This window comes from Spinacia oleracea, chromosome 2 (assembly GCF_020520425.1).
Source record: "Spinacia oleracea cultivar Varoflay chromosome 2, BTI_SOV_V1, whole genome shotgun sequence".
NCBI lineage: Eukaryota > Viridiplantae > Streptophyta > Magnoliopsida > Caryophyllales > Amaranthaceae > Spinacia > Spinacia oleracea.
The window spans coordinates 8,643,506-8,715,594 of NC_079488.1; the positions used below are offsets into that span (position 1 = coordinate 8,643,506).

The 72,089-nt window shown below is 34.5% G+C and overlaps 1 protein-coding gene and 3 long non-coding RNA genes across 4 annotated transcripts; 2 read left to right on the forward strand and 2 right to left on the reverse strand.

Moving 5' to 3' along the window:
- Positions 1 to 16,521: 16,521 nt before the first annotated feature.
- On the reverse strand, positions 16,522 to 18,427 carry LOC130466764 (uncharacterized). The gene is made up of 2 exons (XR_008926917.1): positions 17,961 to 18,427; positions 16,522 to 16,892 (listed from the first exon to the last, which is right to left on the reverse strand). It is a non-coding gene; the product is annotated as an uncharacterized lncRNA (long non-coding RNA).
- Positions 18,428 to 21,114: 2,687 nt separating this feature from the next.
- On the forward strand, positions 21,115 to 27,200 carry LOC130467741 (uncharacterized). Its single transcript, XR_008927463.1, has 6 exons — positions 21,115 to 21,600; positions 21,812 to 21,991; positions 23,946 to 24,215; positions 24,429 to 24,609; positions 25,043 to 25,154; positions 26,855 to 27,200. It is a non-coding gene; the product is annotated as an uncharacterized lncRNA (long non-coding RNA).
- A 684-nt stretch (positions 27,201 to 27,884) lies between these two features.
- LOC110793731 (ureide permease 2) lies at positions 27,885 to 34,410 on the reverse strand. The gene is made up of 8 exons (XM_021998629.2): positions 34,254 to 34,410; positions 31,002 to 31,247; positions 30,227 to 30,365; positions 29,921 to 30,095; positions 29,769 to 29,812; positions 29,582 to 29,685; positions 28,906 to 29,280; positions 27,885 to 28,309 (listed from the first exon to the last, which is right to left on the reverse strand). Exons 2-8 carry the CDS (start codon positions 31,236 to 31,238, stop codon positions 28,076 to 28,078), a joined length of 1,308 nt encoding a protein of 435 aa, XP_021854321.1. The 5' UTR covers positions 31,239 to 31,247; positions 34,254 to 34,410; the 3' UTR covers positions 27,885 to 28,075.
- Positions 34,411 to 68,512: 34,102 nt separating this feature from the next.
- On the forward strand, positions 68,513 to 69,495 carry LOC130466765 (uncharacterized). The gene is made up of 3 exons (XR_008926918.1): positions 68,513 to 68,541; positions 68,632 to 68,917; positions 69,434 to 69,495. It is a non-coding gene; the product is annotated as an uncharacterized lncRNA (long non-coding RNA).
- Positions 69,496 to 72,089: the final 2,594 nt, after the last annotated feature.

A 72,089-nucleotide genomic window follows, 5' to 3' on the forward strand; every position in this document is an offset into this window, starting at 1 on the left:
TTGAATGCATACTTGGACCAAGGGCATTATTTCCTTCAAAACAGTCTTCCCTTATTTGCTTGCTTCACCACCACCGTCGGTCAAAGAAGTCGCCGCCGCTGTTCCCTCTGCCGCCCAGCTTCCTCCGCCGCTCAATTTCCTCGCCGCCGCCGCCCCTGCAGCCGGCCAACTCTCTCTCTCCCTCACTTTTGGTTATTTCTTAAACCCTAAGTTATTTAAATCTTTTAATTAAGTTTATTAATTTGAATTTATGCTCTTGAATTTAAATTACGTTCTTGAATTTAAATTATATGTTTTTATGATTTAACTAGAATTTTCAGATTTACATATTATGTTTAATTAATGAATTTAATAACGTTTTAATAATTTAAATTGCGTTTCTTGAATTTAAATTATAAGCTTTATGATTTAATTGTGGATTTCAGAATTTTAGGTTTGCATAATTAACTTATTAATTTTCAGATTAGGTAATTGAAATGAAATAATGATTTTAATTTTTAAAGTGTGAATTTTTAAGGTTTTTAATGATTTAAATCATAATAGAATGACTATATATTATTAAAGCTATTATTTTTATGATTTTAAGAACGTTGATTATGTTTTGTGGACGTTTGAAATTATTTTATATTGCTGGAAATTTTAAAAGGGATGTTTTATTGGAGTTTAGAACGATTTGGGATCATTAGTTTAATAGTTATTATGCTTGGAGGATATTTAGTTAAATTTCGATATTTGGGATGGTTCGAAATATGTTTAGGGTCTATTTAGAGTACTTTAGTATTGCTATAAATTGTTGGATATTGATTGGGAATTTTATTGGTTGTTTTTAGGCGGAGAATTCTTTGTAGGCGACTTTTGAATTCGTTAAAGTGGCCTATCAGTTTGTTTACACAAGGTACGTACATACCTGTGTGCTTGAAATGTGTGTGATTTGTTGAAACCATGTTGAAATTGTTGATGAACTTAGTTATGTTGAAAGTGCATGTTTAATATTGTTGGATGGACATGTTGATCATATATATTTCGTTATGAGAATTATAACATGTTAGTATGGATTATTGATGCAAGCATGTCAGTTGGGAACTTTATTTTATATACATTGATTCAGATCGATTGATCGTTGTTCCCTTTTAGTTTTTCACTACTTTATGAGGGATGAGGACCTTGTTTAGTAAGTTGAAACCTTATGCCCATATAGAGGGTTGATCAGTATTAAAGGAAAGGTTGAATTAATTGGAATAAGTCTTGATTGACATCTCTGTGATCACTTACTTAATTCCAAGAGAAAAACAGTCGTGAATAAATGTTGTTTGTATGCCTTATGTAATTGTTGAGTCACAACATAGTTTAATTTATAAATCATGTAAAGTGAAACTGAGTAGCAATAGCTTTAGACTGTGCACGTCTAAAGTGACGGACAATCAGGAGTTGGGGTCATGGGTAGCCTATGGCTTTTTCTGGGGCCGGATTGATCACCGGTTCTATTTTATTCAAAAGTCCCTCGATATCGCAGGTCATTGGGGTTTACGGAGTCGCGCCCGTACCTCGTCTTCCTTAGTGAAGAAGAAGAAGTTTCTAGTAGCAACTCGGTCCATTGACTATTTCAATTAAAATAATGTTATTGTTATAAAAGTCTAGTCCAGTCTAGCCTAGTCTAGTCAAGTGTGGTATTCAAATTAATATGTGTTGTTTGCCCTTACTTATCGTTTATTAGTATCATGTTAAGATTGTTTTTGTTTTAGTATGTAGTACTCAGCTTTGCTGATTACGTGCTTTTGCTTGTGCATGTTGATCATGGCTATGCCTTATTGATCCTGTGATGACCCAATCTTTGGTAAGCAGTCTCTAAGGATCAATAAGCATTGTCCATCTATAGGTTTGAAGATGATGCATCATGGGGATCGGGATTAGAGAGCTTGTATTTAGTTTTGTTTTGCTAAGTGACTTGGTTTGTTAATTTGGACTTTAAACTTGTCGTACTATTTATATTTCCTTATTTTCGTTGATTGGTTTTTGGGATTAAACCTGTAATCGATTGTTTATAAACCTAAAGTTAGTTTTATGTTTTCCGCTGCAAAATTCTGAATAAGCCGTTACGTTTTCACACGGGCGATAATGCCTTGATAATTCTCTACGGTTTATATTAAAAGATTATTTTAGAAAAGAGAGAATTGTCGGGGTGTTACAGTTGGCGACATATACTTCATGAAAGTGAAATCCAATATCTATTAAGTGATAATTATCGCAGGTACTAAATGCAGTACAAAATCTCCAAAATGCAAAATTATTTAATGACTTTAAAAATAAAAGAAAGATAAAAATATCCTTTAAAATTTTAATAGCTTCCAAAACAAAAATAGAGAACCCTCGTCTTTCATATCGCATGTTTCTTCTCATTAATCTTGTTCTTTGGTTTTCCATCTTGTAGACTTCATTAATGATCCCTTGTGTCTCTTGAAATTATGTTGATTCTTGCTCAAATAGTTTTGTCAGTTTAGTTTGCCTAATAATAGTCTCAACTCCTCACTTTCTTACTGGTGAAATATCATCAAATCAAACTAAGAAACTTATTACTAGCTTTAGAATCTATACCTAGTATTTAAAAACTAAAACCATATATGCCATGTGTCACTTTGTTGTTGCTATCCTATTCTTCTACTTGTCACGTGTCTTCTCTTCCTACTACATGTCCAACCTTTTCAGTTTTCACCCCAACCTTTTGAGTCCTTAAGTCTTTCCTTATCCCCCCTTCATTCATCTCCAACCTTTACTCTATCATTTAATTTAAACCATTTAATATAATTTATCATTAAAATCAATGCTAATGCACTCCTCCCCTCTCAACCTTTTGTATTCATCCGTTTTGCATCAAGGATTTTATTAATTTATGAATCATTTAATCCATTTATTAATAAAGACTTTAATCCAAAGTATTTTGAGTTTTTCTTTTGTATTCATTCCCCTGCTATAAATATATGGATTGTTACTCCATTTTATTTATTTGATTTGTAAGGCTATTAGAATGTGGAGCTTATGTGATTTGATATAGGTGCAGTAAGTATTGAGTTATGTTCCATATTTTGTTGGTTTTTTTTTATCTTAATATTTACTTCATGGTGATTGTGTGAATTCATGTTTACTATTATTTGTAATTTTATAATTATGTGAAATCATGTTAACTGCTTTTTCAATCTTATTCATCTTATTCGTCAATTGTTTAAATTGATTAATTGGGCATTTTTCATGGAATTTATATTAATTGATTATTTAGTGACGATTACAGGAACCCATACAACTGGATTTGCTACAAAATATGCATCTTAAGCAGGTAATTTGATTTTTGGAAGACTTTGGTGTTTTATGCAATTATTGTAGATGATTATATGAGATTAGATAAATTTGAGATTGGTCAAGTATATGAGATTAGAGAAATTGGTTGGATTGATTGTTTCTAATTGAACTATGAGAAAACTAGGACTATATATCAAAACAAAAACGTGTGGAATTTGGTAGGTGAATTGACTAAGTTTAGTTCCGTTAAGAAATACAAATTAGGTATACACATAGTTTGAAATGTTGAGTAAAGTTGTAGCCATTTTCTAAAATAACACATGTTATTTGAGGATTTTAAGATACTCTTCTCGGACAGGGTAAAACGGGCTTTATCCCTTACCTATTAATCAGGAAGATGAAAGATACAATACATTTTCCATCAACCAAGTGAAGAGAAACTCAAAAAAAAATTACCAAAGGAAAAACAACCTTAAATTGATATTCAACTGTAGGATCATTACTTTTGTTCAAATTAAATGATATGAGTATTTTTTCTAGGTTTTGAATAAGTAGAGTTTGTGAAAACAGTGTGCAAAATAGCGAATGATTCGATTCTCAATTTTCGGACTATAATTTGTAACACTAGGATAATTTCGTACCTTGAATAATTTCTATATTTAGTTCTAAATTAAAAGTATGATTTAATTTGGGTTACTGGAATCTATTGTTACTCTTTGTATTATTATGTGTCTTCCCCAAATGTGATTACTTATATAAAACTGTTACACTGATGGTTGGTTTACGTCAGAGTAGAAGACTAAAGGAAGCACTCGACCACCTTGAAGAGATATCATTGATGATCTCAGAAGATTAGATTCTACCTACCGGTTTAACTTACGAAATTTAATACTTCGTAATTTGGTTAACTTCTTTGGTAGGGAAGGAAACTCAAAGAATCATTATTTTTGCTCAAGGAAATGAAGGAAGTAGGCAGATGAGGTTTAACAATGGTCGTGTATTGCAACAGATGTTTAGCGTCGATCACCAACAATGTTGATTTAGTGACATGCGTATGCAACAGATGTTTAGCGTCACGATTCACGAGCAATATTATTTAGTTGGTTAAATTACTTTAAAAATGATAATTATAATTTGGTTGAAAATGCTATTTGATACGTATTACATTATCTTCAACTTTGTGTACTCCAAAAAAAAAAAAAATATTTACGCATATAAGCCCGTGCACTGCACGGATCTAAAGACTAGTTTACTATGAAGAGCCATACCCAAACAACACAATAACAATTACATCAAGAAATGGTATTATATAAAACCTAAAGAAGAATATAGACCATAGGTGCCAGCAGTTTATACAGGTCTCTGTCTCAATATTCCGGAAGTTATGCTAGAGTAATGGGCAAGTTACCCGGCAGTTCAGTTAGAGTCCCGGTTATCTGTTCCGGCAGTTCAGTTTGGGTGCCGGATATCTTTTCCGGCGGTCTAGTTTGGGTGTCGGAATAATCTTCCGGCGGTTCTTTTAATGTACCGGGTAGGATTAGTTTCGTTCTACAATATGATTTAACCAAAATAAATCCGACAACGTACCGTAAAATAGTCGTTTTTGCGTAATTCTATCATTGTTGTCCATCGATTTGTAGCACAAGGCGACAATTTATTTTACAAGCTATAGAATTATAGTATTAAAGTGATTAAATAGCTTTTGGGTGGAAAAAATTAAGATAGATTTAGAACAAGGGCTACATAGGAATAATAATATTTTAATAATTTTAAGTTATTCTGCATTTAGGTAAAATGCTACCTGCATTGAGTACAACTATTTCCTCCCTCCCCATGACTATTTACTTCAAACGAAATAAATTACAAGAAAAATACTCAAACATTATCAAGAAAATCTATATAATATACTAAAAGAGAGGAAATCAATGTGGTGATGACAAATGTCACTCATTGATTCGTCTCTCTTATAAATATTAAAAAAAACTATTAAAAATAAATATGTCAAAGATCTAATTCTTTCAAAGATCTGATACGTCAAATATCTAATTATGTAATAAGTTATTAGTTACACAACATATGTCAAAGAATATTTAAATAATAAAATATTCTATGTATATGCTGATATCATATATTTACACAATTAGGAACTCTAATACAAAGCTATAAAAAAACTAAATAAGTACTTTATAGATTAAAAAATTGAGTTATATTTATATCTGTTATATATATGTAAATGCTACATTATAATTGATGATGGAGCAAGTTTGGATTTTAGATTGGGTGGACGGCAAATATAAACGTAGATGATTAAATAATGTTGACTAAGGACCTATTTAGTTTACTTTATTTCTCATGATCTGATCTGAATTTATTTTTTCTCATATGATCTGATCTCATCTAATATGTGAATTGATCTGATTTTTCATAATTAAGATCTATATCTATCTATCTATCTATATACTCTACTAAAACACAGGGCGCTTGATGTAAAGCTTACACGTGTTACTATCGGTGTTTATAATTTACTTTTTTAATTTACATATATATATCAACTAATTCTTTAAGGTAATCAATATCTTTTACAAATTCATTTTTTCACATGCGGTATATTTGGAAGCATATAATAATTCTATTACTTTGTCATACTTAACAAAAATTTCCTAATATAATGATCTACTCCGTATTATTTTGTCAACCTTAAGTAATTATGATTTCAAACAAGTTTAGAATGACCAAATATAAATAAGAATGTATAATATTTTGTACGTAATATAACATTTTAAAAAATAGATTCGTCTTAAGAAATACAACTATCAAAAGTGATATTATACAACGTACATTGAATAATTATACATAGCTTACAAGAACAAGAAAACTATAATGTAACTTATATATTACGAACCATTACGAGTATTCCGGGACGGAGGGAGTATTTACTAATTAACAATCGTGAAAATAAAGTGGTTTATCCAAAAAAATATGGAAGAAGTAGTAAACAAGAAAAATAATGCGCTACTAACACATAGTCCTCTCTACGTAAAAAAAATTCCTCCACGTGTTTTAGGCTAAACAATTGACTTGTATTTTAGTCGATTTTTAATAAACAATTGTATACGAAGCACTATACTAAAAGATAGGCAAATTGATGTGGATCTGACAAATGTCGCACTGATTTGTCTCTTTTATAATATTGGTAACTAATTTATATATGATAAAATAATTAATATATTTTGTATATATTTTACCTAAAATATTCTAATTACGTATGGTAATAATAGATTATACTACGAATTATTAATTATACTCCGAACATAAATAATGAGTAATTGTAAGTACTGTCAAGTTTCGTTTAGAAATTGTCATATACTAAGTACGGATATGTTGGATCGTTCTTTTGATATAATACAATGAAAAATCTTTGCATACAATTCTGATAACTGATATAGAAAATCTTATAATAGTGAACTTGGACTATTAATTATATTATTATATTACTATCAACTATTTAAAATTTTGTGTCATATAATGAATACTGATATGCATAACAAAAGTTAACTATTAATTTAATGTATTTAACAAGGTTGTCTCAAACAATTTTTAGGCCTTTTATTAACTAATTAACAAAATGAGCCCCCTAGCCATATAATTTCTTTTGTACGAATACTTAATCTTAAATATCAAAAATAACTTTTACCACATTCTCATTATCGTAATATTTTTATACGGAGCACGAACAATAATTTATTCGCTCTTATTATATATGGAAGTCTTAAGAGCATGTTGATTGAAATTTTGACTAATATATCGTTATCAATTATGTCCAAAGTCATATGATCTAGATGATTAAGTTCCTTATTATTAAAATGTTTTCAATAACAATTTTTTATTTATTTATGTAAATGGTTGCAATAGCCCTTTAAAAAGTCGTGCAAAATAAAACTTATATATGTAAATGGTGAATCACACTTGATGATGGCACGAGTTTGGATTTTAGACTGGCCTGAAGATAAAGTTAAACGTAGATGATTGACTAATATGTTGACTAACAAAAAGAGATTTTTGTTGGATGGGTATAAGGATAACATATACCCACCTTGATGATCAGATTTAGGACACTCACCTAATCCTTATTATTATTGTCGCTTTTAAATACTTTTTCAATGTTATAGCTAATACAATCAATTTTTATACTTCGTAATAAACGTATGTCAATATATTTAAATTTAGTTGAAAGAAAGATTGAATTATTTATCGAATATAGGGATGTCGGGTTCTCAGCGAGACAGATTTTTTAGGAGATCCCTCTATGCATCAGTCCCAAGTGGGTGGAGATGCAGGAAAATTTATTGGGTGATGGGGTTAAAAAAATGTAGTCGTCGTGGGTGAAGGGGCGAAGATGGATTTAGATTGGACCCTCTCGAGTCGCTTATCCTTCATCTCATTGATTATGAATATATAAAAAACAAAGTACTACTCCGTATTAATTTACATATTATATTTGTTTTGTTTATTTACTCAATTAACTCTAATCAGGCAAATGAATATTCAGAGTCTCTATATAATAGAGTTTAATTTAAATTTCAAAACTCTTTTATCATAAAATAAAAGTCGAGTCGATCTAGGGTTGGTGTGGATACTCAGGAAGGGAGGTGATTAAGAGGGGATGAAATTTATTTTGTACCTCTCGAGATGGGGGGTTGGGAGGGGTTGGTAACGTTCCTATCGTGGATGGAGGGAATGAGGATGAGCATCGTGGGGGGGGGGGGGGGTGCAGGCTATGCCCCGCCTCAAAGTCATTTCTAACTTAATAAAGTAAATGGTCTAGACATGGGTTAAGTGATCGGGTCGTGAGATTGACGGGGCGACTGTGTGAGTATTAAGTGAGTATTATTACCGAAGTGAAAGGCGGGTAAGATAGTGTTATGCTTGACACAAGTGGTGAATGAGAATGAAAATAATTTTATCGATGTATCCTTATTTGTTTAAATTGTTTTAATAAGTAAGTCACCGAATGAGAAATAACAAATTTATTCATCATTAATTATTTTTTATTTGAAAAATATTTATAAACTCTATTTTGATGATAATTGTCTACCAGATTTCATACAAATTAATACTTAGATTATAAATCGTGCATCGCACGGGTACTATACTAGTATTATACTAAAAGAGAGGAAATCAATGTAGTGATGACAAATGTCACTCATTGATTGGCCTCTCTTTTAGATATAAAAAAAATTATAAAAAATAAACATTCTATAATTATTTTGTTAACTTTCACCTCTTAAGAATATTTGATTCTATTTTCCTTAAAAAAACCACTCTATACATGGGAAATATTGTTTAAATTAACTTTTCTATACTTTCATAACAGATATAACCAATTTAAGATTATCTTTTTATAAAAGGAAACATTACTATTGTTTAGACATTTAGCCAACGATATAAAATCTCGATTTAGATAGAACATCATATAAATAAAGAAATATGGAAACTCATTCTTTAAAATGTATACTAATTTATTTATAATATATTCAGTATCGATTAAAAAATTCTTATTTTAACACAATTAAATGACACATAAAAATATGATCAATTAGTAAAAAAGATGTATTTATTTCATCAAAATAAACCAACACATACTTAATCATTCTTATAACAGTATATCAAGTTAGCTAAATAAGGTAAAACAAAATTGAAATGAAATATATAGCTAAGTATAAAAAATAACTTAAATTTTTAAAACATATATTGACTATTTACTTAGGCATGTACTATGTATCTACTAATGTTTTAATTTCTAGCACCATTAAATTATCGTGAACTTTTTATCTTACAAAAGTATATACTCTTGATTTATTAATTTAATAACCATTTCCTAATTATATACTACGAACATTTTATAGACAAATTTATCAAAAGTTGGTGGAAAAATTTGCACAAGGAAGTGACACGTGTCACTCCTGGTGTTTGTTTTAGTATAATGTAATAAACATTATACTACGAATAATTAATCCGTTATATGGATTACGTAGTAGTATTTTTATAAAAAAAAATAAGAGTATCCTATTGATTTGTACTTACATAATTAAAATACAAATAAATAAGAGAATCAACCAAGTCTGAATAAGATTATAAGAGGGTATAAAAAAATTACTATAGTACTCTATAATATTTAAACAACTAAATTCGATAAATATAACCGCCAATTATATATTCTACTGCTTTATATGTAGTATTTTTAGAAACTATTTTCAATAATTATCACCGTCGTTGATAGTAATTATGTAACTTTCTTAAACATGAGTAAAAGTTGCGTAATCTAATCTATCTACTACTCTATTGCGCAATAACTAATATAATCCGTATATATTTTTCCTAAAATCGTCTAATTACTTATGGTAATAATCGATCATACTACGAAGTACGTACTTGTTTACTTATGTCAATAAATTTCTTAATTTAAATATATATCTATATATCCTCTATTTTTAAATACTACTCATCTTTTGACTTTTTCACCCGTTTCAACTCAATATTTAAACTTAAATATCTCCAAATACGTTGGTTAAAAAAGTATGAAAATTTGATATTGTACTAACCAACATTAAGAAGAACGAAATAAAATATCATATAAATATGTTTTGAAATACGTATTGAAAATAAATTAGAAGATTTTCTTCAATTGTGCATAGTTAAAAGTTTCCAGATAGGACTAATATTCGAGAACGGAAAGAGTACTCCATATATTATAATAAAAGAAAGGTAAATCGACGTGGTGATGAAAAATGTCACTCTCTGATATTCCTCTCTTATAACGTGAATAACCGAGTATCATGTTTTGTTTAGAAATTGTGTCATACTGCGTATAATGGATGTGAATAATGTATAATGAACGTTTACCTTTGATCGTTTATTATTTGTAATCCAAAGAAATTTTTTTGCATGAAATTCATGATAACCGATCGACATAGAAAATTTTATTATAGTTGAACATGTACTATCAGTTAAATTATTATAATACTATCAGCTTTTTAAGAATTTGTATCATATAATAAATCAGGATATGCATAACAAACGATAACTCATGATTTAATATATTTAACAAGGTTGTTTCAAACATTTTATAGGTCCGATGTTGACTAACAAAATGAGACCCCTAGCCACATACTTTTTTACGACGGGCCCTGGCCTATACTTAATCTTAAATATCAAAAATAAATTTTTCCACATTCTCATTATCGTAATACTTTTATACGAAACACGGATACTAATTTATCCGCTCATATTATTGAACTCTTAAGGACATATTGATTGAAATTTAACTAATCGTAATCAATTATTTCCAAAATCATAAGATTTAGATGATTAACTTTCCTTATTATTAATATGTTTGCAATAAATTTTTTTGTTTTTTATATCTTAATGTAAATGATTGCAATGTCGCATTAAAAATTTGTGCAAAATTAAATTTATATTTGTAAATGGTGCATCATAATTGACGATGGCGCGAGTTTCAATTTTAGATTGGGCTGACTACAAAGATAAACATAGATGATTGCCTAATGTTGACCAATGCTGACTAACAAATAGAGATTTGTTGTTGGTAGACGGGTATAAGGATAACATGTACCCATTTTAGTGATGTGGCGAGTTAATTGAATTGATTTGATTTGAGAACTCTCACCCAATATTAATTATCTATGTCACTTTTAAATATATATTTTATCAATATTATAGCTAATACAATCAATTAAAATACTTTGTAATAAAATTATGTCAATACATTTAAAAGTTAGTTGGAAGAAAAAGTTGATTGTTTATCGAATATAGGGATGTCAGATTGTCAGTGGGACGGATCTTTTGGAAGATCCCCCCGTAGATCCTCTCCAAGTGTGCAGGGATGGAGAAAAATTTGGTGGGTGGTGGGGGTTAAAAATGTATACGGCGTGGTTAACGGGGCAAGAATGAATTTTAAATTGGATCCGCCTTCGTGTCTAATCCTTCATCTAATTGATTAAGAATATTTTAAATAAAATTTACTAACTTATATCTTATAATATTTTGTTTATTTACTCAATGTAATTACTCTAATTAGACAAACAAATTGTCAAAGACTCTATAATAGAGTTGTAAAATTCAAAACTCCTTTACCAAAGTTTAGTCTAGGTGTGGGTTTGAGGCGGGTGTAGATACACACGAGGGGGTGATGAAGAGGGGATGAATTTTATTTTGTACCTTTCGAGACGGGGATTGAGAGGGGTGGATATCGTTCCATCGTGGATGGAAAATGATGGGTATGAGAACCGTAGGGGGCACGAGTGTGCAGGCCCCGCTTCTCCTAAAAGTCATCTTTAACTTAGTAAAGTAAATGGTGTAGGTAGTTGTTAAGAGATCGGGTAGTGAAGTTTATTGGGATATTTTGCGAGTATTAAGTGTGTATTACTATCGAAGTAAAGAGTGATGAGATAACTTAATGATCGACACAAGTGGTGAATGAGAATGAAAATAATTTTATCTATGTACTCTTATTTGTTTTAGCTGGTTTGATAAATGAGCACTGATAAACTTATCATTAACTAATTTTAATTTGGAGAATATATATAATCTCTATTTGGTTATAATTTCCTAGCAGATTTCATACAAAGTTATGTATAGATTATAAAAATCGTGCATCGCACGGGTATTATACTAGTTTCCTCCTAAATAAACCCCCTTCCTTTGTTAGGATTTGTAACCTGCTTACCCTCAACAGAAGTAAATGTGCTAAAAAGGTAAAAAGACCCCATAGCACCAACAAGGTAACAGCCCATGAATCATGTACAATGCCAAAAAAAAAAACCAAGAAATATCCTACATTTTAACCATCCAATAAAAATAGTAGGGAAACTGAATCAAACAAGTTGATGAATACAAATCTAATCTAATATATATATATATAAAGGAGATATATTTGCTGAAATATTAGAGCGTCACCTAGGATTGTTATTGGTTTCGATCAATGAAAAATAAGATTTATTTATTTTTGAATTAAAAAATGCGAGTGACACGTAGATAATTAATTAGGCGCCACACACATATTTTAATTAATTAATTACTAATATATACATCTCCATGCAACATCAAACACTCTAATAATTAAAAATTAAATCTAAAATAAAATTCATCCAAAATCAAACATTAATCTAAAATAAAGTTCAATCCAAAATCAAAAATTAATCCAATAATAGAGTGCCACGTAAGAAATCTAATGGTTTCGTCCTATGAAAAATAAGATTCCAAAATTATTTTTGAATTAAAAAAGTCGGGTACCACATAGATAAATAATTAGGTTCCAGGTAGATATTTTATTAATTAATTACTAATATTACGCATATACAATTTCATCAAAAAACAAACACTCTAATAATTAAAAAATAAATCTAAAATAAAATTCAATCCAAAATCCAAAATCCAAAATCAATCTAATATAATATATAAAATATAGCAGTTGGTATATCTAGAAGTTTTATTTTAACTTAACAATTTAATAAAATCCGTGTATCGCACGGGCTAAAATCTAGTGTATAATATATTTACCGCAATAAACAATTAAAATAAGCAGAAAAATAAATTAAAACGTCAGAAATGCGAAAAGCACTTGATACCTGTCAATCATGACATTTCTAACATCAATAACTTGAGTAACATAGCATCATCAGGTTCATCTAATGCTCCTGGGATAGTCACAACACAGATAATGTTTGGAACAATCGCCACAACAGTCACCACTAGCACTGCAAATCTTAAAAGGAAGGAGCCAACTGTGGACAAGGAGAAGAAGGTGGTTGATCTGGGGTAATTCCCTCATGGATCTTCTTCCCCAAAGTTTGGATGTTTACATGAGCGTGAAGGTTTATAGGCAAACTTGTCATTGGGGGAGCATACTTTTGGCATTTTGGTCTTGTAATATATTAGCTTTGCATAATCTAGATCTTTGTTGGGCTGCAAGTTTTTGGGTATCGCCCACTTTTGTAAGAACAATTTGTTATAATGTGTAATATATAATCTCCTTTGTGCGTTAAAAAAAAAAAAACTTGAGTATTATCCTGCACAATTCCATGATAAACAGTACTTTCGAATCAGCCAATTAATACTCCCTCCGTCCCGGAATGCTCGACCCGGTTTGACCGGCACAGAGTTTAAGAGACTTGAATCGACTTATTTAATTTAATAGGTAGTACTCCGTAGTTGATAGTGGGGTATTATTTTAATGTAGTTAGTGGGAAATGTGTAAGGGGTGGGGTTGGGGGAGAGTAGGGGTTGAATTTTTAATTATTTTTTGTATGGAGTAGGGGTAGGTGGGTTAATAGGGGTGGAGTGAGAAATAATATAATATTGTTAGGATATTTCCATTTTTAGAAACAGGTCAAGTATTAAGGGACGACCCGATAAGGAAAACAGATCAAGTATTCCGGGACGGAGGGAGTAAGTAATAGCCAATTCTCATATCTATATATATAAGCATGCATCAAAAATTTATTTCAAATTAAAGAGTGAAGAAACCAAATATTAGAATCAAAATACATATCAAAGTATGAAAACTAATCAAATAAATCTAGCTATCGGCATTTGACACTAATTCATATTTGGTCTACATGACACATTTAAAACCGTGACTTGATTACACTTACGAATAATCTAAAACCAAAAGTGACTTGAGGCAAACTCTACCAAACCAACCAATTGATAAGTCAATGGAAAAGAAATTAAAGTGATTCATGCATATGCTTATTGCTGATGGTTTCAATTCAATATAGCAGCTCTTTAGGTGTTTTGTTATGCAACTCTTGTAATTCAATAATTCATCTTTCATTTTTGTCTCAGACATTTGAATGTGTGTTTGGGATTTCAGGGAGAGAAAAAATACAAAGTATATGCAGCAACCAAATATATACCACAGGCTGCATGAGCCACAAATCACTGAAGATAATCATATAGACTCAAAACTCTCAGAGTTACTCACCTCGTCTAAGGTCCCAAACTGATTCCACTCAAATCATACTCCCTCCGTCCCAAAATATAGTGTATGTTTTCTATTTTGGGTGTCCCAAAATGTTGTGTCTGTTTTCTATATTGGGTGTCCCAAAATGTGGTCTAATATTTAATGTTTGTACATAGAAAATAGTGTGGTCCTATTATTAATGTTTCTGTCGTGAAAATGTGATCCCATAATTTATTATTTTTTGTCTTTTTGTTTAAGAAATAAAATAAATTGTGTAATTCTCTACTAAAGTACAATAACATTAATAGTTTATCATGTTGGTCAAACAGGCACTATATTATGGGATAGAGGGAGAGTTAGCTATTAATTTCACAAACAAAAATTATTCAAGGAAAAGTATGTAACTGATAACGTCTAACACTCTAGCCATCATGACACTGCGAGTAACCAAGTACATGACAACATTGTCTCATTCAAATAAGTTGTCTAGTACAAAAAAAATAGATCAAAGGTTTAGAAGAACCAGTCAAGCTCTCATCTTACAAGGTTACACCAGTAGGTATTTTCAATTATATAACCCAGATTAGCTCTTTACGGGGCATCTTTTCTTCACTCTCTCTAAACGATATGATTCACCTCAAATAATCTGTTAGAAACATGCATGAACACCAAAGTTTCAAATGCTAATGGAAGCTATAATTTAGCTTAAATATCCTATAATTAACATATACTAATCACTAAAAAAAAAATATCTAAAAATCACAAAAAAGTCCCACAAAAAAATTGAATCAATGTAACAAATAAATTGATCCAAATAAAAATCCCTCAAATAAATTTGCACCAAAGATCCAAAATTCAGATAAAAATAAATTGATGAAATTTCTATGGTAGAAGGATTTACCTGGAAACTCTATGTTGAATAATTATTTAAAATTTTGACCTTGTCGAAACCCTAGATTACACCTCGTAATAAATTCACCATATTTTGCTGATCCTTGGAGAAATTACTAGTTTCAGATGATGCGAAACACATACGGAAAGTTGTGGGTTAATTGTTGCTGATTATCTCAACCATTTCTTGTGAGGGAAGAAAGAAGAAGGAATTGATAGTATCAACTCTGAAGCAGCCCAATAGTCTAACTCAAACAAATGAAACGTGGATGGAAATCTGGCAGGTGTAAAGGGTCATGCAAATAATAATTATAATAACTAGTGTGTAGCTCGGGCGATACTCCGATTTCTACTTTCAATAATATAATTTGATTGTAGCATGCATGAATAATTGTTACTTTGAACTATTTTCCATACTTAAAATTTTTTTGGTGTCAAATTAAAATGTTTTTCCCATTAACATATAGTGAAAGTATAAAATAATTGTAAAAGTTAGTACATAATACTTCATAATAAACATTCATTATTTCAAGTTATATATTTACGTGTAGTCAAAATCATAACAAATAGTTGGCTAAGATGCTAAGACTTCTACCTTACATCTGGTTGGTCTCATGTTCGAGACTTATTATGCGAAATTTTTGTACGCGTATTTCTTTCAAAGTTGATGACATGTCATGCTTCGTGTGAGAGAGGGTTCCACGTAGCACGTATACTTTGTTATAAACGTCTTTTAATATATAGTACAGATAACTGTAATAACAATATACGAAGGATTGTTTTAACTTGTAATGTAATAACAAAGCATGAATAGGGGCATATTTGGAAAGAAAATTACGCAAATGCAATATCTCCGCAGGGCTTTTTTATATAGAGAAGATATACTCCTTTTTATCAATCCCACTTGCATGGACCCGGTCCACGCTATAATTAGCATGGACCAGGGTATTTTCGTAAATTAGCAGTGGTGGAGCATGGATCAGAAATATTTTACCTAAAGAGTAACTATATGTTCTGTAACGTAACTATGTATTCATAATAGTAACTATGAAAAAATAATAATATAGTCATTTCGATAAGAATAACTATTCTATCCAAAGAGTAACTATATCATATAAAAAGTAATTTTAACTGTAGAACAGTTACTACGAAGTATATTATAAAATAAACAATATAATATAAAAAATTAGAAACTATATGTTCTGTAAAGTAACTATATCTTCATAATTGTAACTATGAAAAAAAATATAGCCATTTCGATAAGAATAACTATTCAATCCAAAGAGTAACTATATCATATAAAAAAATAACTATAGAACAATTACTATATTATAAGATAAACAATACGATATTGATGCTTTAGAGGTAATATAGTAACTTTTTTCTATTATATAGTTACTATTATATATCGTATAGTTACTAAATAAAAAAGAGGAATTATAACTCTTGGACAATAATTAAGAAAAACATTAACTACATAGTTGGTTGTTTTAAGCTATGACATTCTAATTATTTGCATCTATTAAATAAATCACATTAAACTCAAATGATTTTTGAACTAAAAAATATATTAATCGCCACTTTCACACACATCCTTCCTTCCTCTACCACGTCCTTGGTTTTCATTGTTGTCGGGATTTTCTTCTTCTTTTTCTCCTACTTTTGTTTTCCTTGTAGAAGTTATTCTTTGCACGACTTCAATTATGGATGCATCATCTTTGTATTTCTGAATCAATAGCATATAAACTAAGTTAATAATTTAACATTTAAATATGAAAAAGTAACATAGTAACTATTTTGAACATATAGTTTATATTATACATCATATAGTAACTCTTAGATTTAATGATGGTAAGATACTCGCAAAACTGCAGATATAGTTATTGTTATAGTCATATAGTTACTGTCATAATAATATAGTCACTCTTATTATTAATAACACAGAGAACAAAAAATTATGAATATAAAAAGAACATAATGATAACAAATCATGATAAAATAAACATAGTACCTATTTCAAATATATAGTAACTATATAAACCATATAGTATCTATATAAAACATATAGTGACTATTATTATAATATAGTAACTATTGTACACATATAGTAACCATTATAATCATATAGTCACTATCTAAGAATCGGACAAAAACATACTCTAAATAACATAGTACATAATGTAATCGTATAGTAACTATTATTTATCAAAAAGTCACTATAAACTGTTCATAACATAATAACTATCTTAAACACATAGTTACTGTTTTAAACTTATAATAACTTTCTAAAAAATATAGTGATTATTTTAAACACATAGTTACTGTTTTAAAGTAATAGTAACTTTTAAAAAATATAGTTACTCTAAAAACTACTACTAACATAAACACAATGAACATTCCAGTGATATTAAAACACTATTTCGCAACATAAATTAAAGGTGACTATATCATTTATATACTAACTATGTGAAACACTAACCCTTATTTCAACAAAACAACAAACATTTCAAATCACTCAACAAAATAATAACTATTGTACACATATAGTAACCATTAAAATAATATAGTAACTATTGTATACATATAGTAACCATTAAAATTACATAGTACCTCTTTAAACCATATAGTTATTGTATTACTCATATAGTTACTATTTAAAATCGTGAAGTCACTGATCAAATTCGCGAAGTGAAAGTGATATTTCGGTAAAACACAAACATTAATTTCTTCAAAACAACAAATATTTTCAATTTTAAATAAAAATAGACTTAAAATTCTTTAAAAAACAACAAACCGAGATGTGATCTCTAAAAATTCTTGCGAAGATTTGTAGGCGAGCGCAAATTCTTCGATTCGATTTCGGCAACGACGAACCTCCTTCTTGATCTACTACTTCCTCCAATTTTTCCTCATCTAATAGATAAAATTATAAAAATTATAAGATAATTACGAAGAAAATCGAACAAAACCTAGAAATTTGGGCTAAATTTTGAAAAGCATAGAGAGAAAATGAAGAGAGAGAAAATGAAAGAGAATGAACAGAATGTAGATCTGAAATTTTGAAAAATAAAAAAGTTTAAAACGTATATAAAGTGGGTTAGACACAAATCGCATTGAAACTCTACAAAACACATAGTAACTCTTTAAAACACATAGTTACTGTTATACGTATATAGTTACTATTTAAAATCACAAAATAACTGTCACGTGACAGTTACATATGTTGCCCATACAAATTACTCCGTTGCCCTGGTCCACGCTAAGTTAACTTGGACCAGGTTTATATTAGTGTAAATACCTTTTTATTGGGTGAAAATTAATTATTATATAATTCATATTATAATTATGATGGTAGGAATTATCGGGGATGAGGAAAAGGAATACAATTATGCATAAATTGGAGGGTGTTGTTAGATAGAGATTAATAAGAAAGAAGCAAAAGTTTATATCTGATATGCATAAACACGGTACAATTTTTTTCAATATTGCAAATGATATTGCTTGTGGCCTTGTGTATATTACAAATGTATAGCAAGGTATTATAAAATCGTATTTCCTACTATTCATGGTTAGTACTCCTTCCGTCCCGGAATACTTGACCTGTTTTCCTTATCGGGCCGTCCCTTAATACTTGACATGTTTCTAAAAATGAAAATATTCTAACAATATTATATTATTTCTCACTCCACCCCTATTAACCCACCTACCTCCTACTCCATACAAAAAATAATTAAAAATTCAACCCCTACTCTCCCCCAACCCCACCCCTTTACACATTTCCCACTAACTACATTAAAATAATACCCCACTATCAACTACTACCTATTAAATTAAATAAGTCAATTCAAGTCCCTTAAACTCTGTGCCGGTCAAACCGGGTCGAGTATTCCGGGACGGAGGGAGTAGTAGCTTATCATACACTTGAGTTTGGAAGTGAGAGAGGCTCTGCCTTCTCTCTAGAAAACCCTAGCCAAATGCTCAACCCTAGCCGCCACTCATAGAAAATTTCACAGCCATTGGAAATCTCATGTCATTATCTTATACAATTCAATATGCATCCCCTGCATTCCCATCATAATGTAGCCCCTTTATTTCTCAGTTTTTTTTGTGATTTGAGTTGCTAAGCACCATAGCCATGGGAGTAACTAGTAAGTCATTTTTTCGGTGGATAATCTCGTTAATTTGCCTCAGTCGGCCTCCCTCTGAGTTTTTCACCGTTTTACTCATCTCTATCCAGTTTCTTTTCCAAATCCGAGTCAACTCAGTCAACGACCGGATTTCGTCAAGCCACCGAAATTTCCTTGATGGAAATATCTCAGAGCGATGTTCCTTTCATTCGGCATCTTAGACGAACAAAAGGGCTCCAGATCTAGAACTTACATTAGATCTGAAGCTCGTCAAGTTCTTCCATTATCTCTCCCTGATGCGGGTCAACAAATGTTTTGCTGAATTTGTTTCCTCCGTCGTTCTCATAGATGGATTTTCAGATCCACTTTTTTCTTTTGATTTCTTTGTAATTCTTGTATATATTTGCTTTTAGTTTACTTTTTTATTGTTTGTTTTTCTTAGTTTAGTTTCTTAGTTTGTTGTGCAGATTGATTATAGTTTAGATTTTAGCATTTTTTTCTGGAGTATAGTGTAGGTGTAGTGTCTGGGCTTCGGGTTTGTATTCTTCCGGAGGATGGAGCGTTATCATATATCGTTCGGATAATCGTCTATCTTTGAAGTCTATTCACCAAGTTTTCTTGGAACTGGGGCTGGAGTAGTATGAGGTTAGAACGTAGTTTCAATGTACGGTCTGTTCTACAAGAAGTATTTTATTAGCTCGAAGTCATTGTAATTCACCCATTCGAAAGGATGGTGTCAGGTAGTCCGCCTGGATTTTCTTTCCTTGTTCTTTGGTTTACTTTTAGGAAAATTTGGTAATATTAATCCAACCTTTGGCCGGTTTTCTTTTATTAATCTCACCTACGACATATTTTTTAATAATTCCACCTTTACTACCCAACGACTTTTATTGGGCTTAAGTGACCGATAACCGGTGAAAAAATCATCGAGATGGTGATGAATTGATGATGATGACTGAATATATCGAGAGAGAGTACTTCCACGTAGGGACATATTATCGCCTACAATAGGTTTATGACGTGTTGGGCCCAATAAAAGTCGTTGGGTGGTAAAGGTGGGATTATTAAAAAATATGTCGTAGGTGGGCTTAATAAAAGAAAATCGGCCAAAGGTTGGATTAATATTACCAAATTTTCCTTACTTTTAATCTAGTATTAAATCTAGTCATGTCACTCATGTCTAAAGTTGAGATTAATGAAAGAATTACTCCGCAATTGATAGATCCATTTTCGGGAACATGACTACTAAGTTTCCATAATTATTTTAATTATTTTAAGTTTGGTTGGAATCTGAAATGTTCGAGTTGTAAAGAAATGGACATAAATACGTTTGACAAATGTTTAAAAAAGGACAATCTTATGATTATAAGCATACTTAATTAGTGGTTACACGTTTCTTTTACGAGCTAATTAATGCTTATAAAAGCAACTATTTATATTATATTTTAGAATTATTCTTACATGAAATGGAACTGGTCTGCTCCATAATAACAATAATACCATGAACAAGCGGTGAGTGAATCATCTCCTCACCATCAAAATCCAAAACCAAAGCAACATCATCTGGGTTTGAATTTTTTTGCGCAATATTGGTAATGAAATCAATGAAGAATCACCCCCTGCAGAATCTGGAGCAACAATAGTAAGATTTGCCTTCTTCTTCTTCGCCTTCAATGGAGGCCAACGTACATTATTTAAGTGAAGTCCTTAACGTGCGCTCAAGCTAGAGAGAGGAGAGAGAGAGAAGCCTTAGTAGGTTGGTTTATACTTTTATGTTGTTATGGATCAATGATGATATAAATGTAAAATTTATATGCCGAAAATCCCAAACCTTTAAAATGCATGAACTCAAAACACTATGCTTAACAATAGTGTATTGAGTCACATTTAGGTGAAATTCACTATTCATAAGGAAAGTTTTTATTTTCCTTCCCTTTAAAAGCTCTATCAGCCTTGCTCAATCAACCAAGGTTCGATTCTTGGTCCTTGCATATTTCCAAAATATTTTGCTATCCCTTTTCTCCTTTCCTTTCTTTCTTCTGATCCACCTCCTGGATCGTTTTCAATTTCTAACCTAAGCTCCTCTCTCCTCTCACCTCCGCCCCCTCTCCTCAAATCAAACTCCACAACGAGCCACCAAATTCCGATCTTCCCACCACCATTCATGTGCCGTTCGTCACAGACTCAACCAGGTGGTGGCGGTGCTGCGTTCGAGCTGAATCGTTTCTTCGACGGCGGATTTTTTTTCCTGTTGGAACACCAAGACGCAACTCAATTTCAGTTGGAGTTGAAGCTTTGATTTTTTGGGTAATTTGTTCTTGTTCTTTTATAATAATCATCTGGATGTATTTGGTTTAATTTTTCGCGGATTTGTTGATTTGTTCAATTTTTTTTCCAATTGTTAATATGATTATCGTTCTTCGTTTATGATTTTACTGGACTTGCGTTTTTTTTTTTTTTGTTTCATTAAATTTTTGCTGATGATTTCTATCTATTTTTAATGGGATTTTGATTTCAGTTGGAGTTGAAGCTTTGGTAATTCTACAGGAACTCAAATGGCCATTTGTATCAGTGTTTAGAGTTTGTCTTGCCTTTAAGAAGGATTAGGGGAAGACGACGTTGACTGAACGAGTTCTGTTTTACACTGGACGAATTACCATTCAGTGATGCTACTTACTGCAGCTGGAAGGGGTATCAGGTATTCATGAATTGTTCAATCCCAATTATGTTTTTTTTTTTTCATTTTTTGCTTTCAGACTTTCAGTTGAGATTAATTAAGTATTTTGGTAGACTTGCGATATAGTTTGCTGTTGCAATTTGATTTGATTTGTTTGGGAAAGTCTATTTGATTTGTTAATGAAATGTCATTTCTGATCGAAGAACTGCCGTGAAACCTTTAGTTGTTTGTTGAAGTGGGTTAAGTTTGTCATCATTAATTTCTGGAACTACGAGCTTACCGAAATAGGAGCATTGGAATGAGCCTCCCGAATTGCGGGTTATCTCATTCCCAACTTTGAATGTAGGCAAAGGCAACCTTCAAATAAATGAAAAAGCAAAAAATGTGAACTTTTGTGCTCTTGTTTTTATAGTGGGTTAAAATTTGGCCATTTCATGGGTTTAAATAGCTGATTCCATCGGGTTACAATTGGGAACATTTCACTAAATTTCTATTTTTTTGGACTTGGGCCAATGCCTTTGAAATGGGATTCTTGCTAATTTAGTAATTTTTGATCCCAAAATCTGCAATTTAGGTTGAAATGTTGAATAATCTTTAATTTGTACATTTTAATTAGATTGATTTTTAGTTAGGGTTAGCAGTTTAACATAGTACATGTTAGCTATTTAGCCTTATTCTATATCATTTAGAAGCAAAATTTATATGGATCAAATTGTTTTTGAAGCTCTCTCTGTTAAGCTTAGCTACCCTAAAAGCCTAAATGCCTATTTTTCAAACACATACTACCACCACCATCACCTCAACTCAGTATAGATTCTGCCATAAGCTACGTAAATTGAATCTACCAGTATAATTGAAGACATCTTTAAGCAATTAAGCATGCCAAGTTGCCAACTGCCAATAAAAAAAAGTCTACAGAATCACCAGAGTTGATGGAAGTACCTTTCTTACTACTAATTTGAATCAAAATTTTCAAATGCATGTTTAAGTTTCAGAGTTTTCGAAACTTGCCTTAGCAATATACTAATTGCCTACAAGTACATAAACAAAAGCCTGCCAAGAATTGTCTTCCTGCTGTCCAGGTGAATTTACCCAAATTTCTGTATAGACCTGGCAACGAAATTTAGGAAATTCAATCGACTTGTATTTGTAGTGTGAGCTGTGAGCACAAGAAACCTCACCGTGGATATGTAGCACCGACCATCTCCTTTGAGTTTTAAGGCTATTGAGTCGTATGAATCCAAATCAGTGAAGCCGTTAAACTGGAATGAAAAAATGTACAAATGAGATTAGATATCATGTCATTGGATGTTCTTTAGATTATCTCATAAAAAGGTGATCAGCCCATCATTTTTTTCTCTTTTAAACTTCACTATATAAGTCATATTGTACAGGGCATGACAGACTCTGCAATGAGTCATATTGTACAGGGCATGACAGATTCTGTAATGAGTCCATTAAACATGTGTACACAAGTTCTATAGTTTTTCTGTCACTGACTTTCAGTTGAGCCTTAACCAAAGCTTCCGAGTGCTCAAAAGCAAACCAAAGGAAAAGCTATGGATTCATATATCAGTTATATCTGATATGGGGGGAAGATGGAGTCTTGCTACTGTTTACTTGGTTGGACACTCTTATGTAGAGGGTGCAGTCTGGTGAATAGCTGGGACTAGCATCAGCTTTGTAATTATTAGAGAAAACAACTTTAGTTAATCATGATGGTTATTCAGAGAAATGTTGTATTGTGTAGTTACAAACCTGAAGCCTACTATAGTTAATCCTTAATCCGCCCAAAATATTTTCATGTACTTTAACTGCAGCTCTGCTGCTTTCCTCCATTTCTAAGTTCATATCTGTTTATTTTGGTGGAAGTGTATCACAGTGTTGAGTTTTTATCCTGATGCTTCAATCTTGCATGTTTTTCCCATTTTCGTTCAACTCGGTTTTCTTGGTTGAATCATGGTGGTTATTGCAGGTTTGAAAAATTATGGCTGAAGGAGAGGAAGACATGCCCAGGGATGCAAAGATTGTGAAGTCATTATTAAAATCTATGGGTGTTGAGGAGCATGAGCCCCGCGTTGTGCACCAGTTTCTGGAGCTATGGTACAGATATGTCGTCGATGTCTTGACGGATGCACAAGGTTACTCAGAACATGCAGGCAAAGGCACAATTGACTGTGATGATATTAAGCTTGCTATCCAATCAAAAGTGAATTTCAGATTCTCACAACCGCCACCTCGGGAGGTACTTTTAGCTTTCCGTTTACCCCTTCTTTCTTTAAATAAATAAAACTATGTTACATGTACATTTTATTGGAATTGCTTTTGTTATGATCTCATTTTCCTATATAGGGAAATAAATGCCCCCTTTCTTTAAATTGCCTGACATCTTGATTCCCTACTTGTATGATTGATTAGTAATCAAAACTAACAAATAATGGCTGCAAAAAACTACTAGGATTGAACGATCCTGAAGAGAAGATGAGATTACTTCAGTTAGAGCAAGAGGAGGCTGCGAGAATGGAGAGGGAGCGGCTAAAGGTTAAGGAGCGAGAAAGGTAGTTTCTGCAAGCGTTGGAGATGGAGAAGAAGAGGAAGAACAACGCAAATTCGAAGAAGAAGAATCTTAGAGAAGGCTGGTTAGTATTCTTTGCAGTTTTGTTATATTAAGTTGTTGATTTAGTTGCTCTTGAATTTGAGATTGAGTAGAGAGTAATATTGAATAAAAGTGACTGAATTTTCTGGTATCATCGTATTTTAATGAGATCTCGGCTTTGATCTTTTGCTTGTACTTGAGAGACGATTAATAAATGTTTTGATTGCCATATTAATTGGAGAAAATATTAAGGTGTTAGCTGGATGTGTTCAATATACAAATGATAGGGTGACGAAAAATGTTTTATATGTTAACATTTCAAGTGTGTTAAAAGAGCAGGAAAGTTGTCATTGATTTAGGTGGTAATGTTGGTCTTACTTGTGTAATTTTAAGGAGGTTAATGAACTGATCTAATAATATGTAATTTTAATTTGCCTTGCTTCTTCTTGATTTGCTGATATCATTTATTTGTACAGGCTAGGGTTGATTCTCAAGAGATTCACTTTCTACCTTTCAACCCCACCGACAAAAGAACATCATGATAAGGATGGTAAAATGCATAAGGTCAGCAAAGGTGCTCCAGAACAGGTATATTATCGAAGTCTTACTTACATGTCTTTAATGCATTTTTTGTGTGAAACATCATAAAGAGTGTCTTTTATTACTTCACAGATATTGATTTTGTCTCACAAGTCACAATAAGTCAGACATAGAACGAAGAGTTATTATTTTATTGACAAGTTTACTGAACAAGGCTTGCGTTACTTGCTGTTGCATATCAGGTTATTTTCTATCCATAGAGAAAGTAACATGTTGTAAATAGGAGACCTATATTACATTAAAAATGGTTGACTACTATAATAATCTATACACGTAATTTCTGGAAGCTCTAGAGTGGAGGAAAGAAATTCTTGGAGGTCCATGGCAATTCATAGGCCTCGTGCCTCTCTTTAGTGCAGATACTTTTAAGAGGGATTTAAATCACGGAGTAAGTGTGACAATTACAAACGAAGTCCTAACAGTAATGCCTTTTTCTTAGCCTAGATCCAAACCCTTTAATTATGTTACTTTATTAGGCTAAAAACTTCGACTTAAATTCCCTGTAGTGAACTTTTGCTTTCTGTAAGGTCTTAACTCAGATAGGCATGTTCGTGAATGATTTCCTTATGTGTACTTTATTAGGCTAAAAACCTACAAATGGTTTACATAGTTAGGTGCTTACAAATTCATTGTATCATTTGTATTGGAATATGTTAAAAGAAGAAAGCAAAAGAGGAATTAAGAATCACAGAGGAAAATCACTAGCTTAGGTACTGTTCCAAGGAAGGGGAAGCCTAGAAGAAAAGGTGACAACCGTTTGCGAAATTGTAAAGATGTGAGGAGGTAGGGAAAGAGTTGGGTAGGGGAGGGTAGCAAGTACCATTCTAACCATTCTAAAGTTATATTTTCCTGTAAGCTTGATTATTCTTTGGTTTTAAGTGGGTTTTGTAAAGTTGACTAGGAGTTAAAATGGTTCTAATTAACTTGGCAAGAAATGTTGCTTTATGAAAGCTTCAATAAATGAGCAAGACAAAAGGTTCTAACTCACATGTTGGGAAGAGGGAGGAAGGAGAAGGAAAAGGAAGAGAGATCAGGGGAGGGAGAGAGAGATTATTAAAGAAAACCAAATTACATCAACTTATGGGAAATATGCCGGCAAGAATAAAAAGTAGGTGGATTGAAAAATAATGTTAGGAGATGGGAAGATAGGGAGGGTAGAGAGTTAAAAACTTTGGAAATGTTATGTTGGTGGGAAAATTGGTAAGGAGGAGAGGTTGTCAGTATTTGATAAGCTTATTTAATTTTATAGACTATACCAATATAGAGGCAAACATTAATGATTTGATTTGACAAGTTTTGTGTACATGTATTGTTTGTGGCTTAACATTTTGATAAAGGGTTAAGTAACTACAAAGAAATTTATGCTTAATTTCTGTATGGTGAACTGATAGGAGGGCAATATTATAATATTATGAGGTATAATGTACTCCGTATTTATTACTGATTATATGTCAAAGCTCATCTTGAACTCTTTAAATTGTATATTGGGTCTGAAAATTGTCAATAATACGCATCATAAACTATCTATGCCTTATCCTAATTTTTGCCAAGAAATGTCAATTATCATGCCCTACTATTTTATTTTATTTCATTTTTTTTAAGCTGAAAGATATAGTTAGGAGGTTATTTCTTTTGAGATCCCTATACAAAAAACATTCATGTTGTTGTAATTTGGATGAAAATGACAGGTTTACATGGCTGCAACTGATACGGCTCTTCCCATGGGTTAGAACTAAAGCTACAAGCTAGAAAGATAGGGTGAATGATGGAAGATTGGTGTGCTACGAAAAGCGGAGTTTTTGGGTTCACTCCCTCTACTCTATGCGATATGTATGTGATTTCATTCCTGCCCCCAAAAACAGAGGTTAAAAGATTACTACATATTTAATAAGCATCAAATCTACCGGGAGGGTCTGGACATAAGTCTTCAAACTCCTAGGGTCCAAGCTCTTAACTGAGAAGAACCTTCAAAATGACGTGCGAAAAAGTGGTATTTAGAACAATTATGGAAAAATATAATCATGTAATTGATGTACTCATTTAATTTGTTTATTGAGTTTTATTTTATTGCAGACACGTAGCATAATTTACTACAGATCGTGTCAAGGAAGAACAAGGAATGTTAGACTAAAAGAGAAGAAATTATAGCTTTTCATGATTTATTTGTTCTTGTCTATTATTCGACCAATTATATCGGTTTCATAAATATATGATTCCATCAAACAAGTTGGCCCTAACTTCAGAAATTTAAAATAGAATTGATCAACATTGGACGTGTAATTGTTATTTACGTAAATGGTTAGACGAGGTAAAAATAGAAGAGAATTCAACAAAATATATGGATGAAATACTGCAGAGAAATTGTTATTTAAATAGATGGATTCAAACATAATATATTCACATACATATTAATGAATCATGAAAATTTTGTCTAATTGTTTTTTTTCCCCCTAAGGTCCTTTAACATGGGTTCTTTTCCCTAATCGCTTTGCTTATTTGCTAATTTCGTTCTGATAATTGATTTTAATATCTTGGGGGACCGCGCGCGTTAGCGCGCGGTCCAACAACTAGTAGAATATAAAAGTGTAAATTTTTTTACAACATACTTAAAAAAAAAGCGTAAAGAGCTTCAAGTAACGGAGGTAGTGTAAGAGGGGAGAAAACACCATAACAGAAACATGAAGTAAAAAAATAAGCTGAAATTAACAAGAGAAAATCTACATTCAAGTAGTGATCAATAAACCATGCATTACTTATTTACTTACAAACCCATGGACAATGTGTTGTGGAACAAATACTTACAAGTGGAATCTATCCTATACATGTAAAACTGAGAATGCACTCTCTTTATTTGTGAATACTTGTCTCATACCAGGTAGCATTAGGAACAAAGTGGAAGAAAAAGAGACCTAAAAGTCAAAAGTGGCATGAGTGTAATTCTCCATTGGTTTTGTATTTTGGTGTTGTAAACGATTGATCTTTGAGGCTACTGTTTTTCGTTGACCAGCTGAAGCAAGCAACAATGCCACAGCAACACTAAACATGACAAGCATACATACAAGTAGCAAATAAGTCCTCTTGGATGACCTCCTATACTCGCCAAAGAAGAGTACACCCCAGAAGGTGCTCACTAGGGGAAGAGCCTGAAATAAAATTAAAACTTAATTGTTGATCAAAATATTCACATTTTCCCTTTCATGTAGAATTTTTGTGATTCTTCAATATGCAACTCAAATTGATTGATTACACATAAAAACAATACAGTTTTTGATGTGATTGGAACAATTCAACATGTTACGAGATTGATTCCAAAACCCTTTTCCTTTATTTGATTTGATTTTATAGGATAATAAGGCTCCATTTGATAGGGCGTAAAACATTTTCCTGCAAAACAGTTTTTCTCTATGTTTAATTTTACATTGTTTGGTTTGCAAAGGAGTGTTAAACCATTTTTTCCTAGGAGTAAAATTGCTTTCCCAATGATGGAAATCATTTTCCCTCATTTTCCCCATCTCTGTTGTACAACACTCTCACTACTTGTTTGCTTCTTTCATATTCCTTTTGTTTCATCATTTTTTCTTACATGGAACAAAACAATGGAAAACTAATTTTGGAATTGTGTTTTCCCTTGTAAATTATTTTCCATGAAAATCATTTTACGCTGAAAATATTTTACACCCAATCAAACGGAGCCTAAATGAAAGAAAAAGGGGGGAAAAAATCTGAACTATGTACTAACCTGAACTGCGTCAGCAGCTGCATAGCCAGCAGCCTGACCGCCAATGAACTGAAGACCATTTCCAAAGCCACAAAGCAAGCCAGCGGCAATAGCCCAACCTCTTCCATTTCCATCTCTAAGGTACTCCTTAAGAGATGATTTAGGCAAGTTGAGGAGGGGATAGTACAAGAAGGTGACATTCAAAAAGACCGCCGTCACAACAAAGGCCAGCGAGAAGTAAAAAAAAGCCGTATATATAACCAAATGAGGAACCCCTTCCTTCAAAAAGTGCCATTGATCATTTGTTGCGAGGTTAAATGCTGGTGAGAAGAGAGCAAAGCATACGCCGGCAAATAGAGTTATGCTCATGCCCACCACTTTGCTTTCGCCAACCACCTATATCGATTAGATATCCATCATTACCAGATTTTTTGATAAACTACCTTCTTCACCTTTGTTATGAGTTTACGACTTATGATTGTGTCATGCCTAGTTACTTTAATGCGGTCGGACACCCATTTTCTTCACTAATCCATTAGCTGCAACTAACCGGCAATTTCATCAGTAGCACTCATAAAAAGTAAGATAAATCTTTGTATTCTTTGATTCCATTATTATCCAAATGTAATTGTTTGCTTTACTATTAAGTGCTGGTTCAATGAATATATTAAAATCAAACGAAGAGCTGTTAGCTAACCTTAATAGCTCTTTGGCTTTCAACTGCGATTATAAAATCAGCAGTTCCAGCCTTTTTAGCTTCTTCAGCACAAACATTATCAACATCTACGTTCTCCATGATATCTATACATTTTTGCACCACAAGTTAGAATAATATATCACAACGATTAATGCAATTGCAAGACTTCAGAATTCAGATTAGTTACCTTTTGCAGATGGAGCTTCTTCGTCAGTTGTAATCTCGGGCACTCTGCAAAGGGTTTATTGAACCATAATTGCGGAAAAAGAAAATAAGGGAATGGAAGGACATAAAGAAAAGCTTCCCGCTCACAGCATTTCGGGAACTCAATTAGCATACTTTTCCGTTTCTTTTAGATTCTCGTGAAAACTGCGAAGCTTTTCCACATTATCAGTTGCATTAGAGGAGTGCACAGCAGACCCAAGCAATACAGCTGTGAGAAAGCACGCTACCCCTGGGAACAGAATGCTTGCTTTGTTTATTTTGTCGTCCAAGAAATAGTTCAAAGTTGTGCCTGATACAATTGAATTTCTTAGATTCTAGCAATTAAACAACAATTTACCTTTTATGATACAAAGGAATTTTGGGTGTAAATAGTAAATGACATTATAACTATATTAGAATCTAGGATACAGAATTGTTTACCTATTACAACAGCAATGCTAGATGTAACCACTTGAGCCACTGAAAGCCCAACAAATGCCCAGGCATATTGTATTGAAACATTGCCAAAGCTTAAGAACAATCCACCACCCATCGCCATCAGAACACATGGCCACGTGTCCTACACAAAGTAAGCAGAATGAAACAAAAGGATTAGATCAATGTTACCTGCTTCGCTAGTATGAGACTGGGTACGGGTACGCAATTCGCAACCTAATTTGCTAAACTAGACCAAAATTGTACCATTTTCATGTTATAATTCGTTTATTTGGTTCGCGGTTCGTGGGGTGATTAGAGAATTAGTTAACACTGTATTAGATCAAGGACTAGGAGTTGTTTCTTTTTTCATTGCCAGTGTCAGTGAATGGTACAACCACTAATATGGCTTATCGTTCTAGGACAGAGAGAGTAAAACAATTTCTTGTTTGATCACAATTACCAATTACTACAAACAAGCTGTTAACAGCCCCCCATATCAAAGTGTGCTATACCCCTAACTAAAACAATTTCAAGAACACCTAAAGGTGATATTTTTTAAATTTTAAGGTGCGCACATTACATTTTCTACGGGAAAGGCAAAAACAGACGATATATTAACTCGAATCAGCAGATGTCTACTACCATGTTTTATGAGCAAAAAAAACTTTCGGGTGTTTTAAGAACTGTTTTCTATCAATCACGGATTCACGGGTGTCACTGAGAAATGAAGCTCGTGCCCATTTAAGGAGTTTTCTATTCGAAAGAACAAGTTAAATACCTGAGTAAGCTGAGTAAGGAAATTGGGCATACTTGGTGTGCTACCACCAATCTGGCCAAATGTGAGAGCAATGAGAACAGCTGCCAGGAAGTTTGTAATTGAGTAATCAAGATAAGTATGTTGAGGAAGTCTCCCCCTCCTTTCTAAAAGAGTCAGAATTGCTGGCCATGTTCCCAAAAATAGAAGGGACACCAACATACAGACTATAGCAGCTGATTTACTCTCTACTAAAAACATGTTCTTTTCCTGTAAATCATTACACATAACAACATTGGTAGCGATTTTTTGCACCAAATAAAACATAGTAAGCGATTTTAATAGCATAGGAAATTCAAAGGTTAATGGACTATATCATAACTAACTGAAATTACTCTAGTAAACAATTATGACAAAAAATAATTATGGGAGGCTTAGCTTTTGCTTGGAAGAAGGGGCTTAGGCGAGTAATACTAGAGGTCGGTTCCATGGGGGTGGCGTGTTAGCTCCGTTCTATTCGGCTTATTTTGTCTGAACTTATCTAAACTTATTTTATCTAAACTTACTTTATCTGGGAAAAAATAAATTATTTTGACTTAAATAAACTTATTTGCGTGTTAAAATGTCTGAAAAAATGCTTATTTTTTCTGAACTTATATTATTTAAACTTATTTGATCTTAACTGAATTATTTTGTCTGAAATAAGTCAAAACAAGTCAAACACACAAGCTCAAAAATATCAAACACGACTCGAGCTTGAAACAAAACTCAAGCTCAAACTCAACTCGGAACCGACTCGAAAACTCAGTCTCGAATTCAACTCGAATTCCAATCTCATTAAAAGTTCTTACACCATGTCAACATACCATAAGCCCAAATAAAAGCCCAAAAGGAAGTAATTTGCAACATTCTCAAACTCAAAGATTTATATTTTTAACTCTTTCCATTCTCTTCTCCCTTATTTCTTGACCAATGTGGGACAAAAAAAAATCTCTCATTTTGTCTATCTTCCTTTCTTCTTGCCTCATGAAAGTGAATGGAGGTAATTGGTTTTAGGTAGCATCATTTATTTTTTACGCACTAGAGATATATGATCAAACCACATGTATTACCTCAAGAACCATTTGTATTTTTTAACATCCATTTCAATGGAAGCAAATGACAATTCATACAAATAACATCAGTAGCTTAGAGTGTTTGTCTTTGTCAACTGACTTCATTTATTGCAAGAAAAAGGCTATACAACCGAGGAGAGAAGTTTGGTTACCTTTCTTTATAGTATAAGAACTGTATATCATATTCATTTTGTAGGGATTTATAGGATTGTACACAACTATAATAAGTAGTTGATAAGAGTTACACACCAAGTTAAAACTTGATTTTTTTTATAAAAAAAATTGAAAGAAGAAAGCATATAATGATGAGTAAAAATAATAAAATAAAACATTATGTTTCCAAAAAAAGTTATATTATGTATAAATAAATCGAGTTTCTCACAAGCTTTTCGAGTCGAGTATGGAGTTGCTCGACTCGACTCGTTAAATTTTCGAGTCGATCTCAAGCTCAAGTCGAGGTTATTCGAGTCGTGGTTTGACCGAGTTTTGACTGAGTCGGGTTCGAGTAGCTCGCGAGTTCTCCAACTGAGCGACGGATTGGTTGGCTAATTATGGGGTTGGTTTCACCCCAAAACTTGTACTAATGGAGGCAGCCCCTCGGGCCCTCGTGTTGTTTTATTGGAGAACCTATGTGGTGCAGCTCTTCTTGGACGGGTTCCGGCGATATCATTTTGCTTTATTTATTTTAGTGTGCTGGCTTTTCTTTTTCTTTAGTGTAATTTTCCTTTGTTTTAATTGAATAGTTCCTCTTGAAAAAAAAAACAAAATTCTAGTAACAAAGTTTTGCCGATCTAGTAACCAACAACAGGAACTAGCATGTTCAGAGAGAAATCATGGTAAAAAATTAATTAAAAATTCATTATCAAACAGATGGATTATTTCTAAATGCATCCAAGAATAACAACTACTCCATATAAGTTTTTAACCAAGATCTTGTTATTGGCACTGGATATATCAAACTATACAAGAGTTTACCCCCACTCCCCATAAGTAAACTCAAGAGTCAAGTCTTGCAAGATTGTCGCTGAAACTTGCTACAATGAACATTTAACGGCACCTAATAGGGCATCTGAATGTCAACTAACATAATTGTTTAAAGAAAGTCATAGATGAAACGAAAATGATAAGCCGTGTCACAATGATGACATGGCATGCTTATATGTCATGATTTAAATTGGAAACTAAAATATTCAACTTATATAATCTATTATACATGTTTCATAAAAGGTAGGAAAATCTTAATATTCTAATTTGTTTCCTCATTTATATCGATTATATTATCTACATATTTCATAGTAAAAATATTGCATTGATAGTAAAAATATTATGATGACGCATAACTTACGTGACGCTTATATGTGCCAATTATACTGCGACACGTAAGATTGTGACAACTAAATGTTTTGCGACCTTTATCATCACCCTAGATGAAATATCATATACATCTTTTACCTTTTGTGCTCTCTTTACTTTTTTAGTATGATTCTAAATCAATAATTATTATTTATAAGGTACAAATTACATGCAGTGTCGGTGCCAGGAATTATTTATTAAGGGTTCGGAATTCTTGAACGCATATAATAAAATCATAATCCAAAATCCAAATTACAACTAAATCAATAATTATTATTTATGAAGTACAAATTACATGCAGTGGCTGTCCCATGATTTTTTCCATTAAGGGTTCGGTATTATTGGACGCATATAACAAAATCATAATCCAAAATTCAAATTACAACTAATAATTCGTTGGGGCACATATTCTATTACAATAACGTTAAAAAAATTACGATTGAACTCGACGAATTTTTATGACTTTGAAGTATGGTTTTTCCAAAAATTGTTCTATACCCTTCATCTCTTATTAACAACGAAATCAACCTATTCAAAATCATGGATTTCAATTTAGCAATTACAACAAAATATTTTAAAGTTCAAATCCTAACTTCCTTACTTGTAAATCAACAAATAAATTATAACAACAACAACAACAACAACAAATAAATTATCCTCTAAACTAAATCTAACTTATCTAACATTAAAATTGAACATTCTAGTCACGAATTTTTCATCTATTGTTCAAACAAGTATAGTTCAATAATCCAAATTTTCAATTAAATAAATTTGCAAAAACAAAGAAATTAATGGGTAGAGTTTATACCTTCGAAGGGGAGATGAGAGAATGAAAGATGCCGAGTTGCCGCCGATCAGAGAGGAGAGGAGAGGAGAGGAGAAATAAGAAATGGTTAGTTTGTGTTTGTTTTTTCTGTTTTCTGGGTTTCTTTTTCCAGAAAATGAAATAAAAGAAGTGACGGTTTGTGGGACCCAGTGGTGCACCCAAGCGTTGTATGCGACGTGGAGACAATAGGGCTGTTCTGGAAACAGCTTACTAAGAACAGACGGTTGCTATGGTGGGCTAAACTAGAGGTGCTAGAGGTTACCCCCGGGGCATTTTTGTAAATATAAAACTGTCAAATTATATTGTCTGAACGTTAAATATACAATCTCTTTTGTAATATACTTTCAAAAAAAAAAATCTCTTTTGTAATAAAAATATTTTCTTTTATATATTTTAAAAAATATTTAAATATCAATTCTATTGTATTTAGATTACGTAAAGCTAACACGTATCATGTTTAACATTTTTTTAATTATTTAATTTTTTTTCTTCTAATTATTGTGTAAAGCTGATCGTTTGAGAAATGAGATTATTAGGAAGAAAGTAGGGGTTGTACCGATTAAGTTTAAGATCGATGGAAAATCGTTTAAGATGGTTTGGGCATGTAAGCAGAAGATAAAGTGATGCTCCGGTTAGGAGGCTATAAGGGTGGCAAAGTGATAGAATTGCAAGGGGTATGGGAAGACCTAAGAAAACTATCTTGGAGAAGGTGATTGGGCATGATATGAGCCTATTTGGGATTGAGGAAAATATGACGTTGGATATGACAGAGTGGAGGGAGAGAATATACGTTGATGACCTTCATTTGACTTGTACATCTTTCATTTTTACTCTCTTACTTTTACTTGCTTTTTTTTCATATATATTATTTGTTTTATTTATTAAAATGCCATTTTGAAATGTGCTTATTTTACTTATATTTATTTAAAACTTTATTTATTTTATTATCCCTTATAATATGTTTTTTATGTATATATATTCCTCTTATCTTATTTTCATTAATTCCACTTTCTTCCTCTTTATTCTTCTAACTTCCCGCTCTTTTCTGGTTTGATTTGTCACAATGACGATCTCCTATGACGATTCATGTTAGCCGACCCCAAATCATTTTGGGACTAAGGCTTTGTTATTGTTGTTCTTGTTGTTTTTGTTGTTGTATTTAATTTTGCACCTAATTAAACAGTTGACATCATTACCTTTGGAAATATATAAACTCCATATTTCATTATATTACGAACTAATTATGTACTTTTAAGTACATTTGAACGAAATATTTCTTATCAAAAGTATTGTACAATATTTTGTCAGTACAAAAATAGATTACAACGACTGAATAATTTGTAGATTATTGGTGCCCTTGATTAATTGCTGCAAATGTTTATGTGATGCATAATGTGTTTTACTAACCAGCTATGTGGGCCATTCATGATAATGAATGGGTGAATGGTATATATTGTATATGTACTGTTTTGCAGGTTATGAAGTGACTAGTATGGCCCAAATAGGATAGAAAATATGGTCTGCGTACCATTAATTTGAATGTAATTGGTCTAAAGTACCAAAGTTGTTTTTCAATTCAAATATGGTCTGCGTACCATCAAATAGTTGTAATTAGTTTTAATTATAGCTTATCCTATTTGAAGAAAATGGTGCCTCCCACGGAGATTTTCAAGACGGACTTTGAAGTTCAAGCTTCAAGATGAAGTCGGGCCATACTAGATCACATTTATCTTATGCATGCTTTAAGTTATTTATTGCTTTAAATATGTCTTAATTATGCATGAGATCAAAGCTTGATTATGTTGCATGATTAAGGATTTTAGTTCACTTAAAATCTAACCAACATAGTAAGAGCCTTAAGTTCCAAACTTAAAAATTGAGTTAAAAGGTGCCATGCCAAAATATACACTTGCTTGGATATCCTTTACATCAATCTAGTAATAGTTTTCGCTCAGCGAGGTGTTACTTATTGGTCCTAAAGGGGCAAGGTACACAAATAATTGTGAGTACATGTTAGTTTTGGTGAAACTCAACGATATAAGTAAGGAGTCATTTTATGTCGTGGCAAAATCGATAGGTTTACCTAATAAGTTCTTAGACGTACCTATCAACCAAGAATAGTTTCTAGACTATTAGCAAAAGGCTTTTGCTTACCTAAGATGTTTTAGGATTAAGTCGACAAACTGTGCTTTGTTCTTCAATGATTTTAGGGTCTTGGAATCATTTTATTCACACCTGCCGGAACACATAATTCGAATAAAATGCTAATGGCTTGTTTAAATTGCATGATTGCTTTCATTTTCAAGTTATTATTCATGATAAATGTTTAGACTTTGCATGCTTCAATGTATGTTTTAATTATTGTTTATAATTAAAAATCTTGCACTGCGGTAAATCCTTTTAGAAAGGTAACAGTAAATTTCCTCGATTGGTAATGAATCCAAGAACGATTCACGGAAATGAGAGAAAATGAGCAATTTAAATGTACGTTTCTTTTAGTGACTTTTATGGTTGTTTTCGAGTATCAAAATCGAATGGCGAACCAATTGGTGCTTGTGGATTCAAAATACACTGTAGTTTTGAGATCATAAAGCATTGAGCTTAAACGCTCAGCTTTACCAATGGTTAACAACCTAATATCTTTTTCCATTTAATTCTCGAATGAGTCTAGACCCTAGACATTCGAATAGATCGATGCTTAGAGAACTTTAGAAGCTTCTGGTAAGATCATCTAGTTGAAACAGAATATTCAACATAAATGGTAAGAACTTTGTTGGAGTGACATTGGACATGTCTAACAAAGTATAAAAGTCAACACTAGAGAATTCAATTCTTAAAACTATAAGAAAGGGTACAAGAAATAGGAAAACAAGGAACAAATGAAAGGAATTTACGATTCCGTTTCTACCTATAAGTTTATGTTTAAAGAGAAGTGACCTAGCAATCAAACTTCCTTGGTATCATATACCGCTTGAGGTTCTTACTTCGGTAATAACTCAAACAATGGAAGCTAGGATACACTAATGACCTACAAGTGGGAAATGAAGCATGGCAATGCTACATTAGTTGTAGGGTCATCTAGTTTGTTTTAAGTCCTTTCAAAGGCTGGAACTTAATGGCTATTTTGTTCCATAATCAGCATACCTAAATTTCTGTTTACAAACACAGAAAGACTCACATTCAGAAAAACAAAAACAATGTTTGTTTGTTTATTTGAATGAAATGGTCAATTACGGGTTGAGTCAATATGCTTGATTAAAACAAACAACTCTTTAACAATAAGAACTTTACTAGGTTCAAATCAACCCCTTGATTTGTGTTCCACTAATCTTTGGCATTGTTACTTAGACCATGTCAACAAGTTAACATTCAAAAGCTCTGTTTTGATGGACTTTTGAAAGTTGATTGATTTCTAGATCATTCAAGACAAGCTAGTCTTACTTGTTGAAAGTAACAAAAGATATGAACTATTGTTAGAACGCCTAGACAATAGAGTTCAAAGCTAAAGAAAGGTTTTATGACTTTATTATTTCACACAGATTTGAATGAATATAGGTTTATTTACTCAATGTGATATAAGTTTGAATCTGTTTGGCTAGTTCAAAGATTCAGAAGTATAAATCCCACTTGGCAAGAAATCATAAAGATCTAGGTTAGATCATGTTGATGATTACTTGAAACCAAATATGATCATCAATGATTGTGTGTTGTAATTTCACAATCTAGGTCCATAAGATATGGCATATCTACGTTGGAATGATCGAAGTCAATTAGTACTTGATTCGATCAATGATGAATCATAAAGACTTTTCCTATAATTTCTAAAACAAAATGCTCAACTACCACCAAACTAAACCAAATTCGTCAAAGCTATTGAAAAGTAATTTCAGAATAACTTTTCATAAAATATATCTAGAGAGTTGCAAAACTCACTGGGAGCTTAGTGTTTGTCATTCGACAAACTAAGGCCCAAGTATAGATATATATTTCATTGTGATTTATTCAAATGAGACACAAGGGTATTGTTTCTACCACGAATTTTTGAGAACATAATGTTTGTTTGCTCGAAATAATGTCCTTTTGGAGATTCGTTTCCAAAATGACAAGTGGGAGAAAATAGACCTCGGAAGTCTTCGAGGCGAACAACAAACATAAACGGACAATCCGGAGGCTTTTCGAAGATCTTTAGAAAATCCGAACACGTATTCTTTAAGGACTTTAGAAGTGGCTTTTAAAGAATAGACATCTCTTAGAACACTTTACAAGTGCTTCAAGGAGAACAGAATATTCAAAGGACTTTCAAGTGGCTATTGATATTCTATTGTTTGATGTTCTATACCCTAGTAGGCATAGAGTTCAAGTCACTGGAACTATGAGATTCTTCTATTAGATAGTGAAGAAACATGGAGTTCAGGTCATTGAAGCTATGCGATTCTTCCATTAGATAGTGAAGAAACCTACAACTTGCAGTCAAACTATTATCATGTAGATTAATGAGTTTGTGACCTGTAAGAAAGCTATGACGAAACCTAGATTCCCTAAAATGGTTAGAGGCCATATATAGACTCAAATGTTTTAAATGGTTAGAGGCCATAAAACATACTCAATGTTTTGATGACAAAATTGAAATTTTGTTGATTTGCAAGAATAGTTTCACACCTATTGGTTGCAAGTTTGTTTTAAGGATAAAAACCATCAAACATGAAATTGTGTTCACACACAAAGCTAAATTAGTTGCTAAAGGTTACAAGCAAATTCATGGCATGGATTATGTTGAAACCTCATGCATAATCGTAATGCTCAAGTCTATAATTCAAGCAATGATTGCATATTGGTACATATGACAATTGGATGACAAAACGTATTCCTCAATCAAATGTTGGAAGAAAACTATGTACATGGTATGTCATAGGATTTGTGGATCCAAATAATGCTTGAAATGAATGTTAGCTTATGAAATCTAAGTATAGATTTAAGCAAGCAATTGGGAATTGGAATTGTATTTTAGTGAAACTAATAAGTATTTTAGTTTCATAAAATGTACATGATTCTTATAGATATATAAGAAGTTTAGTGGGAGTACGTAAAACTTAATTGGTCCTATGTGTATCACACATATCTCTCTATTGTGAAATAACATTCAAATGCTAATGACTTAGATTTGAAATTATTCATCAATGATGGACCATGGCGAAACTTAGTACATACTGGGTATTAAGATCTATTTACAAAGATCTTATGATATTGTTTTGGATTAAGTAATGGCATTTACTAAATCAAACACGAAAGTCTCCATTGGAGATATTCGACCCATGTGAATAAATCTAAGTAAAGGATGTTTGAACTATGTATAAGCATTTACTAAGTTAAACATCAAAGAGTCTAAATGAGATTCTTAACCTATATTATATGTCAAAGAATTTAGCTGAATTTAGTATCTACTGAAACTAGATAAGCTAAAGTTACATGAATAGAATTCAATTGGGAATTATTCTGCAAAAGAATTTATCATGTATGATATAATATGAGGATCGCCAAAAACGTATCGTATGACTTTAGGCATGACGAACATATACCAATCTCTATTGATCTAAGTGAAGATCAACTAGATTGAGATCAAGAATACTTATGGTACTTGAAAAGGTACATAGGAATAGTTCTTGATTCAAGGAAATAAAGATATGCAAAATATTGATGCTACACGCATAAACACTGGCAAAGGATCAAGCAAGACCCTTTGGAGTTAACCATTGATAAGGACGAGCTATAGAGCATCGTGTTTTGAAATGGCAACATGGATTGGAGACCATGAGTTGTTGCGTGGGAAATTAAAATATTAATTTCTATGTTCTAAGATACAGCTGGAAAGTCTTCCACATGTCTGTGAACTGCTTGGATAAGTAAATCCAAACAAAGCATCACTAGCAACCTAAACAGTTGAAGTAAAAGTAATTATTGCCTAAGAAACAATAAAACAGGGTTGTTTAAAGTTCTTCACTGAACTTGGGTAGATCACCTATCTGCTGGCTTGATGGTTCTTCATTGAAAAATGCGTAGAACCACTCTTGAAGCAAGAAAAACGTCTGCTAACTTGATGGTTCTTCATTGCAAAATGAGTAAAACCACCATCAAAGTAAGAAAGACTAGATCACATAATAAACAAACTCGAAAAGTTCTTATCATCATATCTCGAAGAACATTCGATGAAAAGGATGTTAAGATTGGCAAAGCGTGATAACTAAACCTATGCAACAAGTGAGAAGCAACACTCACGTTGTAGCACTGGAAATCAAGCATAGCTTTGAATTCCATGAACTGTTTTAAAGATGGGTTTGAGGCCCATGGTTGTAAAACATTGGGTTGAACATTTATCATATATGAAATGTATTTTCATATTCCATTTAATCTTGGTTTAGTATTAAATGATGAGTCCCTTCAATTTGACGAAATATTCAAGATAGACTGTCAGGACCAGTCCTGTGACTAAGAAATGTCTATCAAGTGAACTTGAATGTCAAAAGTTGAGAATGGTCCCTGGTCGGAGTTTTCTATAAAATTGGACGCATAGAAAATGTTAGACGACTAGAATGCAAGATGTTAGGTTATGATACATATGACAATTCATAAATCATGCGGAAAAAACCATTAAGCCAGGAAAACATATTATTTACACATAATCATTTAGCATAGTTTAGATGCATACTCTTTGTTGCGTGCCTTCCCTAGCTGCGCCCGAACCGAACAAGAACAAGTCTTTAGGACTCCAAGTGTCGTCCCTCCGTAGATAGTCCACAGCACGTCCGGATCCGCCTTAAGATTGACCAACTAGAATCGCCCTTAAGGTATCTGAATTTTCGGCACTTTATAGGCAATTGTATGACTGAATTTTGCTCTCAAAAACTCACTTTGAATACTTGAATACTCGATATAAATATGTGATCCTAGGCACCTATTTATAGAGTTATGGAAAAGGATTTGGAATCCTATTAGGATACTAATTTATTTAATTATAATCCTACTAAGACTCTAATTAAATAAACTAAATCTTTTAGGATTAGATTTAATCATATGACAAATCCCGATAGCTTTAGGATTTGAGTAGCACACAAACACACACGCACGCACAGCAGCCCACGAGGGGCGCCATGCGCGCGCGCGCGCAGCCCGCGTGCTCGCAGCCCACTGCCGCAAGCCCACACGCTGCCGTAGCCTTGGCGCGCGCTGGGCCTGCCTTGCGGTGGGCCTGGCGCTGCCTTGGCTGGTGCGTTTGTGGCGCGCTGGCTTTCTGGGCGATGGCCCGGCTTCGTGCTGGGCCTTCGTCTGGCAGGCCTCGTCCGATGCTAATTCGTACGATACGCTTCCGATTAATTTCCCGATTACGGAATTCATTTCCGATACGAACAATATTCAACATTTCCGATTCCGGAATCAATTTCCGTTTCGAACAAATATTTAATATTTCCGTTTCCGGAATTATTTTCCGATTCCGATAATATTTCCGATTCTGACAATATTTCCGTTTCCGGCAATATTTCCGATTCCGGCAATATTTCCATTTCCGATAATATTTTCCGATACGTACCATGTTTCCGTTTCCGGCAACATCTACGACTTGGATAATATTTATATTTCCGATACGATCCATATTTCCATTTCCGGCAATATCATCGTTTCCGGAGTATTCATTTCTTGCCTGTGACGATCTCAGCTCCCACTGAAACCAAGATCCGTCGATTCCGAATATCCATAGATGGAGTATTTAATGCCATTAAATACTTGATCCGTTTACGTACTATTTGTGTGACCCTACGGGTTCAGTCAAGAGTAAGCTGTGGATTAATATCATTAATTCCACTTGAACTGAAGCGGCCTCTAGCTAGGCATTCAGCTCACTTGATCTCACTGAATTATTAACTTGTTAATTAATACTGAACCGCATTTATTAGACTTAACATAGAATGCATACTTGGACCAAGGGCATTATTTCCTTCACAAGATGACTAGTAGTTCTGTTTCTTGAACTATGTGGACATGGCAATGTCATAATCATTTGCATAGATACTTACTTTGGGAAGACTAGTATCAGACAAGACCTATGAAACTTTACTGTAAGAGATGAAAATCTGTCATAAGTAAATTTCATTAAAATTATTAGACACTAAATCCTCAACACCTGAGTGATTTGAGATTACTTGTTTGAGAACTGGTTGCTTTGACGTTTAACAACCGTCGCACCGTAAAAGGAGGCTATAAAGGCAACGCTCAGGTAATCACCTATCAAACGAAGTCTAATCTCAAGATCGCAAGATTGGGATTGTCCTCCCATAAATCGGGATGAGATGCTTAAAAGTTGTACAAGGCCACTCGGAGAGCTAGAAACTGTGAAATGCATGGCCGTGCTCGGATGAATCATAGGCTATGATTATCTGTTTATTTGATCAGTTGAACTCTGAAACCGAGGAACACCTCTGGACATAATAAGGATGACAACTCTTACCTTATGTTCAAGAGCAAGCATCGGGCGACAAAGGAATTAGGAAATGCACACTTGTCCCTAAGGACAAGTGGGAGACTGAAGGAAATAATGCCCTTGGTCCAAGTATGCATTCTATGTTAAGTCTAATAAGTGCGGTTCAGTATTAATTAACAAGTTAATAATTCAGTGAGATCAAGTGAGCTGAATGCCTAGCTAGAGGCCGCTTCAGTTCAAGTGGAATTAATGATATTAATCCACAGCTTACTCTTGACTGAACCCGTAGGGTCACACAAATAGTACGTAAACGGATCAAGTATTTAATGGCATTAAATACTCCATCTATGGATATTCGGAATCGACGGATCTTGGTTTCAGTGGGAGCTGAGATCGTCACAGGCAAGAAATGAATACTCCGGAAACGATGATATTGCCGGAAACGGAAATATGGATCGTATCGGAAATATAAATATTATCCAAGTCGTAGATGTTGCCGGAAACGGAAACATGGTACGTATCGGAAAATATTATCGGAAATGGAAATATTGCCGGAATCGGAAATATTGCCGGAAACGGAAATATTGTCAGAATCGGAAATATTATCGGAAGCGGAAAATAATTCCGGAAACGGAAATATTAAATATTTGTTCGAAACGGAAATTGATTCCGGAATCGGAAATATTAAATATTGTTCGTATCGGAAATGAATTCCGGAACCGGGAATTTAATCGGAAGCGTATCGTACGAATAAGCATCGGACGAGGCCTGCCGGACGAGGGCCCAACACGAAGCCAGGCCATCGCCCAGCAAGCCATACGCATCCAACAACACGCTAATGCCTCGACCAGGCCCAGCGCAAGGCCAGTCCCAGCCAAGGCTGGCGCGCGCGCACAAATGGGCTGGGGGCAGTGGGCCTGTGCGCCGTGCGCACAGCGTGGGCCGCAAGGCTTGCGCATGGGCGTGCGATGCTCGTGCGGTGCGTGTGTACGTGCTATACGAATCCTAAAGCTATCGGAATTCGTGCATAGATTAAATCCTAATCCTAAAAGATTAAATTAATTATTTAGAGTTCTAATAGGATTCTAATTAATTAATTAGTATTCTAACAGGATTCGAAATCCTTTCCAAGGTTCTATAAATATATGCCTAGGGTCATAAATTTATACAAGAGTTTTTTAATCGAGTATTCAAGTATTCAAAGTGATTTTTGAGAGCAAAAATTCAGTCATACAATTGCCTATATGTGCCGAAAATTCTAAGTACCTTAAGGGCGATCCTAGTTGGTCAAGCTTAAGGCGGATCCGGACGTGCTGTGGACTATCTACGGAGGGACGACACTTGGAGTCATAAAGACTTGTTCTTGTTCGGTTCGGGCGCAGCTAGGGAAGGCACGCAACAAAGAGTATGCATCTAAACTATGCTAAATGATTATGTGTAAATAATATGCTTTCCTGGCTTTATGGTTTTTCCGCATGATTTATGAATTGTCATATGTATCATAACCTAACAGGCCCGACTTCATCTTGAAGCTTCAATTTCAAAGTCCGTCTTGAAAATCTCCGTGGGAGGCGTCATTTTCTTCAAATAGGATAAGCTATAATTAAACTAATTACAACTATTTGATGGTACGCAGACCATATTTGAATTGAAAAACAATTTTGGTACTTTAGACCAATTACATTCAAATTAATGGTACGCAGACCATATTTTCTATCCTATTTGGGCCATACTAGTCACTCCATAACCTGCAAAACAGTACATATACAATATATACCATTCACCAATTCATTATCATGAATAGCCCACATAGCTGGTTAGTAAAACACATTATGCATCACATAAATATTTGCAGCAATTAATTAAGGGCACCAATAATCTACCAATTATTCAGTCCTTATTAATTCTAATCAAGTTGTTTAACCTTAAAGGATTTGTAGACCTAATCAAGAGTTTATGACTAAAATTGCTCCCACTTAAACCAATAAATTCATATGCTTTACTAATTTTAAACATAAAAATGTATTTCTAGTCTAACCGGAAACATACAAATTTAATTAAAATTTAAAGCTCATATAAATTTATAATTGAACCCACTTATTTAATTTATTTTCAGTCGAATTTAAATTAATTCAAGGTTTTTAATTTTAGTAAAATAATTAGAATAAATTAAAATTTATAATAATTATAATATTCAAAATTAAAATCCAAGAAAACAATTTAAATTATTAATTTTAAAATTAATTCAAATTATATGAACTGAAAATCTCAAATTAAAATTTAAAACTCGATAATCGTAACATGAAGAGCACTTGGGCTTGCGCCCAAGCCCCGTCGAGTGCACGACCTATCGCTGGCCCATGGCTCATCGCAACAGCAGCCACGCGCAAACGCAGCAAGTCAAGCCACGCTTGCGCGCAGCCTGCTTGCCCGCATGCATCGCAGCAGCCACGATGGGAGTGCTCGCTCGCTCGCGCGCAAGCAAGCCCTCGAGGCCACGCGTGTTGGTGCGCGGAGCAGCGATCGCTGGGCGACCAGCTCTCGCCCTCGCGCGTGCGCCTCTCCTCGTGCCATCCCTTCGCCCTTCGCCCTTCGCCACAGCACACAGCACACACGCAGAGGCTCCCTTGCCTCGTGCGCGCGCCATGCGCTATGTTGCTCGTTGCATTCGTACCGCACAGGCGAGGAGCTCCCTTGGTCGTCGTCGTCGTCGCGTGCCCGCACTATACAACACCCCTTAAGGGTAACACGTAGCTTCCATTGCTTTGTGCGTGCAACATTAATGAGCGTTTTCATAAATATTTAAAAATTTTAATTAAAAATTAATGACAAATTAATGAAACATATTAATTTAATAATTTTAGGGCGAAAAATCGAAAATTTATTAATCAATTAATTTCCGATTAACATGGATTCAAATCTAGGTCATAAAAATTAAAATTTTAACATAAATTAACAATTTTTATGGTGGATTTTAATCATGGATACCAAATTAAATTATTAATTAATTATGAAAATCAAATTAATTCTAAATTATTCGAATTTCAACAAATTAATCATAATTACAAATTAGGTTGTATAATTAACAAGGCTAGGCATTCAAACTTGTTAAAAATATACTGTAGGTCAATCAAAAATTCAAGATTTATCAACAAGAATCGCAAATATTTAATTTAACATCTTAAATTTACAAACTTTTGCGTTCGAAAAAACTAAAACCTCCGAAAAGTCATAGTTAGGCTTCGAATTTGGGAATTCTGCATTCGGCCGAAAAATAGTAATTTTAACAAAAATTTAGAATGCCTTTTACATGCGGAATTGACACAAAAATCACTCGATTTGGTTGAGTAACGAAGAAACTGCCGAAAAAATGCGTACATATAATTAAATAAACGCAATTTGCAATTAACTAACAATTACGAAAATTAATCACCCCTTTTAATTCTTTGCAAATTTGTAAAATTTAACCATGTTTATGCAATTTAGATTATGAAAATAATAAGAGGCTCGTGATACCACTGTTAGGTTATGATTCATATGACAAAACATAAATCATGCGGAAAAACCATAAAGCCAGGAAAGCATATTATTTACACATAATCATTTAGCATAGTTTAGATGCATACACTTTGTTGCGTGACCTCCCTAGCTGCGCCCGAACCGAACAAGAACAAGTCTTTAGGACTCCAAGTGTCGTCCCTCCGTAGATAGTCCACAGCACGTCCGGATCCGCCTTAAGCTTGACCAACTAGAATCGCCCTTAAGGTTGCTTAGGAATTTCGGCTATTTAGGTGCAAGTGTATGGCTGATTTTTCTTCAAAATCTTACCTTTAGAATACTTTAATTGTGTCTATAAATTATGACCCTAGGCACCTATTTATAGAGGTATGGAAAAGGAATTGGAATCCTAGTAGGATACGAATTAATTAAACTAGAATCCTAGTAGAACTCTTATTTAATTAATTTATCCTTTTAGCATTAGGAATTTAATCATATATCGAATCCTGATAGCTTTACGATTCGTATAGCATGTACACGAGCATCGCACGAGCACCGCACACTCGCGCAGGCCTTGTGGCCCACGCTGAGCGCACAGCGCTCGGCCCATGCTGCTGCCTGTGTCCGCGCGCGCGCCCAAGGCCTTGGCTGGGCCTGGCCTTGCGCTGGGCCTGGTCGAGGCTTGGCGTGTGTTGGTGATGCGTGTGGCTTGCTGGGCGATGGCCTGGCTTCGTGCTGGGCCTTCGTCTAGCGAGCCTCGTCCGATGCTAATTCGTACGATATGCTTCCGATTAAATTTCCGATTCCGGAAATCCTATCCGATATGAACAATATTTAATATTTCCGATTCCGGAATATATTTCCGTCTCGAACAAATATTTAATATTTCCGTTTCCGGAATTATTTTCCGATTCCGATAATGTTTCCGATTCTGACAATATTTCCGTTTCCGGCAATATTTCCGATTCCGGCAATATTTCCATTTCCTATAATATTTTCCGACACGTACCATGTTTCCGTTTCCGGCAACATCTACGACTTGGATAATATTTATATTTCCGATACGATCCATATTTCCGTTTCCGGTAATATCATCGTTTCCGGAGTATTCATTTCTTGCTTGTGACGATCTTAGCTCCCACTGAAACCAAGATCCGTCGATTCTGAATATCCATAGATGGAGTATTTAATGCCATTAAATACTTGATCCGTTTACGTACTATTTGTGTGACCCTACGGGTTCAGTCAAGAGTAAGCTGTGGATTAATATAATTAATTCCACTTGAACTGAAGCGGCCTCTAGCTAGGCATTCAGCTCACTTGATCTTACTGAATTATTAACTTGTTAATTAATACTGAACCGCATTTATTAGACTTAATATTATATGCATACTTGGACCAAGGGCACTATTTCCTTCAAAAAGTCTTTCATTTGTTTCTGGGTTTGGATAATTGCTTATTTGTTTTCTCTTCTCTTATGTCATGGTTGCTTGAATAACGATTGAGTGTTATAGAAAACCATGTGAATCAACTCAATTGGAGGGTTGGAAACTTGGATTTGAAGGAAATAATGCCCTTGGTCCAAGTATGCATTTAATGTTAAGTCTAATAAATGCGGTTCAGTATTAATTAACAAGTTAATAATTCAGTGAGATCAAGTGAGCTGAATGGCTAGCTAGAGGCCGCTTCAGTTCAAGTGGAATTAATGATATTAATCCACAGCTTACTCTTGACTGAACCCGTAGGGTCACACAAATAGTACGTAAACTGATCAAGTATTTAATGGCATTAAATACTCCATCTATGGATATTCGGAATAGACGGATCTTGGTTTCAGTGGGAGCTGAGATCGTCAAAGGCAAGAAATGAATACTCCGGAAACGATGATATTGCCGGAAACGGAAATATGGATCGTATCGGAAATATAAATATTATCCAAGTCGTAGATGTTGCCGAAAACGAAAACATGGCAGGTATCGGAAAATATTATCGGAAATGGAAATATTGCCGGAATCGTAAATATTGCCGGAAACGGAAATATTGTCAGAATCGGAAATATTATCGGAATCGGAAAATAATTCCGGAAACGGAAATATTAAATATTTGTTCGAAACGGAAATTAATTCCGGAATCGGAAATATTAAATATTGTTCGTATCGGAAATGAATTCCGGAATCGGGAATTTAATCGGAAACGTATAGTACGAATTAGCATCGGATGAGACTTGCTAGACGAAGGCCCAGCACGAAGCCAGGCCCTCGCCCAGCAAGACACACGCTTCAACACACACGCCAAAGCCTCGCCAGGCCTAGCGCAAGGCCAGGCCCAACAAGGCATGGCGCGTGCGGAACAAGTGGGCTGCGACGGACATGGGCTGCGAGCAAGAGCAGCTCGCGTGTGCCGCGAGGCTTGCGCGGGCTGTGCTCGTGCTCGTGCTCGTGTGCGGTTGTGTGCAATACGAATCCTAAAGCTATTAGAATTCGTTCTATGATTAAATCCTAATCCTATTAGATAGAATTTATTTAATAGAGTCCTAACAGGATTCTAATTAAACTAAATTGGTATTCTAATAGGATTCTAAGTCCTTTTCCATAATCTTATAAATATGTGCCTAGGGTCACAAATTTATATACAAGTTTCAAGTATTCAAAACTAGGATGTTTAAGCAGAAAAATCAGCCATATTACTTGCCCTATTAGCCGAAAATTTATAGAACCTTAAGGGCGATTCTAGTTGGTCAATCTTAAGGCGGTTCCGGACGTGCTGTGGACTATCTACGGAGGGACGACACTTGGAGTCCTAAAGACTTGTTCTTGTTCGGTTCGGGCGCAGCTAGGGAGGGCACGCTACAAAGTGTATGCATCTAAATTATGCTACATGATTATGTGCAATTAATATGTATCCTGGCATCTAGGTTTTTCCGCAAGATTTATGTTTTTCATATGTATCATAACCTAACAGTGGTATCACGAGCCTATTATTATTTGCATAATCTATAAATTGCTTAACATGGTTAAATTTTACAAATTTGCAAAGAATTAAAAAGGGGTGATTAATTTTCGTAATTGTTAATTAATTGCAAATTGCGTTTATTTAATTAATATGTACGCAATTTTTCGGCAGTTTCTTCGTTACTCAACCAAATAGAGTGATTTTTGTGTCAATTCCGCATGTAAAAGGCATGCTAAAATTTTGACAAAAAAACTACTTTTTGGCCGAAGCCAGAATTCCCAAATTCGAAGCCTAACTATGACTTTTCGGAGGTTTTAGTTTTTCGAACGCAAAAGTTTGTAGATTTAAGATTTTAAATTGAATATTTGCGATTCTTGTTGATAAATCTTGAATTTTTGATTGACCTACAGTATATGTTTAACAAATTTGAATGCCTAGACTTGTTAATTATACAACCTAATTTGTAATTATGATTAATTTGTTGAAATTCGAATAATTTAGAATTGATTTGATTTTCATAATTAATTAATGATTTAATTAGGTACCCATGATTAAAAACCACCATAAAAATTGTTAATTTATTGTTAATTTATGATAAATTTTAAATTTTTTATGACCTAGATTTGAATCCAATTGAAAATTAATTGATTAATAAATTTTCGATTTTTCGCCCTAAAATTATGAAAATAATATGATTTATTAATTTGTCATTAATTTTAAATTAAAATATTAATTTTATAAAATTCGCTCATAAATGTTGCACGCACAAAGCAATGGAAGCTACGTGTTACCCTTAAGGGGTGTTGTATAGTGCGGGCACGCGACGACGAGCAAGGGAGCTCGTCGCCCATGCGGTACGAATGCAGCGAGCAACGAGCGTGGCATGCACAAGGCAATGGCTGCCTAGGTGCTGTGTGCTACGCGTGTGGGGCGATGGGCAAGCAAGTGCAGCGAGCAAGGCAAACACGCGTGGGCAGCGATGGATGCTGCGCCACAACGTGCGTTGCCTCGCCCAGCAGCACGCCAAGGCAGTAGCCAAGGCAGCGACAAGCGCAGAACAACGTGCACGCGGGCAGTGTTGGCTGGCCTGTCCAGCAAGCGTTTCCCAGCAGCGCGCCAAGGCGATGGGCGAGTGGGCTGCGCACAAGCGTGGCTCGCTGGGCCTGAAGCATTGGTACGTTGTTGCTTGGGCTTTGCGGTACGATCAATCGAGTGACAAGGGTTTTGTTGCTTGTTGGACTTGACGAGGCATGGGCGCAAGCCCATGGCCTTGTCTTGACCCGATTGGTTCGTTTTAATTTTAATTTGAAATTTTCAGTTCGGAAATAATTTTAATTAACTTTAAAATTAATAATTTAAATTGTTTTCTCGGATTTTAATTTTGAATATTATAATTATTATAAAATTTTAATTTATACTAATTATTTTACTAAAATTAAACCTTGAATTAATTTAAATTCGTTTAATTCAACTGAAAATAAATTAATTGGATTCGATTATAATTTTATATGAGCTTTAAATTTTAATTAAATTTGTATGTTTTTGGTTAGACTAGAAATACATTTTTATGTTTAACATTAGTAAAGCATATAAAGTTATTGGTTTAAGTGGGAGCCTTTAGTCATAAACTCTTGATTAGGTCTACAAATCCTTTAAGGTTAAACAACTTGATAAGAATTAATAAGGACTGAATAATTGGTAGATTATTGGTGCCCTTGATTAATTGCTGCAAATATTTATGTGATGCATAATGTGTTTTACTAACCAGCTATGTGGGACATTCATGATAATGAATGGGTGAATGGTATATATTGTATATGTACTGTTTTGTAGGTTGTGAAGTGACTAGTATGGCCCAAATAGGATAGAAAATATGGTCTGCGTACCATTAATTTGAATGTAATTGGTCTAATGCACCAAAGTTTGTTTTTCAATTCAAATATGGTCTGCGTACCATCAAATAGTTGTAATTAGGTTAATTATAGCTTATCCTATTTGAAGAAAATGGTGCCTCCCATGGTGAAATTCAAGACGGAGTTTCCAATCCATTTTCAAGACGGACTTTGAAGTTGAAGCTTCAAGATGAAGTCGGGCCATACTAGATCACATTTATCTTATGCATGCTTTAAGTTATTTATTGCTTTAAATATGTCTTAATTATGCATGAGATTATGGCTTGATTATGTTGCATGATTAAGGATTTTAGTTCACTTAAAATCTAACCAACATAGTAAGAGCCTTAAGTTCCAAACTTTAAAAATTGAGTTAAAAGGTGCCATGCCAAAATAACACTTACTTGGATAACCTTTACATCAATCTAGTAATAGTTTTACGCTCAACGATGTGTTACTTATTGATCCTAAAGGGGTAAGGTACACAAATAATTGTGAGTACATGTTAGTTTTGGTGAAACTCAACGATATAAGTAAGGAGTCCTTTTATGTCGTGGCAAAATTGATAGGTTTACCTAATAAGCTCTTAGACGTACCTATTAACCAAGAGTAGTTTCTAGACTATTAGCAAAAGGCTTTTGCTTACCTAAAAGATTTTAGAATTGAGTCTAAATACATAATGTGCTTAATTCTTCAATGGTTTTAGGGTCTTGGAATCATTTTATTCACACCTGCCGGAACACATAACTTGAATAAAAGGCTTAATGAACATTAAATTATGCATGCATGCTAGAATTTAAGTTTATTAAGAGAAACTGTGAATGATTATTTATTTGTTTATTCTTTTTCTATTGTAGTTTTACTATGGCAAACAACAATCAAAACATCATCATGGGTTCTGAGCTTATGGTCAAGATGAACCTAACAAATTTTCTTGAATGGGAAACTAAGCTAGTTGAAATAGTCAGACTCAATGGACTTGAGTATGTACTGTTACATCCCATGCCAAGCTACTATGCCAGAGACATGACCCCTGAAAGATTTGCCGCCTGGGATGCGGATCTCAAAAAGGTTATGAGTCTCATGCTGAACAATATCCCTGATGAATGGGCTAGAAGGTTTGTAGCTTACGAACCTTTTACGCTCATCAAGAATCTGAGGGATATCTGTCGTGGAAGCACGGAGGACAGGGACCTAAACGTCCATGAGTTGATTGAATCAATGTCTGGTCTAAAGGTTAGTTCTCCTAACAGGTGTTATAGGATGGAGGTCCAAGAAACACATGTTCAGCTCCTTCGTACTAAACAGAGGGTAGGCGTCCCACTGAGGTTCCATGTGGAGCTTATGCTTTCATATTTTGATCACCCGAGTCTGCTAGGAACACCAATAAGCGAAAGGATGGCAGTCTCTGTCTTGCTCAATTCACTGCACAGTGGGTTTGGTCGCTTCAAGCAACTATACCTAAGTGAACCAAGAGAAGAAACAGTTGTAGAATTTGTTCACCTTGTCAGAAAGGCTGAGATAATACTCGACTATGAAGCCAAGGATTTACTCAAGGCTAAAGGGAGACCCTTCAAGAAAGGTGGAAAGTCCAAGGGCAATGCTAAAAAAAGCAGGGCAAGTCCACATCAAGCTGTCTTTATTGTGATGGAATAGGCCATTACAAAAGAGAATGTCCAAAGCTAAAGGAAGATCAGAAGAACGGAACAGTCGTTCCATCTTCAGGTATTTTCGTTATAGACTGTATACTTGCTAATTCAACTTCTTGGGTATTAGATACAGGTTGTGGCTCACACTTATATTCCAATCCACAGGGACTAAGAAGAAGTAGAAGGTTAAGCAAGGGTGAAGTCGACCTACGAGTGGGAAATGGAGCACGGATTGTTGCATTAGCTGTAGGAACTTATTATTTGTCGTTGCCCTTTGGGCTAGTTTTGGAACTGGAAGACTGTTTCCATGTTCCAAGTCTTACTAAAAACATCATTTCTGTTTCTTGCTTAGATACTAAGGGATTTTCCTTTTTAATAAAAGACAATAGTTGTTCGTTTTATTTTAAAGAGATGTTTTATGGATCTGCTAGATTAGTCAATGGACTTTATTTACTAGATCACGACAAACAAGTTTAAAACAAAAATACCAAAAAGGCCAAAAAGGATGATTCAGATCTCAGCTATCTGGGGCATTGTCGATTAAGCCATATTAACTTGAAACGCATAGAAAGACTTCAAAAGGAAGGAATTCTAGAACCATTTGACTTAGAGGATTATGGTAAGCGAGAATCATGTTTACTTGGCAAAATGACAAAGCAAACTTTTTCTAAAGTTGGAGAAAGAGCAACTGAACTATTGGGTTTAATCCATACAGATGTATGTGGACCAATGAGTACAAATGCTAGAGGTGGTTTCAGCTACTTTATCACTTTCACTGATGACTTCAGTAGATATGGTTATGTCTACCTAATGAAGCATAAGTCTGAATCCTTTGACAAATTCAAGGAATTTCAGAGTGAAGTAGAGAATCAATTAGGCAAGAAGATTAAGGCACTGCGGTCTGATAGAGGCGGTGAATATCTGAGCTATGAATTTGATGACCATCTGAAAGAATGTGGAATTCTATCAGAATTGAATCCTCCTGGAACACCACAATGGAACGGTGTGTCGGAATGGAGGAACAGAACCTTGCTAGACATGGTTAGATCAATGATGCGTCAGGCCGAACTTCCAATAGAATTTTGGGGACATGCACTAAATACAGCTGCACTCACTATAAATAGAGCTCCGTCTAAAGCTGTTGAAAAGACTCCATATGATTTATGGTTTAGAAAGCCTCCAAATGTGTCTTTTATTAAGATTTGGGGATGTGAAGTATACGTCAAACGATTAATTTCAGACAAACTTCATCCAAAATCTGACAAATGTATCCTTGTGGGCTATCCAAAGGAAACAAAGGGGTATTACTTCCACAATACATCTGAGAACAAGGTGTTTGTTGCTCGAGATGGTATCTTTTTGGAAAAGGATCACATTTCCAAAATGACAAGTGGGAGAAAAGTAGACCTCGGAGAAACTCGAGTCGAACAACAAACTCTAGAGAATGCTCAAGATGACATTCAGGATGAAACTCAGAGATCTTTAGAAGTATCTGGTGAGAATCATGGACCATTTAGAGATGTAACCCCTGTTAGGTTATGATACATATGACAAAACATAAATCATGCGGAAAACCTTAATGCCAGGAAACATATTATTTACACATAATCATTTAGCATAATTTAGGTGCATACACTTTGTAGCGTGCCCTCCCTAGATGCGCCCGAACCGAACAAGAACAAGTCTTTAGGACTCCAAGTGTCGTCCCTCCGTAGATAGTCCACAGCACGTCCGGATCCGCCTTAAGCTTGACCAACTAGAATCGCCCTTAAGGTTCTAAGAATTTCGGCTAAATAGGTTGCAAGTGTTTGGCTGATTTTTGCTTCAAAAATCTTACCTTTGAATACTTCAATGTTGTGTATAAATTTGTGACCCTAGGCACCTATTTATAGAGTTATGGAAAAGGACTTATAATCCTATTAGAATACTAATTTAGTTTAATTAGAATCCTGCTAGGACTCTATTAAATAAACTTTATCTATTAGGATTAGAATTTAATCATATGTCGAATCCCGATAGCTTTAGGATTCGTATAGCACGCACACGAGCATCGCACGAGCACCGTACACCCGCGCGCAGGCCTTGCGACCCACGCTGAGCGCACAGCGCCTCGGCCCAGCTCGCTGCCTGTGATCCGCGCGCGCGCCCAAGGCCTTGGCTGGGCCTGGCCTTGCGTTGGGCCTGGTCGAGGCTTGGCGTGTGGTTTGTTGCGTGTGGCTTGCTGGGCGACGACCTGGCTTCGTGCTGGGCCTTCGTCTAGCGAGCCTCGTCCGATGCTAATTCGTACGATACGCTTCCGATTAAATTCCCGATTCCGGAATTCATTTCCGATACGGACAATATTTAATATTTCCGATTCCGGAATTAATTTCCGTTTTGAACAAATATTTAATATTTCCGTTTCCGGAATTATTTTCCGATTTCGATAATATTTCCGATTCTGAAAATATTTTCGTTTCCGGGAATATTTCCATTTTCGGTAATATTTCCATTTTCGATAATATTTTCCGATACGTACCATGTTTCCGTTTTCGGCAACATCTACGACTTGGATAATATTTATATTTCCGATACGATCCATATTTTCGTTTCCGGCAATATCATCGTTTCCGGAGTATTCATTTTTTGCTTTTGACGATCTCAGCTCCCACTGAAACCAAGATCCGTCGATTCCGAATATCGATAGATGGAGTATTTAATGCCATTAAATACTTGATCCGTTTACGTACTATTTGTGTGACCCTACGGGTTCAGTCAAGAGTAAGCTGTGGATTAATATAATTAATTCCACTTGAACTGAAGCGGCCTCTAGCTAGGCATTCAGCTCACTTGATCTCACTGAATTATTAACTTGTTAATTAATACTGAACCGCATTTATTAGACTTAACATTAAATGCATACTTAGACCAAGGGCATGATTTCCTTCAGTCTCCCACTCTTCCTTAGGGACAAGTGTGCATTTCCCAATTCCTTTGTCGCTCGATGCTTGCTCTTGAACATAAGGTAAGAGTTGTCATCCTTATTACGTTCAGAGGTGTTTCTCGGTTTCAAAGTTCAACTGATCAAATAAACAGACAATCATAGCCTATGATTCATCTGAGCAAGACCATGCATTTTACAGTTTCTAGCTCTCTGAGTGGCCTTGTACAACATTTAGCATCTCATCCCGATTTATGGGAGGACAATCCCAATCTTGCGATCTTGAGATTAGACTTCGTTTGATAGGTGATTACCTGAGCGTTGCCTTTATAGCCTCCTTTTACGGTGCGACGGTTGGTCAACGTCAAAGTACGCAGTTCTCAAACAAGTAATCTCAAATCACTCAAGTATTGAGGATTAGTGTCTAATAATTTTAATGAAATTTACTTATGACAGATTTTCATCTCTTACAGTAAAGTTTCATAGGTCTGTCCGATACTAGTCTTCCCAAAGTAAGTATCTATGCAAATTATTACGACATTGTCATGTCCACATAGTTCAAGAAACAGAACTACTAGTCATCTTGCATTCTAGTCGTCTAATGTTTTCTATGCGTCCATCTTTATAGAAAACTCCGACCAGGGACCTTTTTTAACTTTTGATATTCAAGTTCACTTGATAGACATTTCTTAGTCATAGGACTGGTCCTGACAGTCTATCTTGAATATATCGTCAAATTTGAAGGGACTCATCATTTAATACTAAACCAAGATTAAATGGAATATGAAAATAAATTTCATATATGATAAATGTTCAACCCTATTGTTTTACAAGCATGGGCCTCAAACCCATCTTTAAAACAGTTCATGGAATTCAAAGCTATGTTTGATTTCCAGTGCTACAACGTGAGTGTTGCTTCTCACTTGTTGCATAGGTTTAGTTATCATGCTTTGCCAATCTTAATATCCTTTTCATCGAATGTTCGTCGAGATATGATGATAAGATCTTTTGAGTATGTTTATTTTGTGATCTAGTCTTTCTTGCTACATTAGTGGTTATACGCATTTCTCAATGAAGAACTATCAAATCAGCAGTAGGTGATCTACCCAAGTTCAGTGAAGAACTCTTTAACATAAACAACCCTGTTTTATTGCTTCTTAGGCAATAAGTACTTTACTTCAACTGTATAGGTTGTTGGTGATGCTTTGGTTGGATTTACTTATCCAAGCAGTTCACAGATATGTGGAAGACTTTCCAGCTGTATCTTAGAACATAGAAATTAATATTTAATTTCCCACGCAACAACTCATGGTCTCCAATGCATGTTGCCATTTCAAAACACGATGCTCTATAGCTCGTCCTTGCCAATGGTTAACTCCAAAGGGATCTTGCTTGATCCTTTTCCAGTGTTTATGCGTGTAGCATCAACTATTTAGCATATCTTTATTTCCTTGAATCAAGAACTATTCCTATGTACCTTTTCAAGTACCATAAGTTTTTGTTGATTTCAATCTAGTTGATCTTCACTTAGATCAATAGAGATTGGTATATGTTCGTCATGCCTAAAGTCATACGATACGTTTTTGGCGATCCTCATATTATATCATACATGATAAATTCTTTTGCAGAATAATTCCCAATTGAATTCTATTCATGTAACTTTAACTCATCTAGTTTCAGTAGATACTAAATCCAGCTAAATTCTTTGACATATAATATAGGTTAAGAATCTCATTTAGATCTTTTGATATTTAACTTAGTAAATGCTTATACATAGTTCAAACATTCATTACTTAGATTTATTCATATAGGTCGAATATCTCCAATGGAGTCTTTCGTGTTTGATTTAGTAAATGCCATTACTTAATCTAAAACATTATCATAAGATCTTTGTAAATAGATCTTAATACCCAGTATGCACTAAGTTTCGCCTTGGTCCGTCATTGATGAATAGTTTCAAATCTAAGTCATTAGCATTTGAATGTCATTTCACAATAGAGAGATATGTGTGTGATACACATACGACCAATTAAGTTTTACGTACTCACACTAAACTTCTTATATATCTATAAGAATCATGTACATTTTATGAAACTAAAATACTTATTAGCTTCAGTAAAATACAGTTTTAATTCCCAATTGCTTGCTTAAATCTGTACTTAGATTTCATAAGCTAGCTTTTGTTTTCAAGTATTTATTTGGATCCACAAATCCTATGACATGCCATGTACATAGTTTCTTCCAACATTTGACTGAGGAAGACTTGAGCATTATGATTATGCATGAGGTTTCAACACAATCCACGTCGTGATTTTGCTTGTAACCTTTAGCAACTAATCTAGCTTTGTGTGTGAATAGAATTCCATGTTTGATGGTTTTTATCCTTAAAACCAATTTGCAACCAATAGGTGTTTAATCTATTCTTGCAAATCAACAAAATTTCAATTTTGTCATCAAAACATTGGTTATGTTTTATGGCCTTTAACCATCTAAAACATTTGAGTCTAAAAATAGCCTCTAACCATTTTAGGGAATCTAGGTTTCGTCATAGCTTTCTTACAAGTCACAAACTCATTAATCTACGCGATAATAGTTTGAATGCAAGTTGTAGGTTTCTTCACTATCTAATAGAAGAATCTCATAGTTTCATTGACCTGATCTCTATGTTTCTTCACTATCTAATAGAAGAATCTCATAGTTTCAGTGACTTGAACTCTATGCCTACTTGGGTATAGAACATCAAACAACAGAATATCAATATTCCGTTCTCCTTGAAGCACTTGTAAAGTCTTCTAAGAGATGTCTATTCTTTAAAGCCACTTCTAAAGTCCTTAAAGAATACGTGTTCTGATTTTCTAAAGAACTTCGAAAAGCCTCCGGAATGTCAGTTTATGTTTGTCGTTCGCCTCGAATACTTTCGAGGTCTATTTTCTCCCACTTGTCATTTTGGAAATGAATCTCCAAAAGGACATTATTTCGAGCAAACAAACATTATGTTCTCAAAAAATTCGTGGTAGAAACAATACCTTTATGCTCATTTGAATAAATTACAATGAAACATATATCTATACTTGGGCCTTAGTTTGTTGAACAACAAACACTAAGCTCCCACTGAGTTTAGCAACTCTTTAGATATATATTATTGAAAAGATATTTTGAAGTTAATTTTCAATAGCTTTGACGAATTTGGTTTAGTTTGGTGGTAGTTGAGCATTTTGTTTTAGAAATTATAGGAAAAGTCTTTATGATTCATCATTGATCGAATCAAGCACTAATTGACTTCGATCATTCCAACTTAGATATGCCATATCTTATGGAGCTAGATCGTGAATACACAATCATTGATGATCATTTTTGGTCTCAAGTAATCATTAAAAAGGGCTCCCACTTAAACCAATAAATTCATATGCTTTACTAATTTTAAACATAAAAATGTATTTCTAGTCTAACCGGAAACATACAAATTTAATTAAAATTTAAAGCTCATATAAATTTATAATTGAATCCACAAAGTTTAATTTAATTTCAGTCGTATTTAAATTAATTCATGATTTTAATTTTAGTAAAATAATTAGAATAAATAAAATTTATTATAATTACAATATTCAAAATTAAAATCCAAGAAAATAATTTAAATTATTAATTTTAAAATTAATTAAAATTACGTAAACTGAAAATTTCAAATTAAAATTTCAAAACGATCTAATCGCAACGCAACAACCTCACGCATCGCACGCCCATGGGCCACACGCACACAGCCATCGCTGGCCATGTGCGCGCAGCCCATGCGCTGCGTCGCATAGCTGCTGCTGCTATCCTTCGCAAGGCCTTATGCGAGCTGGTGCTTGCTGCGCGCGCGCCAGCGCTCGATGCACGCGAGCCATCGCTCGCTGCGTTCGCTCGCCAGCGCTCGCTTGATGCGAGCCAGCGCTCGCTGCGCGCGCTCGCCAGCGCTTGCTTTGTGCGAGCCAGCGCTCGCTGCGCGAGGCATCGACGCTGGGCGCAGCACTCGTGGCACGCGAGCTTGCGCTCGCTGTGCGCGAGGCTGCGCGCGCTTGCGCGAGGCAGTGCGCGATGTGGCGCAGCTCGCTTGCTGCCCACACGCGACTGCCGTGCCTTGCCTTCGCCCATGCCCATTCGTCCATTGCTCATAGCCCACGACACAAGGCAGGGCTGCTGCCTTGTGCTCGTGCACCATGCCCTTGCTCATTGCATTCGTGCCGCATGGGCGACGAGCTCCCTTGCTCGTCGTCACATGCCCGCACTATACAACACCCCTTAAGGGTAACACGTAGCGTCCATTGCTTTGTGCGTGCAAGTTATATGAACGAATCGCATAAAATTTAAAAAATTTATATTTAAAATTAATGAAAAATTAATAAATAATATTAATTTCATAATTTTAGGGCGAAAAATCGAAAATTTATTATTCAATTGATTTCCGATTATCATGGATTCAAGGCTAGGTCATAAAAATTTAAAATTTATCATAAATTTACAATTTTTATGGTGGTTTTTAATCATAGGTATCTAATTAAATTATAATTAATTATGAAAATCAAATTAATTCTAAATTATTCTAATTTTCAACAAATTAATCATAATTACAAATTAGATTGCATAATTAACAAGGCTAGGCATTCAAACTTGTTAAACATATACAGTAGGTCAATCAAAAATTCAAGATTTATCAACAAGAATCGCAAATATTTAATTTAACATCTTAAATTTACGAAATTTTGCATTCGAAAAACTAAAACCTTCGAAAAGTCATAGTTAGGCTTCGAATTTGAGAATTCTGGGTTCGGCAAAAAAATACTTTTTTTGTCAAAATTTTAGAATGCCTTTTACATGCGGAATTGACACAAAAATCACTCGATTTGGATGAGTAACGAAGAAACTGCCGAAAAACTGCGTACGTATAATTAAATAAACGCAATTTGCAATTAATTAACAATTACGAAAATTAATCACCCCTTTTAATTCTTGCAAATTTGTAATATTTAACCATGTTCATGCAATTTAGATTATGAAAATAATAAGAGGCTTCTGATACCACTGTTAGGTTATGATACATATGACAATTCATAAATCATGCGGAAAAACCATTTAGCCAGGAATACATATTATTTACACATAATCATACAGCATAGTTTAGATGCATACTCTTTGTTGCGTGCCTTCCCTAGCTGCGCCCGAACCGAACAAGAACAAGTCTTTAGGACTCCAAGTGTCGTCCCTCCGTAGATAGTCCACAGCACGTCCGGATCCGCCTTAAGATTGACCAACTAGAATCGCCCTTAAGGTACTAATAATTTCGGCACTTTTAGGCAAGGTATGTGACTGAATTTTTCTCTCAAAAACTCACTTTGAATACTTGAATAATCTATGTAAATATGTGACCCTAGGCACCTATTTATAGAGTTATGGAAAAGGTTTTGGAATCCTATTAGGATACTAATTTATTTAATTATAATCCTACTAGGACTCTAATTAAATAATCATTATCTAATAGTTTTAGGATTTAATCATATTTCGAATCCCGATTACTTTAGGATTCCCGCACAAGCATTGCATGAGCACCGTACACCCGCGCAAGCCTTGCGGCCCACGCTAGGCGCACAGCGCTCGGCCCACTGTTGTGCTCTCGCGCGCGCGCCCCAGGCCTTGGCTGGGCCTGGCCTTGCGCTGGGCCTGGTCGAGGCTTGGCATGCGATGGTGCGTGTTGGTCTTGCTGGGCGATGGCCTGGCTTCGTGCTGGGCGATGGCCTGGCTTCGTGCTGGGCCTTCGTCTAGCGAGCCTCGTCCGATGCTAATTCGTACGATACGCTTCCGATTAAATTCCCGATTCCGGAATTCATTTCCGATACGAACAATATTTAATATTTCCGATTCCGGAATCAATTTCCGTTTCGAACAAATATTTAATATTTCCGTTTCCGGAATTATTTTCCGATTCCGATAATATTTCCGATTCTGACAATATTTCCGTTTCCGGCAATATTTCCGATTCCGGCAATATTTCGATTTCCGATAATATTTTCCGATACGTACCATGTTTCCGTTTCCGGCAACATCTACGACTTGGATAATATTTATATTTCCGATACGATCCATATTTCCGTTTCCGGCAATATCATCGTTTCCGGAGTATTCTTTTCTTGCCTGTGACGATCTCAGCTCCCACTGAAACCAAGATCCGTCGATTCCGAATATCCATAGATGGAGTATTTAATGCCATTAAATACTTGATCCGTTTACTTACTATTTGTGTGACCCTACGGGTTCAGTCAAGAGTAAGCTGTGGATTAATATCATTAATTCCACTTGAACTGAAGCGGCCTCTAGCTAGGCATTCAGCTCACTTGATCTCACTGAATTATTAACTTGTTAATTAATACTGAACCGCATTTATTAGACTTAACATTGAATGCATACTTGGACCAAGGGCATTATTTCCTTCAGTTTTCTCGTTTAGCTAGCCCTGAAAATGAGAATCTTTAAAAACATTTTTACCTCGTGATTGGGCTTGGCCAGGCCCAATTACACTTTATAGCTTTGATTTCGAAAACATCTGTAGCTACTCCCAATGACAAAGTGAGGGAGTTTCTACGCCTCTTTAGATACTTCCAATGACAAAGTGAGGGAGTATTCTATACTGTCCGTTGACAAATCCCAATGACACGTGAGGGATATGTCGACATTTCAAGTGATGACCCTTAAGTCAAATGTTATCACTCGGGGGCTCGTGAGACCCTCGCAAAACAGGTCACATACACCATGGCTTGTGTGACGCACTCCGTCTAGTACTTTGACCATCGTCTTACTCCAAGACTCAGTCAAAGTGGGGGCTAACTATAGACACCTACTTTTGTCCCCATTCCCGAAAGGGAATGGTTCGATGATGAAAGCATAAATCTCCACTTGACAACGCATCTCCTATAAAATAACGAATCTCGATTCCCCTTTTCATTTCACCAGAAACCTGCTATTTATAGAAACCTGCTATTTATGGAAACCTGCTAAAAATAGTAACTGCCGTAATGGGCAGCTGTTAAAAGTGGCAAGTCATAAAAGATAGAAACCTGTCAGAATTAGGTGTTGCACTCCAACATAAATCCTAAATGAGATAGAAAACTGTGAGAATCCTATTCCTAATATGATTCGGAAATAAGAGTTACGTATTAATTAAAATCCTAACGAGCCTAGAGTTCGTAACGGGCCCAGACGCATTCCGTCATGAAAATGATACGCACTAAAAGACCCGATTAAGTCTCAAACTCTACTGATTTCAGGAATCCAAATCTGACTAAGAAAACAGCCCAGACCCTATTTTCAACGCCTGGCTCTGGGCGCCGAAGATTTCGGCGCCCAGGCCTGGGCGCTGAAAATACCTGGGTACGTGTTTTTTCCTAATTCTTTGTGGATTAGAACTCTGCAATTCTATCTTTCCACGAACTCTTCCCTATAAATACAGCCCCAAATTCGACGTGAAAAGAACACAAACACAACACACAATTCATATTCTGAGTATTGACTCCAACCCTTAGCCCAAGCCTCTCGCTGCGAAATTCTTCACGCGTTCTGTCGCAATCGATCCATAAATCGAACAGAAAGTATCCTGTCCCATAATTTGAGATTCGTTAAATAAAAAGGAGAAATAGCAAAGTCAAAGTGGTTAGTTTTCTGAGAACCGTGACGCACCTCTCAAGGGTGCGTCGTAATGTGTCCCTTTTCGATGATTTAACTGCTTTCCTCGCCCTTTTTATGAACTGTTAAACTAACTAAATCTGATTGTTCTATCACGCCTAACAAATATAATATTTTTGGGAAATTGGATTATCATGCTAGGTCCCTTAATGCTATCTAAATTAGATAATCGCGATCGATCTAGTATTATATGTTGCATATTGCTAAAATCAACTCAGATTAGTTTAATAGTTAACGCATGTCCCTTCAATTATTTATGCTGAGCTAGTAAGGATATCCTGCCTCTGGAGTTATCGACGAGCGAAGTACTCCTCTCGGTAGTTACAGTCCCCCGAACCCTCAATCTCTACCTTGCGGGTGTATGTTGAGAGATCCCCACACCAGGGATCACAAGGGAACCTACGGCCATCGTGGTCAAACATAATTGCACTCCCTTTATGTCACGATAACCGGGTTTTGTCAGTTTTTCTCATTGTCGTTAAAAACTGAATGGCGACTCCTATATTACTAGTCAATTGGGTGTAAACTCACAGGAAATCCAATTACACTTGATTGAATAAAAAGAATCGTCACACCCACGAGGGACGAGGTCACGCATTAGCCTCGTGCTTTTTCGACCCCCTCACAACCACCTGGCTATTACCACGCTCTGATACGGTACCAACGACGCATTATTTATATGTAAACATTTGGCGACGGGTTAATGGATTATAGTTCGGTTTTTTTTGAACAACCATGTTTGTATTTCCTGAGGGGCACGGTTTTATTTTCTGAGGGGTGGTTACTATTTTTCTCAATGTTTTTACTTGATAATTATCATGTCTAAGTTGGTTGGTTTTTGAAATAACCTTTTTTGTAAGCGGTTGAAACCGTTTTCTGACTTCTATATAAGAAACCAAACGTGTAAACGATTTCATCCTGTAAAGAACAAGCGGCAACAATGGCGTTGTTCAAGTTCCAGCATTTTATTCTGTTCTTTGACAGTGAGAGGAAATAGAGAGACAGTGGTATGCTAAAGTTTCCCCTAACTTTGCTTGTGATTATGCAATTATTTCCATGTAAATTTTTTTATATGTTACTGTTGTTTGTGATGGCTATTAACAATTTTTTGCGTGTTTTACAGGAAGTACCGTCCAACTTCAGTTATACGGTGCGTGACATTGTTCGTAGAAACATGGATCATGGGTTCCTACGAATGGCGCATACAGCAAGGAGGAGGCACATGGATTTGTGGCGTTCCAAGGGTAACGTGGTTATCGGACTTGGATGGCAACAGTTCGTTCTTGATTCGGATATCAAGAATGGAGATTATATATATTTCTATTACGCTAAGGGTGGGAGATTTAATGTAAGGGTCTTCAACGAGAATAGGGTGGAGAGGTGGTTTGTAGTGCCTGAAGACGAAGACGGCGCTGGACCTGCTGGTGAAGATGGCGATGGACCTGCTGCCGAAGATGGCATTGGACCTGCTGGAGAAATTCCCGCTGCACCCCTTGTCGCTGCACCACCTGTCGAGGATGTCGCAGCACCGCATGCCGCTGCCCCCCTTGTCGAGGATTTCGCTGCCCCCCTTGTCGATGATGCCGCTGCACCAGCCGCCGCTGGCCCCCCTATCGATCCAGCCGCTGCACCCCCTAAGTGTGTGTTTACCGTATCCCCATTCAGTGTATGTATTCCGTATCCCCCTCAAGTGTGTGTGTTTGTGTGTTGTGTATAACAATTAAGTGTGTGTAATCTGAATCCCCAGTAAGTGTGTGTATTTCGTATTCCAAGACAATTAAAATTCAGTGTTTGTATTCCGTTAATAGATTTAATTCCGTATGGGCAATGTTTGAATTCTGTTTATAATGCATTGTGTAAAACGACTGCATGGCCAGACTTTTAACATGAAATTGTGCGTTGTTTACATTTGTGTACTGTCATATAGAACAACTGAAGTTGTTTTTCGGTAACTACCGGATCCTCGAAGGGTAATTACCAACTGAACATGAATAGGACTTGGAACTAATCAATACGCATGTTTTCCTTCTGGTACTTACCAAGAAAATAATAGGTAATTCTACATATGGAAAACATTTTGTATTCCGCATTTTAGTTAGCCAACATTTTTCTTGCATTGGATATGGAAAGGAAATTTTGTGTTTGACCACCTAAAAAAAAAATCTGAATTTGTGTTTTACCACCTAAAATTCTCAAACTTTTATTTTACCACCTAAAAGTATAAATAAAAATTCATTTTACCACCTTTTAACGGCAAAGTTAACGGCAAAGTTAATGACAACGTTAGCGCGTGGAACCCACAAATTAAGCTTCTCTTTACCCAAATTATGTGATTATCTTTTTTACTCTTTCTCATTCAATTTTCACCTTCTTATTTACGATTCTTAAATTCTCACCCCCCCCCCCCCCCCCCCATTTTCGCAATTTAAATATCCAAATTAATCAAATTACAAACTCATATTATAAAACATGCTTAAAACATTGTGGAATTTAATAATGGATATACTATACTAGTTGTTGAAGTGGGTTCAAAATGACAAAAGCAATATTTAATAATGACCAAGGTTTCAAATTATTTTATGTTCTATATTCTATTGATAATGACCTAACAATATGTTGACTACTATATGTTTTCCACTTACCACGGAATTACTTGGAAATGACAAAAAATTTATACGACATCATGCAATACTTACGATATTTATGTAATTGGTTAATAGGTAAATTATGTTTGGAATTATTTTGTGGTAAGTTAGTAGTTATATCATGAACACTTTATAATCATGGTAGTTACCATGTAAGGTTTAAGGTGATTAGCTTCATGTTTCCTAGGTAATTACCTTCCGTTATCCCAGGTAATTACCATCTATGGGTAACAACAACAATTACCTATAAATAGTTATCATCAATAGGTTATTATTATTCAACATGTACAACAACAGTTATTAATATTTTTCGAGGGAACCCATCAAGATGGGAGAACAATTATTATTATTATTATTAATAGGTTATTTATCATCAATAGGTTATTATTATTCAACATGTACAACAACAGTTATTAATATTTTTTGATGGAACCCATCAAGATGAGAGAACAGTTATTATTATTAATAGGTTATTATTATTCAACATGTAACAATTATTATTATCCAATTTATGGAAGTTATTTTCTAGTTATTCTTTTTGGTTGTTTGATTTCGGTTTTAGGAAAATTAATATCCCCTCTATGGGTAATATTTTCCCCATAAATAGGGTACACAGTTCGTACATTTTAATAACTCGTATATCATTCATCGTTCAAACATCAAAAAAATTCAATGGATCCCTCATTCAAACCACCCCCAAAACCCCAAGACATTCATCCCATTAAGAGGGCAAATGACGAAATCAAGCAGGCGAAGAAATTGCTACGTGAACGCATATCCGATAGGACAACCAACCTACGTTGGGAAGGCAATGACAATGATTCAAAAACTTTGAAGTATTTGCTCGAACGATATGATGAAGCGGAGAAAGGAATTGCAGAAGTGAATAAGTAAATGGCAACCGGCCTTAAAATTTGTGAGGAAGAGAAGAAAAGGTTAAAGTCTGATCAAAGGAATTTGTTCACGTCGTTGCACAAGGCATTACACATTGCAAAACTCCCTCAACTGTGCGAGTATATCAAACAATTGCTTGCCCAGTATGATACAGTGGAACAACGGGTAATTGAACTGAATCTAGATATTGAACCTATTAAGATCACTCTATTTGGTTGTTAAATTGATTTGTACGTTGGGTTCCACATTTTTATGATCGAGTGTGGTTGTTTCTATTAGTGTTTTTAATTATTAAAAGTACGTACTTGTGTAGTTGTGTTTGTGATGATTATCGTATTTGTAAATGACTATCTATGTAAATATGTAAATGTATTTGGTTAGAATGAGTATATATGTGGTTAAGTTATTACAATGACCAGTGTTTACCAGAAACGAAGTGGTTTTTATCAAAGCTATGAACTCCGCCAAATCAAATAACTAGTAACTTTGCGCCTTGTTTACATTTGTTTGTAATCGTGTAGAATTAAAGTTGTTTCTTCGGTGACTACCAAGCACACTCTATGTAATTACCAACCTATTTTGAATAGGTCCAAGCACTAATCAATACGCATCTTTTATTCCTGGTAAGCACTAAGATAGTAATTGGTAATAGCCTATCTTGTGAAATATTTTTGTTTACATCTTAATTACCCTGTTAATTTTGCTAATATTTTGCATCCATTCTATCTGACGTAATGACCAAAGGATTGTGTGACACACACCAAGGTTTCAAACCATTTCGTTATATGTCTTAAGAAGGATTAATAGAAATTAACTTCTCGAGTGATTCGCACAGTTATTTCTCTTGTTAGTCACCAACTTTAGATTATGGTCATTACCAATTACCTATATGTTGTGGATACCACCTGGCTATTACCATGCTGTGATATGGTACCTTCTATGCATTACGTATATGCAACACCATACCAATTACCTTTCTGCATCCCCATACTAGTAACTTTGCGCCTTGTTTACATTTGTTTGTAATCGTGTAGAATTGAAGTTGTTTCTTCGGTGACTACCAAGCACACGTTATGTAATTACCAACCTATTTCGACTAGGTCCAAGCACTAATCAATACGCATCTTTTAGTCCTGGTAAGATGTAATCCCCCGTAAATTTATAAATTTTATTAAATATATTTTAACGTATATTATTTATATTTAAATATAATTTATGAATTTTAGTAATAAATATATAATTAACGTATATTTATTTTATTTACGTTTTAAATATTTTAACGATTTATGAAATTAAAAGTAATTTTAGAATTTTACGTTGAAAAGAATTCGAATTACGAAAACGCGTTTGATTGAATTTGGATAAACAATCCTAACTATTTTTGGATTCAAACAACATCAATTCCAATCCTAGCCCAAGTTTACAAGGCCCAATAGAGAAACCCAAACAAAATTACCCAACCCCTTTCCTCTCCTTCAATTTTACGTAAAAACAAAATAAACAAATCAAAACCTCTGCTCCAAGTTCACGTGAAAGAAATCAAACCAACTCAAACCCTTCTCCCTCACGCTGCTGTCCACGCCGCCGCCACCACCGCCGGCGCTCCTCCGCCGGCGCTCCTCCGCCGTCGCTGCTGCACGGTAACACTCCTCCTTTCCTTCGTCTTCTTCTTTTGTCTTTCGTTGTTTTCGTGCCCTTCTCTTCACTCGAGTACTTCGTTTTCCTCACAGCAACCACATCAGCCACCGAGCTCGACTGCCGGCGACCAAGACCACCGGTCTTCCTCCATCGGTAACGCTCTCCGCACCTTCGTCCTTCTTCCTCTCATTCGTTTTTCCTTTTCTTTTTCTCATTCGTTTTTCTTCCTTCTTACGTTATTTCATTTCTTGCCTCCTCCTCTTTCGATTTTTGCACAACCGCCGCCTAGTCGTGCAACCACTCCTCCGCTGCCGCCGAGCAGTTCTTCCGCTGCCGGCCGCACCTCACACCGCCTGCCACCTTCGTCATCCCTTGTTGGTTAATTCTTGAAAACCTAAAGCTAATCTAATTTTAATTATATGTTATTAAGTTAATCTATGTTGGATTGAATTAAATTTATGACTTTTATGACTTATTTATGAATTTCAAATTGTAATGTTGCATAATTAAATTATTGATTTTCAGATTTCACAAATTGACTGAAACGAGATTTTTGAATTAGTTAAAGCGGGAATTTTAAGTCTTTAATGGTTGGAAATCATGGTGGGATGATTAGGGATTTTGGAATTGATTGTTTCAACGTTCTAAGAGCGTTAATTGGTCTTAGTGAAGTTTTTTAAATGAATTTATATTGCTGAAAATTTAAAGTACGATGTTTGCAAAAAGTTTTCAACAAATTTCAATCACTAATTCAAAAATTATGATGCTAGGAAATCAAAGGTTTAAGTTTTGATATTGGGGAATGTTCTAAATATGTTTAGGATGCATTTAGAATGCTTTATTATGGTTGCCAATGATTGGAAATTGATTGGGATTATTTGTTGGTTGTTTTAGGCGGAGAATTCTCTTTAGGCGACTTTTGAAAGTGTTAAAGTGGCCTATCAGTTTGTTTACACAAGGTACGTACATACCTGTGTGCTCGGAATGTGTGCTAATTGTTGAAACCATGTTGAATTTGTTGTTGAACTTGGCTATGTTGATATTATTGTTGAACTTGGTGATGTTGATATTATCGACGAACCTAGTCAGGTTGAAATTGCATGTTTAATACTGTTGGATGGACGTATTGAACCTATATTGCATTAAGAGAATTATAACATGTTAGTATGGATGATTGATGCAAACATGTTTGATTGGGAACACTAGATTACTTTGTATATGTTGATTCAGATCAGTTGATTGTTGTTCCCTTTTTAGCTTTTCACTACTTTATGAGGGCCGAGGACCTTGTTTAGTAAGTTGAAACTTTATACCCATATACAGGGTTGATCATGGTTAAAGGAAAGGTTGGGTAAATTGGAATGAGTCTTGATTGATGCCTTTATGATCACGTACTTAATTCTAAGATAAAAACAGTTGTGAACGAATGTGGATTGTATGCCTTATGTGATTGTTGAGTCATAACAGAGTCTCAATTTGTAAATCATGTAAAGTGAAACTGGGTAGCAATAGCTTTAGACTGTGCACGTCTAAAGTGACGGACAAACAGGAGTTGGGGTTCATGGTGGTAGCCCATGGCCTTTTCTGGGACCGGATTGATCACCGTGTCCTATTTTTATTCAAATGTTCCTCGATATCTTAGGTCAGTGAGGTTACGGAGTCGCGCCCGTACCTCGTCTTCCTTAGTGAAGACTGTTGGACGGACAACTCGGTCCATTGTCTATTTCAACTAAAATAATATTAATGTTATGAAAGTCTAGTCCAGTCTAGTCTAGTCAACTGTGATACGAAAGTGAATGTGTCTTGGTTATTCTTACTTACGTTATTAGTATCATGTTAGGATTATTATTGATTTAGTATGTAGTACTCAGCTTTGCTGATTACGTGCTTTTGCTTGTGCATGTTGATCATGGCTATGCCTTATTGATTATGTGATGACCCAATCTTGGTGAGCAGTCTCTAGGGATCAATAAGCATCGTCCATTACAGGTTTGAAGGTGATGCATCATGGGGTTCGGGATTGAAGAGCGGTGTAGTTATTAAATTGTTTTGTTTTAAGTTTGATGTTGAATTTGTTTGGCCTGTTTTAAAGAGACTCGAACTTTGTTTTAATTAATTACGTTGACTTTGTTTTGTTGGTTGGTTTTAGATTTTATTCCGTAGTTGACTTATTTAAATTATTAAAGTTAGTTATTATGTTTTCCGCTGCAAAATTCTGAATAAGCCGATACGTTTTCACACGGGCGATAATGCCTTGATAATTCTCTACGTTTTATATAAAAAGGTTATTTTAGAAAAGAGGGAACTGTCGGGGTGTTACAAAGTGGTATTTTGGAGCTATAGGTTTTATTGATTTTTCGTGTTTACTTTTTAAATTTTTAGGCGCCTAAACTAGCTAGTTTCCTAAAACGAATTTCCTAGAATTGAGCTTCTACTTATTATATCATTAAAAAAATGCGTACTTTTTTTTGGGGGACCAACTTCATTTTATTTTGTTCGAAAGTATATTAACATTTCTTATTTAAGTTCGGAATTAACTTATTTATTCGAAACTTTTCGTTTATGTGAATTAAGTACGTTTTTCTTTATTTTCGAAATTAAATTAAATATATTCGAAAAAAATAAAATAAAAATCTTATTCCTTAAGTATATTTATTCGTTTAATATTTATTCGTTTAATAAATATTTATTCGTTTATTATTTATTCGTTTAATAAAAATTTCTTATTATTTATTCGTTTAAAAAAAAAATATATATTCGTTTATTATTTATTCGTTTAATAATTTTTTTTTTTTTTAATCGTTCTTGTTTTATTCTTTAAATTCTTCAATGTTTGACCTATTATGATTTATTATGAGAGATGGGTAATATAGGAAAGGGCATATGGGATAGAATTATATGTGCATTAGTAGTTAATTGCTAGCATAAGAATTAATTGCTATGTGCATGTGTTAAATGTTTAACTGTTGCATGTAAATGTGCATAGAAATTGTTTGATTCCACCAAACTTATTGTTTTATTGAATTCTGATTATGCTTTGGTTGGGAAATCGTTAGTAAGATCTTAAGTTGTTTGTTTCATGAATAAAACGCTTCTTTCCAAGTACACCAACATAAGATCCTTTGAGAAGATCGACGAATACTGAGGATCTAGATTTCACTTCACAAATTTCCAAGGAAAGAACAGATAGACAAGATGCCTTAAACATTTGAAGTTGTAATAGTTAGTTTGTTCTTAAATGTTTTGGAGAATAAGTAGCAAAGCTACAACAGTTTAAAGTTAAAGCAATAGGAGTTTAAGTTATTCTTTATTCTTTTCAATGATGTATTAAACCTTTATAGAATTAGCAATAAAAGTTAAAGTATTCGTTTCCAATATGAGAATTCCATAATTCGCCCAACAATAGTTTATGTTTATGTCATAGAACCTTTATTTTATTTTAGGACAAATATAGTGTTATGGTTTAGGAAGTGTTATCAACATTTTTTTTTCTTTCGAGGAGTAAAAGTTAGATTATTGATAATCCAAATGGTCCAGAGTTTATTTTGGG

Excerpts from the sequence above, each read along its gene's own strand:
- LOC110793731 (XM_021998629.2), bottom strand. The coding sequence starts at position 31,238 with ATGTTTTTAGTAGAGAGTAAATCAGCTGCTATAGTCTGTATGTTGGTG. Across the intron at positions 29,686-29,768 it reads AGAAGCTCCATCTGCAAAAG|ATATCATGGAGAACGTAGAT; the intron begins GTAACTAATCTG and ends AAAAATGTATAG. Across the intron at positions 29,281-29,581 it reads AAAGCCAAAGAGCTATTAAG|GTGGTTGGCGAAAGCAAAGT; the intron begins GTTAGCTAACAG and ends TAATCGATATAG.